We start from the raw sequence: 72,089 nt of genomic DNA, 5'->3' as shown, positions 1-72,089 counted from the left end.
GTTCGCTCACCTGCGAGGGGCAGCTAGCACGTTAACAGCTCCATCATCAAAAGCCTCAACAGAGCTGGTCTTTACTCCCAGCAGTGTGCCCCGACGCTGTCTCATAGTTCAGGTTAGGTTTGTGGTGGTTGGATCCCCGAAAATAGACAAAGCTGGTTATCCATGTGCACAGATGAGCCTCTTTACGTAGATTAGGGAGTTTCAGAAGACGTTTGAGAGACCTCAGGACATCACATTGATGATCAATACAGCTTAACCACCCAATCCTTTTACAATGAAAACCAGTTGAAAGTGTTGAGGAAAGCCCCCATCACTCCTAACAATACCACAGAAATATATCTGCAAAAAGTTTATAGTCAATCAATCAGTCAATTAATCTTGAGTTGTGTAGCGCCAGTTCACAACAAAAGTTATCTCATGACACTTTCCAGGTCAGGTCTAGATCACACTCTTTATGTAATTTATTGACAGAGACACAACATTCCCCCCATGAGCAAGCACTTGGCGACAGTGTCGAGAAAAAATTGCCTTGATTTGACTGTGATGAATGGACGTCTGTTCCTAACCTAACCCCAGTCTCTGGTGTTGAAGTCTTGTGGTTTGTGCTCCTAACCAGATATATACAGTATATAACCTTTATTTAACTAGGAAGTCCCATTAAAATCTCTTTTACATGTCAGACCTATTCAAGACAGGGCAAAAGTAGCATTATTAACAATATGATGAGACAAAAACAGCATCAAATCAAATCACAACAGCAGTGGTAAGTACCTCATCCCTGCGACTTCTCTGCAGTAGAAGAACATCACAATTTCTGGACCGGAAAACTGTTGTTAGTGAATTTAATCCAAGCAATAATTACATGACCTTCATATGTGTTAGGCACAGCAAATTGGTGAATAAAATGTGTAGGTTGCACCGCAGCCACTCAGCTTTAATGATAAACTGACTCTTTGAAAGACTTATTTATTAGTGTATGTTTTTCCAATTGTGCTGCACATGTTGTTAGATAAATGATTGTGTTATTAGGGATTTTGTTTTGCGTCTTGTGACCTGAAACTGTTTGTTGAGAGGCTGTTTTTGTAACTCTGAATGCACACTATTGTTTACTGTAATAAATTTAGAGTAAATTCCACTTTATATAATGAAACTTATGGATTTCATTGAAATCTGTAATTATATGCAGCAACACATTCTCAAGAAGTCACAGGAGAGACTGCTTCCTCGCTCAACTGACTATAGGTGAAACAAATAAACAGTAAACTCTATTCCCACTTGCAATTGTCTGTGCACTCACCAAAAAATGCGGCCTCATTTATACTTTAAATTAGCTTGCATAAATAGGCTGAAGTGTGCCCGGAAAACACAAACACAAGACTCCCCGCTGGAAAGGCACAAAGGAGCAGCACAGAACAAAATCTTTTGAAGGGACTCTAAAAGGGAATTAAGCAGGCCTGTCAAAAAATTAAACTGGCTCCGGTTTGAAAAGGGATTCTTTTAGCTCCTCTCTTCTGCCTCCCCGTTCCTTCTCCCAGAATACATGGGGCCCTGCCAAGACACTGCAGTCCACACTGCAGATCTTTCTCCTATGGAGGAAAACCTCACACAGTCTGCTAATGCTGCTTATTGTCTTGTAAAGAAAACACTTGAGCATCGATTTTGTTTTGTTTTTAATCCAGAATTTTAATATTTAGGCTTGAGGTAAATCATTTCATATCTTGTTCGTGTGAATCTTTTTTTTGTATGAATGCAAAGCTTATATTCGGTCACGTGTCCATGATGTTTTTGTAGAAAATGTCATTCTACGTCTAACCACATCCTCTATGCCTCTCTGTTGCTGTCACAAGACAAAATCATTTTGGTGATTAAGAGTAGAGCAGTTACAAGAACACATAATACTGCACGTACAGTGAAGAAGATGGCTGTTAATGCCGGCTGTCTCAGAACATTATGTTCGGTTTAGTAGTCTACTAAAACCATCATGAGACCTTTGTGATGGAACAACACACCCTCATACCGAATCCAATGAATAGGTTGATGTCGATGGCTCCCTAAACGACAGGCAGACAATCATCATCACTTTATTAACACCGTTGAAACATTTGCAAATTAGTTAGGTTTAGCCATCAGATCTACTTGTTTAAAGCTATAGTTGGTAATGTTGGAGAGCTAGCAAGATTTGAAAGTGGCACCTCCTCTAAGCTCCACCTCCTCCTCCCCCTCCTGTCAGTGCTCCGTCCAAAGCCACGCCCCCACAAACTTGAACGCGCATCTGACAGTAGGAGTCAGCAGGGCAGAGGAGAGCCGAGTATTTCAGCACATTTTGGACATCAACCAAACTACCTCGTGTACCACCAGATGCGTCGAGTACAAACGCTCAATGCTCCTTGCAGGAAGCACAGATCCTATAAGTTAGATAAGCAGTATGTACCGACGACCTGTAGCATTACCGGCTTACACCGACAGAGAAGCTAATGTTAGCATTGGGCTAATACGAGCTACAAAAGTAGCTAAGTTGGCTAACGTTGCATATTTTATACTTCTTTATACTTCGTCACCTGACTTCCGCCTTCCTATCACAATTACTATGGTCAGTAGAGGTTGTGGTATAAAAGCTGCTTACACAGAAGATAGGCCCCCGCTTACATGACAACAGTTTTGTTAAAAACATTATTTCTAAACTTTGTCATTAAATGCCGCAGATAAACACCACAAGCCTGCACACGAAAGCTTTCTTCTACAGAGCGGTGATGATCACATCACATCACAGTAATAGTGCAGCAAATCTACACTTTGCTGGAGGAGCGTTAATACACTGAGTCAGCAGAACAAACAAAGCTTGATAGTCCGCCATCCTTCTTGTTCTCCTCCTGTGGCTGAAAACTTAATACATATGCACAAAACGGGACTGGAATAGCATATTAGCAGTTTACACAAGAATGGTGTCATTTACATTTGGGAAAGTTTACATTGTGAAACCCAGTTTCAAAAGTTTTTGTTTTCAGGCACCCAAAATGGCGTTGCCTTGTGAACAAATGGCCAAAATGCAACACAAGTTTTCCGTTTTATGCAAAAACCTGTGCAAACAGCCCCCTATATGGAAGTTGTTCTTGTGAGAACCAAATGGGAAGACAGAAGGGTTACAGAAGCTTCCCTGAGTTTAGGTTTAGAAAGGACAATTTTTTAATATTTACGACACTTGCTAAGGATCTGCGCATCTAACTGCAGTAAAAATTTGTAATTTAACAGCTGCCCACTTCATGCATATTGTATATGAAGAATTATCTCGATGACACAATGACATGTCAGCAACATATAAAATAAAATTAGCTAATAGAAACTGATGACTTGAGGTTAACTTAGCTGCTGCATGCTGGCAAAAAATTGCTTTACTCCCAACTGGTGGACCGCGGGTTCAGCTACATATTTTAATATTCCACAAAGCAATAAGAAATTTGGAAAAATGCACTCACATATACTAGAAGAGGATTATATATCAAAATGTATCATATATTTGTCTCTTCATTTTATTTTGTTCCATGAGTCATTGCTATTCGTCTGTGCCTTCTGTACAGTACATCTGCACAATTAATGTTTCCAAAATATAAAAAATGGCAACCCAAAAAGCATAAATGTGCAAACCAGCTCATAAGTAATGTTTGTGTATGAATGTGTCAGGAGAGCACTGCGTTGCAGCTTTGTATGGAGTAAAACTAAAGTTCTAAATTGCTCTGAGAATTAGCTTGTCCAAACATGTCAGAGGACTCAGTTAGACATCCAATTACAGCCGCTGCTCTCCCAGGGCTATCGGCTGTAACAACTTTTTATTAACTACTCTCTTATGAAAAATGAATCCAAACATTCTGTAAATCCCCAGTAGATTGGCGAGGGGTCGGGGGTTGACGTCTAATCCCATTCGAAAAGGTTTGTTCATTTTTGTGGCACCAGTCACGACAGTGTGTGTGGAGCTCTCACCAGCAGCTTAGAAGAAGAATTAGATAAGTGGCAGTTGCATGGAAACATGCAACAGACCATGTCTCAGTGTATTTCAGCTTAGTTGTCATAAGCGTCAGTGAAAGCCTCTCATTGTACGTTATGGTACATGAAATATCCATCTCAGCCGGAGCCGCCCCTTCTCTGCTTTCTCTCTGCTTTCTTCTCCCTGCCAGGCGGTGATTAGATCAGTTTAGTGCCGTGGCGAGGTGCCCAAATGCCGCCAGAGATGCAAATTTTGTTTTTCTTTAGTGGCCTGCCCGCCCCTTGTTGTTTTTTCTGTCTGCGCTTTGTCGTCTAGCGTTTAGTTCTTCATGGGTGACTCACTTGCACGGACAGTGTTTTACCATGCCCAGATTAAGCAGCCTTGTTCTCCTTCATGCTGTGTGACTGGGCTCCTCTTTATGCTTGCTCTTCCCCGTTCCCACGCGTTGTGCTGCACATTTATTATTTATGAGTGCATGCAAAGCCACTTCTGCTGAAGCAAATGGAACGGGAACCCTGCCTTGCTCCAGTGTAAATAATGCATTTGGCACGAACTTACAGTCTTTCAAAGGTATTGGTGGACTTTTAGACGGTGGAGCACAAAGTTGTGAATACTGGCCCATGTCCCAAAGTCTTGCCCTTTAGAGGCTCTGGCACACTCTCTGCTATCCTAAAGGGGGGCTAATGAGGTGCAGTACACTAGTTCTTAGTTATTGTTTTGACCCTACACTTATTATGATGCAGAGCAGTGAGTCCAGCAGCAGCAGCAGCAGCAGCACGGGGACTCATTATTTAAGTGGTACTATGACTGGTACGGGTGGCTTGTTTTCCTAGAAAGCTCTCCTGTGCCACAGTCTGACCGTGAACACAGCAATACAAGCGAATCTCCCCTCTGAGAACAACAAAACAAACTTTCTGCTCCCAACAGAGAACAATCAGCACTCTTATCGATGACCCAAAACTGATTGAATTGCAACGGATGCAGCAACCGTCGCCCCCGGTCTGCATTAATGCAGAGGACCACCCTGCTCCCATTCACTCTGCCAGGCTCTCACTTTATACAAGTCTTATTTCATTTTACAGCTCATCTCTAGAGCTGAAATTGACCTATTTCAGACTCAGTACAGTAAGTGCTGAAGTGCAGTGTGCTGCTCACTGAATAAAGGGGTGACATCATGAAGCTGTCACTCTTGTGAGAGACACTCACCAGTCTCTCTAATGTCGAGGCAGAATATAAGACAGGAAAAGTTTGGCTCCTTCTTGACAGAGGTTTGGTTTCAGTGATGGTAGGGATGCAAGGGGTAGGTTGGAATATGCCAAGAAGCTGGTTGAAATAGAGATTTTGGTGTGTTTTAATTTGGTGAACATCTCCTCGCTGTACGCTTCCATCAAGGAGAAGAGGCAGGGTTTATTGAACAACAGATGTACAAAAACATACTCCATATATCAACTATATTAAAAAAAATGGTACTTCTTATAATGAGTTACATTCTCTCTCAGTTAGATTGTAACCTCTGTAATCCAAGGATCAGCCTACAAAAGGTTTCTGTCTTTTGAGATGGTCACTGTATCAGAGCGGGCGATCATAAATTGTTGATGGAGACATGGCGGACTACATGTCGGACCCCGCTTGTTGTCTTCGGCCAAATATGTGATCGTTAAGGTGCATCAACAACAAATGTTAATGTTTTAGTCACGGTTTTGTGAATGTAAGTGAACGTTATTGTGCACGGACGTTTACATAGCGCCCGCAGATGCGTTTGATGGCTGATTGAGTCAATTTATTGCAGGTTCACTCAAACAGAATAAAACCTCATTCCTCTCTCACTTCACATGTTTTCAGTTATGCTTAGATGAGCACTCTGTGTGCCGACGTCACTGACGCTGATGATGTTGTCAGACTAGGCAAGATGTGCAAGGGTGTTTGTCCATACATTGTGTGTTTTTTGTTCCAGTAGTGTGATAGCTGCTATTACTGTTATTATTAGTCATATTTCTATTAGGATAACTTGTGTTGTTATTGTCGTCACTGTGAATTTCATCATATTGTTTGCGCAAAACCGGAAAACACCCATTTGATTTGTAAAACTATGAAATTAATCAGGAGTGTGAGGTATGTCTCCCCCTCTCTCTCTGTCTCGCTGTCTCTGTCTCTCTCTCAACGCAGGCACTTAAGGCAGATGGCCCCCCCATCTAGAGTCCGGGTCTGCTCCGAGGTTTCTGCGGCTCTATAATTAAAATTGACTTGCCCTTCACGATAACATATTACATGGGATAAAGTGAGATATTATCACATCCAATACTTATTTTCATTCCCATCTCCCCGTGTCAGTCTGGTCAAGACATCGTTGGGCTGATCGATATTTTGTAGCTTGCATTCAGCTAAATTTAACAATAACCGAGTAAGCTACTCTCAATCCAGCATTTTTCTGTGTGATGAAGGGTAAGATAAGTAAAATCTGCGTAGAATGGAAAATGATGTTAGAAGAGGGGGTGCTGATACTCAACTGGTTGGGAACGTACAGTCCACTCTTCAATTCTAGCTGCAGGCCTTCTTTGCCGGTCATGCTACTCTCTCTCAACCCCCCATTTCCTGTGTCCCTCTGGCTGTCCAATGAATGTGAAATACATGTCAAAAGGAGAATGAGTTTACAACACAGTGTTAGTCTATAGCACACAACAGTATCAGTTTCAGTCATGTAATTGTGAGCCAAGATGTTGATGAGGAGATTTTAGCTTTCCTGAAATTTGGAAAAGGATTATCTCCTATAGTACATGGAGCTGTTTCCCCAGTGATTCTTACCAGTAAGCCAATTTTGAATGAAACTGCCTCCATCTCGCAGTTGCCAGCAATTACTGAAATTGCGCACTAACTATAAAATACAAAATAAATGCTTTTTCAAACACAATACTCAAGGTACTCACGTGCATTCTGGGTGATATGGGAAGAGCAATCACGACAGAGAGGTTAAAGATGCCTGCAGGGTGCAATCAGGACCGCATTGTGATGCTTGTGTACAATTCATTTTAAGGCGGCAAATGATTGGAAGTGTTAGAACTTCATGTGCTCTGGAAAATCATTGAGGAGCGACGTTAACTCCACATGCAGAGATTGTCTGAGTGCTGGTTTAGTGCCGTCGTTAGTCTTTTTATTCTGGCTTCTCTTCTTGATAGTTCTTATCTGTTCAGTCAGTCGTCGGAGCTTAATTGTATGAGTATGAGGACCCGAGCAGTGTTTATTCTAGAGTGACTTATATTGCTTTAAAGCAGAGGAATAATTTTCTGCTTCAGCAGACACATTGTTGGATGAAATGTGGAAATAAAGCTTGAAGATCCACTTAGCATTACTTTGATCTTATTACAGCTTATGCCTGGCTCACGCATTCAGTTTATGTCAAAATACTTTTCACGCTTTTGAATATTCATTTAAGTCGGTAGTACACGCAGCACACACAGTCCAGAGCAGCATTTGGTGACTGAAATCAATATCAGACATGACAACAGTACCGCTGAGGGGAAAACACTTTAGAAAAATAACCCAGAAAATTCAGCAAACCTGTCTCAGTGTTTAAAATGCAAATCACTCAAAAGTGTCCACAAGATCGTGATTCTGTGTGAGTGAAATGTTAATGCAACCAAGACAGCTTTTACCATCATAATTTGGTTTCTGAATTCTGACTGGGTTTTAGGTTTTGCATGCTATTATTCTTTGGCAGCTCAGCCAGAATTTGTGAGCACTCATGCAAAGCTTCAAATGAGAGACTCCAATCTCCAGAAATCAAAAACAGTAACCTCATGTACCTCATGTACGTACCAGGTTACGTACCGAAACTTCGACCTTAATAAATCCATCAATGCAGAGGTGAAAAGTGTGTGGGGGAATTCAATCTTTTTCACTGGGATTAGATATTGGGGGAGATTTCATCACATACACACGTGTATTGAGTTTCACTTAAGACCAGAGTGATGCTGTGTGAGACTCGTGAAGTGTTGTCATGTTTGCACATGTTCATGGTTACGGACTAGTTATTATTCTTTTTTTTAAAAATTGCAATCTTGTTAGTAATTTTCTTATTTACTGAATAGTAATTTTTTTTAATCTAACTTTACCTTTTTTGTGTATCCAAATGACGTAATCCCATTACATGTTTTATGTTACTCCCTAATCCTGGATATCATATACACATCGGTGTCTCATGAAATAGAGCCCGACTGATATTTCATATTGGCTTAAATGTTGTTGGATATGAAAACTTGTGGTTTATTGTTATACTGTTTATTATCCTGCCACAGTCAAAAGTGTTTGGTAACCACATTTTAGGGTTTGCCGCAAAAAACTAATTGTTTTTTGGCCGACATAACGTCATTGTAATTTTTTATTTTATATTATGAAACTTTTATTAACTCTTCATACTTCAGGTGGGTTCATACTGTTTGTAAATGTAGAAATGTAGAACTTCAAGATTATTCATTCATCTTTTATTCAAGGTCTGCTCACTAGGTCCTTCCAGGAGCTTCCAGTTGTATCTCATGACCTTCGTCATCGAGTTTGCTCGCTTGTCATGGAAAGTGAAGAAAATATATTTCATATGCACAAAATGATAAGGAATATTTTATATGATAACAACTCTTTTATCTATATAATCATTCATTATCAGTTACAGATTCAGTTATTTGCAAATACATTTACAGTTAAAAATGTCCTAATATGCCCGAAATAGCCTCATATCTACATTACAATGTTGTAAATCATTAAATAATTGTTTTCAAGGTGTTCCTAAATGCTAAATGGTCATGCTAAAATACCAATTTATGAGCATCAATGAGTTTAAAGACGACACATTCATTTATCAGGATGGAGACGTACAGTGTGCTGAATGCAGTTTATCGTTTTATTTGCGTAAAATGTGACTGAATGGAAAAAACAATGTGTGCTCTAATGCCAGCAGCGCTCTGTGAAACCTACAGTGGCCGACTCTGCCTCTGTCCCCCCGTGCCTGCAGTGTGATGATGCAGTAGGACAGCTATCTGATCCCTGCTGCGTTGTACCGTGTGTCCGGTGGCACAGAACATGCTGTGAGGACACAGGATGAGTCAGAAGCAAGTGGACCTCGGTGAACCACAATAGCGCGGGAGATAGAGAGATAGAGTGGAACGGAACGAGATGGAGGGACTAGCCAAGTGTGGCAGAGGACTCCAGCTACACTGAGATGACCTCTGCTTCTGCACCCGAGGGGATGTTTTCCAACAGGTCTGAGCCTAATGTTGGCTTCTGGAACTAAGTACTCGGCCTCCTCTGGTCTGCCGCTTCCAAAATAACACCACACCAAGCCCGACGGGGAGTAAACGCTGGAACACAGCCGCAGTCGTCCACCCCTGCCCAGTAAATTTACTGCTGTTTTTCATAACTCCAATTTTCTCTGTCAGTATTAGACACGGTGGGAGTCTGCGAGTCATATAGGGTTTGATTGTGGCGAGTTACTGGACCAGAAATAACTTTGAAACTCAAGTTTTTTTTACACAGCAGAATGGGAAAATACTCTCTGTCTGTTTTACTATCTTTATAACACACATTCACAAATTCCCGGTCAGAAAGATTTGTCTGAATGAAAGGTACTTTGTTCACCAGATGTCTGTGAGCTGTTGTTAAATAGTGCAGACTAATAGGTCCTCCAACACTGTTGCTGCTGTCCCTGGTAGCGCAGTGGGGCGAACTTTAATTGATTGGTTGAAAAAACACACTCTTTTTGCTGCATAATATTGACTGAATGGATGTGTTTTACACTCACGTCCTTCAGAAATGCTCCAGCATCTTCTTCTTCCTATGTGCTGTCAAGGGCACAGTAAAGTTTAGATTTTCAACAACAAAAAAGGAAAAGAACGCCATTTCCTCCGTTTATTTACAGTACTTTCATATCAACAACAATTTTATGGTAAGTATAAAACAATAATCTAAATGTTAAATTGCTGCCTTAGTAATTCACATATAACCCATAAAATCACACATTGTTTCCGCAGTAAAGACTTGATACTTTATGATAAATGATGACATATTTCCATCTACTACTACAAAAAACACCTAAATACAGATTCCTTGATTGATGTTCAATTCTAGCAAATATTAAGACAATAGTTACTCTGTATAACTACAGTAAAAACAGAATAAAATTGCAGTAGTTAATATTTTACTCAAGAATTTGTCCTCCATGCTTTTTATCCCAGGCTGCAACATTAAAAAGGACCAAGAAGTGAAGTGAATATCACCAATTATCTTGTTGCAATACAGTGCTCTGCTGAGAAACCTTGGGTCCACCCTGAAGCCCATCACTCACCCAACCATTGTGAGCAGACCAAGTACACCGCCTCATGGCAACAGCGTTCCCCAGTGGCAGTGTCCTCTTCTAGCAGGTTAATGTTCCAAACTGCTCAGGGATGGCTCCAGGAACGAGAGTTCAGGGTGCTGACCTGGCCGCCAAAGTCCCCAGATCTCCATCCAGTCAAGCATCCGTGGGACTTGCTAATCCGTGGAGGCCCCACCTCATCTGCCAACGTCCAGACACCACAGAACACCCCCAGAGTTTCTGTGTTTGTCTCTGTGTATTAGGGGAGAGACCCCAGATACACAACAATATCGGATGGAGGAAATTTTGGTGATCATGGTGGGCATCACATTGGCTGCTAGGACATTACTCAGACACTGGAAAACACCCAAGTCTCCTGAATTTAAAAAGAATGGGCAGACATGATGATGAGAACAGCTTCTTATGAGCACAGTGCTCAACAGGATGAGTGACGTGACCAACAGAAGAGCACCAATGTGGGATCTTTTTTTCAGACTCATATCACACTGACGGATGAATCTGTAGTGTGATGTTGCCTCTTGATAGTAATTAAAATTACAATCTGTTGCGTGGATGTTCTTTCTAGTTATGGTTGTATTAACACGTCCTTTGCACTGCTGGTTTGTTTTTATTTGTTTGGCCATTTCTATCATTTTATTATACCACTGATGCTACGTAGAGTATAGTGTAAGTAACAAGGTTCTTCTCACTAAGTGGTATGTTGTACTGTCATGCACCAAGACTGGCAAAAAACTAAACAAAAACATGAATTACACAAAAAATACTGCAGCTGATTGATGTATGTTACCTGAGAGGCAAAATCCAGGGCACCATGCCCTTTGTAAAGCTTGCTCTGACCACTCTCTCACAATTTAAGGCAACTCTTACATCAACATTTCAATCAACTCAGAAGCTCTCTGTTGCAGTGGGACAATGGATGGAAGTCATTCAGGGTTTTTAGTCAGCAAATCAATCTGAAATGAGAAATCTGACAAAAAGATAGGATCTATACTTCAATCCTTTGCATGTCTGGAGTTGATATTTTCGAGTCTGTATTCCCGACTTCCAATCTGAGGTCTCACGTGTAAAAAGAGACAGGAGGAGTCGGCTCGTACTGCAAACACTTCACTTCAATCATGCGTAAATAAACCGAATGCAAGAGAAATGGCAACTACAGAGTTTCCGACTTGGTATTCCGTTCCGTTGCACTTTTCCAAGTACAATGTACAGCATAAGGTGTCTTTTAAAAACATATGATATGATTTGTGAAACATTTGGCAGTAATGTGAAGTATATTTTACCCGTGGTTAATGGGTTAAAGCGTGACAAACTGCCTGTGTGGTCCTTCAAGACTTTACATAATGAGGTGCAGTGATTAATCAGATCGACAGGGGAGAATGAATATGTATCCTTTCCTCACCTTCCTGTATGTAATAAGCCTGAACCTGCCAGTCGAACACATTTTTAATTACAGGCGTTGGAGCAAAGAAAGGCATCACTAAGCCTGAGTGTTTCCTTGGTTTCCAATTTGTGAATAGTGTTTTTGGCTTCCTTGTATGACGCTGTTGTATTTACATACTTACAACATCTTGTACTTGCCTGCCAACTGAGCCATATGCTGCTGTGGTAATTGCGCATTTGATTACATGCCATGCACTATTCCCTAAGAAGTTATAATTTTGTCAGGTAATCAGTCCTGCTGAGTTAAAGCTGTCGCTGACAGGCTGTCTGAGGCTCATCTGTCACTTGTTGTGCGACTTTTTCCACGGCAGTCAGTTGTGTAATGTGCAAATCTTTTTCCCTCTTTCAAGTTATCTGTAGGATTGGGAGGGATTTGTGGGCACAAAAACACGCTTGGGGCAAATTCTATCACTTTATGGAAATGGCCATTCCCTCAATCCATTCATCTGGGGATTTAAGTAGCACGCTTTCCCGCTCATCCTGTCATTACAATCCTTTTGTAAAACAGTCGATCCAACAGCATTTTGGATTGGCATCGCCTCAGCTTCCAACACGTGTGCGTTTCACCTTATCACCATTATTATCAGGAAAAAATGCTTTAAAACAAGAAATAGCAAAAACATATCAGACATCTTTCAACATGTAGGCGAGGGTGACAGAGGACATTATCATCACAAAAACTGCTGTTAGCAACTATTTTAAATGAATTATCTCAGGTGCAGTAGCCAGAGGACAGCAGTTCATCACCGACTCTGATCTATGTAATATTGGGTTGTCTATTTAATTTAATCACCATTTAATTCAGACAGTAAGAGCACAGTATTTTCACTAAATTGTCCTAACTTGTCCTTAACTTGTACACTGAAATGTAGAGCGCACAGTACGTTTTGATGTATTGGCGCACTGAATCACTCAATATAAAATGACCTGGAACATATTCTCTAACTTTAGTGTACATTACGCTGTAGTGCAGCCCTCAGGCTTGGCCCTAACGTTAACACATCTCCTGATGTTAAGTGCTTTTCTTTGATTCCGACATAGAATTGATTTTTACAAATGTGCACGAGTTAACCACAAGATCAATGAATACTTGATCTTTTGTAGTAATTGCTTCGGGTGTGGGAGCACAGATTTTCCTGCAAAAACAATATTTTTTTTCCAATATAGCGTAGTTATATAGCTTTAGTGTTTGGTTTGATTTAATCAGTGAGTGGAAAAGTCTGCAATCACCGTCTGTCACCAAAATAGAATTTCACAGATTTTACTGTTTGGGCTTTAAAGGAAACCGCAATGTTCATTTATTCATTCAGATACAATTCATTCTTGACTGAAATTTATATTCAACAGTACCTATTACTATTGATTAGTCAAAATAATCTGTAGTGATTCTGATAATGGTTTAAGGCCCTTAAATCTTCTCAACTGTAGAGATTTGCTGCTTTTTTCGATTTATAATCATTGGTTTTAAGACAAAACAAGACATTTTAAGATGTCACTTTGGACTCTTTTCACTATTAGACCAAACTAGAATGGCACTCAGTGCACTCAGAGTGCATTCCTGCCAAGGCCCAACAGTCCACTTTAATTCAATCAAGTCTAACCCAGTACCAAATTAAATATATTTAAAACTACTAGATCCAGATTTTTGTTGAGGATCCTTATCAAATTGTAACCACTCATAGATACCAGCCACCTAAATAAAACCTGCAGCCTCTCATTTGTAGATATTTGTTGCTTTGAGACATCACTTTAGATTTGTTTTCAGTATTAGACTAAACCATTAATCAGATAAACGAGGCAATAATGGGCCGATAAATGAAAACAGTACAACCTGTATATTCTGTGAACTAGTTTTGCTGTGTATCATCTTCTCAGTTATAGTCTAACAAGGAGTGGCGTTGCCTGTGGGTCAATCATTGCAAACCAACGCTGTGCAGCCAAACGTTATTCAAACCCTCGGAACTTTATTTTAAATTCAAGTGGACATCCCAAATTTTCTGAAGATACCAAATATATCAGGCTGAATTTTGGACAACTTAAATGATGCACATTTCCATTTGATAGAATGGTACAAGCATCAAAACATGTGTGAATATTTAACTCAAAATACAAAAAGAAGAGAGCTGGAACATGCAGATACAGAATATACACAAAATGAGACAGTCAGGCAATGTGAAGTGAGATGATTTTAACAGCTTTAAAGCTGCAAGGATATATTTGATTGTATATGTCAAAAATATGAGTGTAACAGCAGGATTTCACTCAGCTGTACTGATGCGTTACGTTCCAGCAGACTCCATGTTTTCTCTGTCACAGTTATAGCTTTTTATGTAACTGAGGGAAGGCTTGGCCCGGGGCATGACTGCTGGTACACAACCAACCGTGTGTCATATTTAGAGAAGAGGTAAACAAAAGCGCCTAGCATAAGCAGCAGCGCCGGTTTTCTTTTGCCCTCCAACAGCGGCAGCCACCTCGAGCTCGTCCATTCTGTGTCATGTATCAGCTGTAAACACACTCGTCCGTCTTCTTACTCTCATTTACTCACTGCTGCTACGAGGCAATGGGTGCTCTGGGGGAAGTTTGTTGTGTGAGAGATTGTGCGCACATTTACGTGTCGACCATGTCTATCCGTTAGGCCGTAATCAGAGCGTCACAACGAGAAGCGAATAAACAACAGAAAGACATCAGAGGGTGTAAAGTTTGTGATGGTCCTGTGGTTACTATGCAACACAAAATTTGCCAATAGCATGAAAGATACAGTATCTAACAACGTGGATAAAGTTAAACAAGACAAAGAGAATACAGCCGTGCTCCAGGCTCTGTCACAGCGGTCCTTTGAGCTCAGGGCGGAGCGACATGGGCCAAAATTCTTGTCTCGATATTTTCAGGCTGAAAGGCGATACGCATACATACAGGCCCGTACCTACCATTGAGGACATCGAGCTCATGTCCTTTGTATTTTTTCTGGGTCTTTAATAATTTGATATATATATTTGGTAAAATTTCATCAAGTATTTGTTGAGCAGTTGTTTACTGGAAATGTGCAACTGATGTTAATAATACTTTGTAAATGCTAAATAGATACTGTGTAGTTCATCTGAAAACATTATTTGGATGGCCATTATCAAAGTTGCAACTGGTGTTTATAAACCTTAACGACTGCTTAATAAATAGTTAGCATTTCATTGTTGTGAACTAACTATTGACTAAAGTTTAATCTTTCAATTTACTCTGGTTATTTTATTTTTTCTATTAAATTATCTGGAATAACTTCAAAATATTAAGGGGTTTTATGTTACTGAATGTAATTTTCTTGCTTCTTTTACTGGCCTGTTTTGGGACTGGTTTCACTTTGTCAGTAATTCTTCTCATTGTTCTTGTTTTGTTTGACTCTTTGTCTGTTAACCTTCCTTTTCGCGGGAGGTTTAGTCCCTGATGGCAGATCAAATTGTATAGTCAAAGTGAGGTTTATAAGGAACCCATCTCAACGCCCATTGTTGCATTATTCTATATTCATTACATTGTGCAATCAACATTTACTTTGTGATGATAAATAAAAGCAGAAAACTTTCTTACATCCAGTTTAAAGGTCACCAAAACTATTCACATTTCATCCTGAGGGGGACATAAATATGTTAAGCTAATATTGTTACAACTCATCCAATAGTTGTTCAGACATTTCACAAAGAAACACAAATGGCAACCTCATAGTGGAGCTAGATAAAAGTCGGGGTATCACCAAAGTCAATAGGATGTATCCTCTGGGTACCATGACTGTCTCATTTCTCATTTCATTCTGGACCAAAGTGGTGGACATACAGACATTGCCATGATGTTAGCATGACTAAGAAGGAGCATAAGAAAGTCAGTGGTTCCTTGCTCTTCCTTCCTATTTCAGAAGATGAGTCACTAATTCTGTGTGGTTGGATGTCTGCTTGTGTAAAAGGCATCGAACTCAGACCTGCACAGTTGGACAGAGTATAACTGTGTCATAAAATAACGACCAAGTTTATTTATGAGTGAATACAGAAGGCGCACAGGTTGGATAAGATATGTGGAAAAACCAATGAAACTAACACCGTATCCAAACTGCATCAGAACTGATCATGGCACTAAATGTGTATGTGTGCCTCCAGCATGTAGAAATCCGCTTTAACCTATCACGAAATAGGTTTACCCAGATCAGGCCATTTTATGATGAGCCACCTGGTCTCACTGCCACATCCATCAGGTGGAGTAATTTTCCTGTTAACCAACTCCAACTGGCCACCTGAACACTACCAGACACGAGGTGGAAATTGTAATATTAGATGCTGGAGTAGATTTAAATCTTGTTTGGAATAAAACCTGCTGCCCGGCCCAAAAAACGTTAAACAGTGACAGACTAACTGCTAGACATTTCATTTTTAACAAGCATGACAGCACGTGTTCAAATTCCAATTATTTCTGGAGTTCAGCTGTCGGAGCAGATTTATTAGTTTTCTCCCTTTCTTGTTATCAATAACTGTAAATAAGTAAAAATAAGATTGTGAGCAGAAGATGAAATGTGGGCGATTGAATGTGGGCCCAATATTCATTTAGTTTTTTTTAGAAATTCAAGTTAATGAAATGAAAGTGAGGGGGAACAGCTGAGCTCATTACAAGCACCCTATGTGTGTGTTTGAAACATCCGGTCATCATGTGGTTTTTGGTGTTGGAGGCAGCGTGCGTTGGTGTTGAACAAAACTACTGGGAGCACAGGTGAAAATTAGTTTTCTAACTCTGTGGGAGTTAATAGAACTGGTTAGTCCCCAGTGAAGAGAAAAAAAGATCAAGTGGACCACTTCAGTTACCCTGGATGCTGCAGTGTGCATCTGTAATGTTCTGCCGAAGTCAGACATATTCAGAGCCCGCAGGCACAAGTGAACAACATAGTGTCGAAGCCAAAGTGAAGCTGTTTAAGATGGAGTTCGGTTAGAGTTAAAGTTAAAGTTACATTGTGGTGTTTTTTTACCAAAATGCATCCTTGGATTTGAGGCCTAATACATCCTTGTCTGTTGTTCATCCTTGTTTTTGTTTGCACATAGCTACATTACATAGAAAGTTATCATCTCCTTTATATCACTTCAACCACTTGCATCGACGGTCTTGTGTGTGTGCACTAAAAGGGTACATTTAACATCAGAAAACTCTATTTTTTGTATTGACCTCAATGGGAAAAAAAGTATTATGTTTGCATATGTGTCTCTTAATTTCAAAAGACTCCTTTTGTCTTGAAACTTAAAGGATATCAAGGCTTTTACCACTTGTATACCAAAAGTAATGTGTAAATGGTGTGTAAATGTGTTTTTTTTTAAACGTACTTAAAGGAATAGTTCACTCTGGAACCAAATTCAGTCATTATCGACTCACTCTCATGCTGATGAGAAGTCCGGTGTAGTTTCTTATTCCTCAAAGTGCAGCTGGAGACCCGCGGGGGTACCCTCCTGCAGCAAAAATCCATATAACAGGCGTCAATGGTGTCCGAGACGAAAAGGTCCATAAAACTACACAAAAACTTTGTAATATTCCTCCATACTGCTCGTCCGCTGCAATCCAAGTGTCCTGAAGTGGCGACATCCAGAGTTTACTCGAAACGACGTCATTTAGTAGTTTCAAAGTTTCAAATCACTAGTGCAGGCAGATCCCTCTTGTGTTTGTGTGTCGCTCGGTCGCTCACAGCTGGATGTAAATACCGGTGTGTATCTATCGCGAGTTCTCGTTGATCTTGTCTGGCACGGCTTCTGTAGTGCAAGCAGCTGTGAGGGAGACTCGCGTGCACGCGGGAGCGTGCCTCCAGGCAGATATAGCATAGTGACTGTTTAGGCTAGAAAAATGTGCTAAATGACGGCGTTTCGAGTAAACTCTGGATGTCGCCACTTCAGGACACTTGGATTGCAGCGGACGAGCAGTATGGAGGAATATTACAAAGTTTTTGTGTAGTTTTATGGACCTTTTCGTCTTGGACACCATTGACACCCGTTATATGGATTTTTGCTGCCGGAGGGTACCCCTGTGGGTCTCCAGCTGCACTTTGAGGAATAAGAAACTACACTGGACTTCTCATTAGCATGAGGGTGAGTTGATAATGACTGGACTCGTTCTAGAGTGAACTATTCTTTTAAACTCACTTAAAATAGTTACTGACTTGACTCCTTTCACATTGCCAGGAGACTAGTTTGCCATCACGTTCGTAATCACAAACGCATTGGTATTTGAAGACCTGAGAATGGGACTCAAAAATCAAGGATCTTTTCCAGAATTGCTTTAAAGGTGTGCCTACTTATTCTTGTTTTGATTGACTACCTAAATGCACACACCGTGGCTTGCCTCACCTTTCTGTTTATCACTGTCTGACAACAGCATAAGAAGGCCTACATTAAATAGGAGAGGTCACATCACAATCAGTGTGTTTACAGGAGGGATGTAACACCAGAGAGCATCTCTCTCTCTCTCTTGGATCCTGGATGGCATCGCTCACTCAGATGGATAAAAAAATGCTAAAATGTCCTTTTTTTCAAATACACTTGGGCGGCGGTATCTGGGTGGCCCACCCAAGTCAAGTTTCTCTTGATTGCCAGGCGTCTCAGCCTATCACTGTCAGCTCTCTGGGTTGCCCCTTGTTTGCCTCACATCAGGTCCACCCCGGCTCCAAAGCTGGATCATTTGGCTTCAACACCTGACCAGATGGGAACAAGTGTAACTGGCTTCAAACAGTCCCTTTAGAGATCTATTGAAGATGCTTCAGACACTGTGTCTATGTTTGTCTACAGTCTGTGTGCGTAACATCCCGATTGCATCAGCTGTCTGATACTGTACAGAATTAGAGCCTCCCCGTGAAGATCTCACCCAGCTCTGGCTGCCAGTACAAAGGCAGTCGCGGCGAAAAACATCCCCCTCATATGCGAGCCTCTGCCAGATAAGCAAGAGTTGATCTCTTTGCATGAAACCAAGCATTTTACTAATTTGAGTGGCTGCACTGGAACAGAGTTCAAAGCGAAGCTGTGATTTGCGGCTGTTTTCTCACGAGAGACGGGGCCAGTGCTGTTGGCAGTAAGACGAGCTGCTGATTGCATTGCTTGTTCCGCCATACACAGGCCTCTCAGATGGAGATGGAGAGTATTACTGGACAACAGCCCTCTGAAAGTACATAAAGATTACTGAGCTGAGCACATTAACACAGACGACACAAACAGCATTACTCACCTCCCAGGTAGCAGGATGACAGCGAGCAGGAGAGAAGGAGACAGAGAGCGTAAACAGACTGCATTTGTTCTAGCTGTCTCCACATCTAAATTGGTATTATAAATTGCTGTGTGTTTATACAGAGTTGCCAACTCTCACACTTTTGGCGCAAGACGCCAGCTTTCAGGCTCTGTCTCACGCTGCTCAAACAAATCACACACGAGGATGCCACAGAGCCACTCCTTTGTGAAAAATATAGTTATATACGCCAGATTAGATAGGCTTTCCCTGCTCAGAGGAAAGAGTCTGAACATTAGGCTTTTATCCACACAGCCATGGTACAGTACTTGGTATTATTATGGAACTGCAACATCATTACCATGATACTGAGCTGATGTTTTGTTTGTTGTAGGCGTCTTTATTCTGAGTTTATCAAACACCTTTAGCCATCACACAGCAGCAGGGACGATATGTGCATCTTCAGAGTGAGAGAGTCACTGTGCACAAAGCATAGATACTTCATTAATTATTCATAACTATTAATTATCCCTGACACAGCGACAGGATCGGTCAAGTTCTAACGGATCTAATTGACCTCGTGTACTTTTCACACTACAGACTGGTGAGCTGCACACACTGATTTACATGTTTTGGCTACAGTCAAATCGTTTGTAACATACAGCGGTTGTCCTCCAACTGAAGCCTGAGCTCCATCAGAGCTGTGGGGACATTTATTTCTACTTTTGTAAATTAAGTCAACATTTTTCTGTCCTGTGAAGTTTGTAGTGAAGGCTTTTTTGGTTTTGATGCTTGAATGTCTCACAGCACTGGTTTAGTGACATTATTGTGCACCTTATCACGTTCCCATATACTGTACAGGACGCAACATAAACAAACACAGTAAAGACATTTCTGAGTTAAAATGTCTAAAAACACCAAGACTCTTCCCAAGAATATTTTTCTAATTTCTAGTCAAATATTTCAGTTTACTTAATATAAGACACAATCACCTAGAAAGTAGCCTTTCAGTGAGGGGACTTGTTTTTAGACAGTTTTCACATTTTCAGACCTATTTAACTTTTTAAAAGCAGGACACACCTTCATTATTTTATTTACGTATTTTTTAAGTGTCATTTTTTCCACAATACTACATTATTACTACATTATCTAATCTGTGAACATTTCTGCCAGAGTCACTTATAGGTTTTCATCAACTATGATGTTTGTTTACTGCAACAATGAAGACAACAACTCCCATGATCCCACACAACCTGACTACTCTACTTCTACTTCTTCAGTTTTGTTTTAATTGAGAGACTCCTTATGGCCGAAATAACACACTGTGTGTTTAAATAAAGTATTTACAATGTAAAATGTCTTTCAAAGAGTCAGTGCCCACTACATTTGAGGTGGATAGATAATCCATTGAATGATAGCCTTTAATTCTTATGGTAAAATCTTCTACTGAACAAGGAGTCTTTGGGAAAACTGTCCATAATGATGTGTTGAGAAATTTTCAGCTCCATTGCACTGGGATGGAGGAAGCTAATTTAAGATAGCTTCCTTCATTGTAGACTCTGATCTCTGTTCCCGAAGGTCAGCGCTTGCTATTCTACAAAGAGGGGAATTTTTACTTAATACAAAACAACTACTGCAGATTTACTTCACCACTGCAAGTGAATCCAGCAATTTGTTTGAATTGCATGTAATCAGACCTTAATAGAAGGCTGTCGCTGATATGTGCCGTACTTGTTTTAAAGCAACATTATGTAGAAATTGGCATTTTGTGTGATTTGGCGCCTCCCCCCCCCCCCACAGTTTTTGAGTGCATCGCTACAAATCCCAGGTAACATAGATCAGAAACAAGTGATAGGGAGCGGAGTGGCTGTGACAGAGACACCCCTCACCCTATTACAAGACACCGAACCATCAAAATGATTTGTAAAGATGTTACATAATGTTGCTTTCAATTTCCTGGCAGTATGTAGCCACATTTGGGAACCCTGTTGTGGCCCTCAGAAGGCTTATCCTCAACACAGCAGAGGCATCCAGGTAAAGCTCTGTAGATTCAAGCTTTGTGAATTCAGGAGTTACTCTAATTGACCACCTCTGACTGCCAAGCCAAAGCTTTGGGAGCTTGTTGGCACGAGCCTAAGTGAGGCAGCTTGCACATCTGAGTGTTCCTGTGATGTAAATATGGCTGACCACTGATGTTTCATCTTCTGTTTTTTTCCAGAATGCGTGAGAGGGACCTACAGAGCATGTGCAGAAGGGCGCTGCTGCTGACCGTCTGTATGGTGTCTCTCTGGGGACAACTGACCAGCGCATCGTCACACAGAAGCCACATAGGTATAACGCTGCATGTGTTCCTCATTGTTGTTTTTCCAGGGCATCTTGCCCAGGACAAGCAAAGTCTGCTGCTGCTGGCTGATCAGCAGCTCTACTGAAGAAGCTAAGGATTAAAGAAAAGTACTGGTCTTTGCCCAGGAAAAGTCTGCCTACAGAAAACTTCTTTAATCTTCGTCTTTAATGTGTTTTTGTTGAAAATAATGGGTGACTTTTGACTTCCAGGAGGAAAGACAAAAGTCACCCATTATTTTCAACAAAAACAGGAATGTTTATGTTTATGGTGACCAAAACAGGTATTTTAAGCCAAAACTTGATCTTTTCCTGTCCCTAACCAAGTGGGTTTTGTGCCCTTAACCTAACAAGATCATAAGCACAGCTTTGTCACAACATAAATTAAGAAAACTGAACCTAAAGAAACATAAAGTTGCAACATAAAGAAATATCCGTGGTTTATAGAAACCTACATTGCCAACAGTTATTCTGGTGACTGGGTTATAATACAAGAAAGCCTCATTAAATGATTAAAAACAAGCTGGGGAAGATGAAAGCAATTTAATCTCCTAAAACAACTTATTATATGTTTTTACAGCCATTTATTAGACCATGAGCAACAAAACCCATCACAATAAAATATAACAGGATGAAGTTATACTGCATCAGTAAATTCTCACACATCGCGCGTAGGTTGATTCAGGTGAATTACAGTTGAGTTCTCTCACGGATTGCATTCTGGATAAATTGGTACAGCAGTCACAGTGTGTCATGACCAGTTCTTTACAGCCCGGGTCAGCTGCATGCGCTGGCCACAGTTCACCTCACTGACTTTTTAAAAAGAAACCGATATAATTAGATGAGCTCTCTTTGTTTCTCTGCTCGCCAGCAAGGCAAAGATGTACTGTAAGGTTTTGTGCACATGGGAATTCAGCAGTTTAGCCATGCAAGTGAAGCATGAGATGGAAAAAGTAATACCAGTACAGTTAGTGTGTGTGTGTGTGTGTGTGTGTGTGTGTGTGTGTGTGTGTGTGTGTGTGTGTGTGTGTGTGTGTGTGGCAAGGGACAAGACCTTTCAAAGAGATTTCCGTTTCTGAAGAGATAGCCTGATCCCTGGGCGTATCGGTAGAAACTGTGACTACACATTGATATAATGAGCCGTATTCCACTGGAGGACAAACAGCACACAATGGCTGGAGGGAAACGGCTCCACGTTGGCTGAAAACAATAAGAATGACCAGCACAAGACTTTGATAGGGCATCAAAATCCAGGGCCATGACAGGATAGACTGCACGGGGAGAGGATGCTCGTTATATGAAACAAGCATGTGCCTTTGTCGAACGTGTTTCAAACCAAGTTAGAGGCAGTAGAGGAAAATGATGTGACTTCGCAAGCTGCTGAATAATTTGACCATTTAATAGCTTATCTCAGAATCACCTGTGGAGAGACTGCAATACATTGAAGGCAGTTGAATGTTTAAGAGTTAGGTTATACGTGTTATGTGTGTTAGTAATGTGTTTTTTAAATTGATTGGCCAGAGGGGGGCAGCACTGAATTTAAAAGTCAGATATTTGGCTAATTTTCATTTCATTTCATTCTTTAATGTTTAAAAAAACATGTACCGTCCATTGCTGCAGCACCCTCTGTTTGAATGCTCTGTTTTAGTGCCTGTCTCTTTAAGACCCCTTCCTGAAATGCCTAGTTTGCTCTGATTGGTCAGCTCTCACATGCTTGAGCAGGCACTGCTCACTGTGCATGTGTATACCAATTTACAGTATGTAATTCGTCCGTTTTCCAATGTGAACACACAGTCACAGTCAGACCCCTGTTACAGTGCACAACTGTACAATATACAGTAGCTTTGGGATGCAGTGTGTTTATTATGCACAGTTTATTTAATGTAAAAGCATTTAACAGCAACAGTCACCCTATTCCTCATGAATACAAGCAAGAAACATGAAGTAAAACATATTATAAAGTAAGTGGACATCCGTGTTCACTTTGGGAAATGCTCTTTCCTGCTTCAACATGACAGTTTCCCCCTGCAGACAGTGAGGTCTGTAAAGAAATGGTTTTCCGAGTTTAGCGTGGAAGAATTTGGTCAGCTCAGAGCCCCGACCTCAACCACTCTCAACACCTTTGAGATGAACTCGAGTGCTGACTGTGAGCCGAGCCTTATCGCCCAACATCAGTGACCAGCCACACTAATGCTGTCGTTGCTGAATGGGAGAAAATCCCTGCAGCCGGGCTCCAAATCCTTCTCAAGAGGAGTGGAGGCTTTTAACGCAGCATATGAATGGTTTGAGCTTCAGGTGTTCAACTGTCACATCTAATGTGTAATGATCAGGTGTCCACATAGTTTTGGCCACTGTAGTCCCAAAAAGATGTTGTGGTGAAATATTTTTTCGATTTTACGGCCTGGCCATTTATCATATCCAATATTCAGCTTTTTTTCTGATTATTTTTAGAATCAGTTTTTTTGTGTGTGTGTTTTTTGCATCCAATTGTTCTGTTGTCATTCACACTGCGGAAGCTGGGGACATGTCCCCACCACTTTCTGAAATGACTTTTTAAAAGCATGATGAGTTTAAAAAAATTCTGCAATTTTTTTTGCCTACAATCACATATTTTGAAAATCGCTGCGAGATGATTTTTTTTCATGTGAGCCCTTATGTCCCCTCCACTTTTCAACACAAAGTGGCAGTTGTTGATAAATAAATAAATTTAAAAAGTAAACTTTGGCTCTGATACAGCATGCCATCTGCAAAGCAACTAGTAGCTAAAGTTTTTACTATAAATGTAGTGGACTAAAAAGTACAATATTTATAAAGGTTGAATACGTAGGATTGCCCAAGCTGTTTGTAAATGCACCAGAAAGATACAACGTCAAATCCAGAGCACAGCAACAAACTGAGAAAATAAGAAAATCCAGGCAGAGGGATGCAGGGTCTCTGCAGATATGAGACACTAACACGCCTTTGCTCCCATTCGAGTCTTCCACTCTGTCTGTTTCCGTCTTGTCGCGTCTTTCATGTCATTTTGTTGCATTGATAGGCTGAAATCAGCAATGACACGAAACAGAAATAATCAATAATTCCCCTCAAATGCATTAAAACAAAAGTAACGAGCTTGTTTTGAAAATGTAAGGAGCAGAAAGCACAGATATTTGTGTTCAAATGTAGCAAGTAAAAATAAAAAGATGTCAGAAAAATAAATACTCAAGTACAAATACCTCAAAATTGTGCTTAAGTACGTGAGTAAATCTACTTAGTTACATTCCATCACTGCTTTTGGCTATAGTATTTTTTTTTTCTCACTCCACATCATTGATGAGAAACCACATGTCACCTTCGTGTGTGATAGTCAAATCAATACATTCAGTATTTTCTGAATTTATTTGATGATTGAAGACTGACAGTGGAGTCGTAAATCCCCCTGCTTTGACTGCAAACATGTTGGATAAACCACTTAATCTTGGGGCTTACATCTCTGTCTCTTTGGTTTTGCATTTGTCCCCGCTCTTGTGGTTTGTGCACTTATTCCTGTGATTTATTAGGAGAGAGAGAGAGAGACAGAGAAGGGGCCAGCGCAAGTAGCCCGGCCCCGTTCTCCCCGGGCTGCGCTGACACTTTGGTAATCATGCAGCCTGTCCCTGAGCTACGGAGGTCAAGTCAAGGTAGGCCCAATAAACAAACCTCCTTAGCCCCTCTGTTTATTGAGGTGGGGGCTTCGCCAAAGCAATTGAACCTTTCACCACAGCCTGACTGGAGCACGCTGAGCTCACAGCGCGCACGCATAACCCCTGTAATAAGACCACTGCATCCCCCAGAGCACCATCTGCATTCATTAGCTAGTCATGAAAGAGTGGAAGAGGAAGAGGAAGGGCGAGAGAGCAGAGTGGTCTGGAGAGAGAGCGAGTGTGATAACAAGTACCTCACGGCTGTACAATTTGTTTTGGTCCTGTCGATAGTATTTAGACTGATGATGCGACCGGGTCAAATAGCACCCTCATTACTCAGCTCTTTAGATACTTGGATACTTTTTTTTTTTTTTTTAAAGCAGTAACTCACTCCGCCTCATTTAAAAAACGGTAATCTAGCTCTCTGTGGTTTGTTGGTCAGTGTCCGCAAGGGGCAAACGCTGGGATGTGGCAGAGAGGAAAGCAGGCGTGAAAAACACATTTCCCACCGAGGCTGCGTGACGCAACGTGGCAGCAGCTCCTTCTTCTTGAAATTTAAAAAAAAAAAAAAAAAAAGGCTCTAAGCAGCGCCGTTTACAGGTCGTATACTCTGTTACATTTTTAAATACAAGGCATTAAGCCACATGGCTCGTGGATAGCTCCACAAATTGGAATGAGAATGACTTTGGAGCTCAGGTTTACGCTGGGTTTAAATCAAGGTCCCGTTCTATATTCACACACACACAAGGGGCCGAGCTGCCTTATTAATAAGATGAAACTGTGCACTCTCATTTGAATTCAGTGGAATATTTCCATATTTGCTTATGGTGGAGACTTTCTAAAAACTGTGACGCACTCTAATGGCTCATTCTCAGGCTGATTTTAATGCTTCAGGGGATATTTTTTTGGTATTCTATGCAAATTGGCTTCTACTTTTTCCCCCCTCTTCATTTTCAGTGTTTCACATTAGGAACAAACTGATTATCCCGAGCCCCAAATTAATGACAGAATCCAACATAGACTTTTATAATTTTTTTGCCTGATGTCAACTGTTTTTTTCTCCCCCCACTGTCCCAGTCAGCTTATTATTTATTTATTTGGAAAAGATACATATAGTTGTGTCACGTTAATAAAATTTGTAACTCAAAATATGCTTACGAGATGAATTAGGATTGTTTCTCTGTGACCGCCTGGAGGGGAAAAGGCTGCGCAGAGAGCTCTTCATGCTTGATGTGTTTTGATGAGAACCAGGCAGCAGCAGAGTCCTTTTTTTGTGTCTAAAGGCTTAGATTATTTTAGAAATTCAAAATAATATAATTTGTGACAGCCCAACTTTGAAAAGCTCTGGGGTTGATTTGGTTATTGTGCTTTGAACAATGATTTTTTTTGTGTGTTCAGAATGTCCCAGTAAATAAATATTAATCAGAAAATTACTAGATAATTGAAAAAGAAAATTATTATTTTATACTGCACGGAAGTCTCCTCATTTCTTTTCTCTTTGTTCACTGTCTGTGTAGCCTGAAAACAGACCTGACAAAATGTTGTAAAAGTTAACCAGATAAGTCAAAAATAAAATAAAAGCAGATACATTACATTTATCTAAACTGAAAGCTGCTGGTTACACATCTAGTTAAGTCAGTTCACTGTCCACACAGCAATGGGTCATGTTACTGTTATCATAGTTGTCTGATTGTGGGCTTTCATAACTTGCGTTAACACCATATTTATTCTTCCAAAACATGAAGTGATAGCGATGAATCATTTGGTTTGTTACACTGTTTCACACAGTCCAGGTTTTCCTGACATGGACTTATTTTTATTGTAACAAGCTGGTTATTACAAACTGTATTATCAATAGAATATTTTTTATATTAATATTTTTATATTCAAAGTTTTAATTAAAAAAGTGATTTCAATAAAGTCGGGACACTTTGGTTCTTCTCACTTTACGAGTTGCAGACATCACATTCATAATAAGTCTGCTATATTTAGAAAAAACAATAAAGTTTAGCAGTTTGAACATCAGATATCTTGTCTTCGTCCTGTATTCATTTGAGTATAGGTCAAAATAGATTTACAATTCATTGCATTATATTTTTATTCATGTTTTACACACCAACTTTTTTGGACTTGGGGTTGTATTATTTTAGGCTGTATATGCCTTGGACACACCTTATTGCCCTGGAGGAAATATAATCACTACCAGAGGAAGAGAAGCATCAGATAAATTGTGCCTCATTGCAAACTAGCCACTGCTTTTAGTCGACGTTCCTTACGTCAGTTAGTGTCTCAAGTGACAAGTGGACCCTGCATTTTCTCCATCATTTCTCATCAGAAGCTTCAGTACATGGGTTCCTCTAGTTTACTGGCCTGTAAGGACTCCTGTAATGCAGTATATGTACTGTATCTCAATTTCTGTTGTTGTGTGGTAGCATACATCCGCCTGCTGCACACTCTACACAGCAGGTCAGCGTGGAACCCTTGCCCAGGGGTAGCATGACATTATATCAAGCGGCGGCGAGCAGGTCACCCCCACCCTGGGGATGTGCAAGGATGCGGCTGCGCAGCATTCATCCTGACATTTGGAGAGCAGGTGGACGACACAATGGTGGACGGAGATAGCGAGTAGAGGGAGATTGAGATGGAGATGTGGGGCTGTTTGAGATGCACTGTGGGGATGACAGGGGTCAGCTCGCCCCATCTCCCGGTGGCAGCTACCGAGATTAGAAAACCATCAAACGTCCTCTGCTATACGCATCTGAATGGCAGCTGTATAGATGAGCCATGAGTGGCTGCGTGTGGCCTTGGTTGTATCCTCTGTGTGTGTGGTTGTGTAGCCAGCGGAGGGGAGCAGGGGTATAGTGTATGTGCTGAGAGAATGTCAATAGTTTTATTCTCATGCTGAGTGGAAATCAGAGTTCACTGCAGCGCTTGTCCTTTTTTTTATGAGTGTAATATTGTGGTGATAAAAATTAGGAAAGTGTTTTTATATCTTTATATATCTCCACTGCGAGTTTTAAAGGAAATTTTGGTTTCATGAAACTAGAGCCCTTTTTTTTATTCTTTGATCATCATTGTTATTGATGTACTGTATATCGAGCAGATGCATTATCAGCTGTAAGGAAATTATAATAAATAGAGCCGATAATACAAAGCCAATTCGGTCTATCAGCATAACAAAGGCAGCATCTACATACTGCGACACAGTTGGTGGCGGTATGTACCATTAAAGTTGTTTTTGTGATCTGCTAGTAAACAAAGAGAAGGAGAAGAAATCGCAGCACCCTGTTGTTGGGCTCATGACATAAAACGAAGTGTGGACTACAGAGCCAAACATGTCGTCATTGGTGTGGAGGCAACATGATTGCAATTTAAAATACATGTTCGAAAAGAGTTCAGACAGGAGGGAAAAACATCTTTGAGTGCTAACAAATCTTATCAGAGCTTTGAAATATTAAATCATCCATCTTTGCTCACTACATCAGGTATCTTAATCGTTAATAATGTTAGGGCCACCACAAAACAAACAGTTGGCTCTGACTAGCAACATATAAAGAGGATGCCGTACCCAAGAACAAGTTTGCAAAAATAAATTATATTTATTTACAAATGGTACCAGAATAAACTAAAACTATGCGCCTGGAGGCCCAGCCAAAATGAACAAAAGGATGGGGGAAGACTGGGCCAGCCACAGCGCTGTAGGCTTTAAGACCCAAACCTTACCTCCATAAATTAAACTAACAAACAAAGCCATGAAAACAGTACTCCCAGACCCCCATCCTCAAAAGAAAACAAAACACTGAGGAAGAAGACAGAAACAGCCTAAAACAGTCAGGATTGTAGAAGAATGAGCTCCTTCTCCTCCAACCTGCCTTAGATATGGTGCAGGGTCTAATCACCTGATCAGAAGCACCTGAGAGGGAAGAGTGTGGAGAGGAGGAAGAGAGAAAACACAGAAGGGGGGAGTGTGTAACAATGATAACACTACAATCACCAAGTGGCTTGGCAAGATTTGGGAACACAGAAACACAAGCAGTGAGAGGATAAGAGGGGTTTGAGACAAACCCTGAGGATTGCTGAAGTTATGAAAAACAGAAAACAAAGGTAATTGGTACAATTATTTCCAAACTTTGTGTTGTAAACATCACAGCTTACAGGCCGACTTCATCATCCTACTTTTTCCTCATGTACATAAGCTCAAATTATACTCTTCTATTCTACATATTGTGCACATACAGTAGCTGCAAGAGTCAGTGTAATGTAATTTTATCTAACTGGCCATGTCCGCTCAGATGGAGCTCACATTGACTGTATGTGGACTGTAAAGTTTAACTGTAAATATGTATAGCAAAGTCTTTACAGTAAGTGTGTTTGAACAGCTTTCTTCTGCAATGAGGGAATATTACCAATGTTCTCTTTAATTTTGTCTTTATGGGCCTTTTTCCACCAAAATAGCTCTGGCTCTTGAACCATTTCCTTCTAGATCATTTCAACCACAGTGCGGTCGAGTGAACCAGCCAATGTTTCCACCAGGAAGCGTTGTCAACGAAGGGCATTGCACGGTGTAAGCTATTACAACCTGTCGAATGTGACGCGCACACTTCAGTTTGCACTTGTACTGCGAACCAACTTTTCAGGTTCTGAACCAACTTTTATTTTTTTGGTCGAAAAGCTCTAATAGGTTCAAAATTAGGTGCACAAACTGGATCAGAACCAGTTCCAGTTAGTGGAAAAGGGATATAAATCAAGTCCACAGCCTTATCAGTCCCTACACTGTAAATTTAAAAGTTGACTTTACTTAAAACATTTTCACGAACCTGATTACCTCAGATTACCCCGTTGTACAAGTTAAAAAGCTTTAACGTCTTAAAATGATCAGTCTACTTTACTTGGTAATTTTGAGGGAATCAGTTTCTCAGCACAGAGACCACCATGTTTGCCATTTATCCATTATTTTAAGTTATGTATTTTGACTTCTCTGTCAAGGTGTTACAAACATTTTAAGTATGCGTTTATTTTCCTCCGAAAGAAAAATAGGCTTATATGTAATCTTTTGTTTGATACTGTCTGTGAATACAATGTTATAGAAATGATTGCCAAAATGCAACTCGTAGCCCAAATCTTGCTCGATCTCTGTATCTGCACTCTGCCTGTGGTAAGGTCAGGTCACATCTGATCTGTGTTTTCAAGCAAAAGCTGACCTGGACAATAGCTCAGAGCACAGTCTGTCTCTGTGTCTCATTGTGGCTGATAGGAGCCATACTGTGTCAGAATCAGATCCGCCGACAGTCTTCTATCTCCATTCCCTCTCTAATTACAGCTCAAATGTAAACCCATTATCCCTCGCCACATTATGAGTTACCTCTAGCTATTCTGAAACTCACAGAAATTTGGATTTTTGGATTTTGATAGGAATCGAAGGGAAAGCCTGGTGATAACGATTTAAGCTGATGAATGCAATTAGTGGAGAAGTGCTAACAGCATGGCTGTAATTGGGTCTTACAAACTAAAAGCCTGCCCTTACCCAGCAATTAGAGCAACCTCGTTTAAAGTTAGTCAATTGTACTGCTGTTAATGGTCCATGCTTGGTTAAAGCTTAACACAGGGAGGTACAGTCCCCTTTCAAATTGGCCACGGATGCATGCCTCGTCAGTCTTTCTGTGCTCTGTGTTGAAATTTTAATGTGTGGAAGAATGTTTTGAGGTGGTGGATTTGTTAGTGATGGTGATTCACTGGTTTACAGACTGTGTTATACGAGAGGCTGTTTGATGCATGTCGCTAATTAACATTAACTTTGGAATTAGCGGCTTGTTACAATTTATGTGTCATAAAGAGGAATAGTGCCATCGTTCAGCTTCCAAACATATTGTTCCAAACACATCCCGCTGTTATTAAAGGAAGGAGGGGAAGCTGTAAACAAATAACTCAGATGAGTTTTTATTTTCAAAGGTATGAATAATCAGCTCATGTTGCTGTCAGTAGGATTAAGATCGCTAATCATTTGACTGACTTAAATGGTGTATAGACAGATTATTTAAATCAGCGAGCTCACAGTGAAATCGACATAAATATAGAAATCAATAGAGACCAGAGGAAGGTCATCCGCCGACATTTTTCCAATTCGTATGCGCACAAAGTGTTCTCATTTTCATGAATGTTTAGCTTTGCACTTTCTTTACTCGACCTGTTGTATGTGTAACACAAAAATGTAAATTATTTGTTGACCTAACGCTTAATTTGAATGCAATTTGATTTTTTCAAATTGATTGATCAAAAGATTGATTTTGTTTAGTTTTGTTGTTTTTTCCTTGACGTGGACATACTGATGTTCACAATGTATGACCTCTTAGAAGACTTGGAAGACTATTTCTGTGTTCTTGTTGGCTCCTGTCAGAGTTCATCAATATCAATCACATGTCAAATGCACTATACATCTCACTGAGATGAATTTGATGTGTAACAGTCCAGTTGTCAGGATAAAATAATGGCAGCCAAGTACTATATTGGCATTTCTACAAAACGTGTCATATCACATTCATACACTTATGACCTGACTTTCACACCAGGAAACCACTGGACGTTTTTGCATTTCGACATGTGTAAGAATGACACCTTTGGATATTTTTAATGACCTCAGAACAGTTTCCAGCCGTGTTTCTGGCAACAAAAACGAACATTTTTGATGGTAGGTTGGGACATCTCCACCCGTGTTTCTGGCAACAAAACAGGGTGTTTTTAATGAGACCTCATCTCCAGTCGCGTATGTATTTTAAGCAAAAACATGATGTTTTCCTAACACTTACCATGCCTAAATCAGCACATAAGCACAATGTTGTCACAACATTAAAATAGAAAATTGAACCGAAGGAAACATAAAGTTACAAGAGGAAGAAATGCAAAGTTTGAACATATCTGTGGTTTGCAGAAACACACATTACCAACAATCAGCTTGTTATTTGGGTTGGTTCAAAATGGTGAAAAGAAATGGGTGATTAAAGAATTAAAAGTTAAATGATTGTATCAGATCAATAGCTGTGCACTCTTCCCTTACTGTCCCCCTGCAAGATAGTATCTCACTATGATACAGTAGGTGCATTTTCTATCAGAGGTTGTCTAGTACTTAGCAAGAAAGGTTAAGTTCTCCATTCTGCCGTTTTCATATGCAACATGTAAGAGTTCTATATTACTGTATTACTGTACAGAGGTCACATTTTCTGTTTGAGCAAATATAACCCTCTTAAAGTGCTATAATATAATGTGTTGAGATACTTTTTATTTTGTTGCTTAACTATGGAGGATATTTCTGTTGCTGTTTGTGAACACGCCATTCAAAGTTGGCCCCTCCTCCATGGCTCTCTGAGACAGAGACAGAGAGAGAGCAGCAGTGGTCGTGCGAGCAAGAGAGTGAATGAAGAGAGGGAGTGATATAAGCAAGAACAAAGTAGTGAATCAGAGAAATAAAGCACAAAATACACACACCACCTCCACACAACCCTCCAACCTGTCAGTTATTTGCCTTTTTGCCCTGCTTGTACTGAATGTGTGTAGCTCAGCCTCACCCTCAGTCAAACAGACACACATGCCTGCAGCTCTTGATACATCTATATCGGACTGAGAGCTGAGGAAAGACACGGTCGCAGAAATGTAACCTGGTTGCTACGTTCTCTAGTCCCGTCTGCACAAACTGCCACTGTTATTGGCTGGTTGACTGTGTCCAAACAGAGAAAAATACAAAGAAAACTAAAGGATTTATAGGAGGACAGAGTCTTTGCAGATACAGACACTGCTGCACATTTCTAATAGGTCATAAGTGATGATTAAGAGGGAAAATCCTGCAAAGTTCACCTTAAAGCAAGATAGAACAGAGACAAAAAAGTGTACAGGAAATAACTTACACATTGATAGACTGAAAGGTTTCTACGATAATTTGTCACTTAGGTGATTCTCTTCACCCTCCCAATTTCTTTCAATGAAGTAGTAGCACCATGTGTACCAGCATGGAGTCGCAGATTACACTTCTCTGATGTCTGCATTCAGAGAGTATATTGAGCTCACACATATTGGATGATCCTGTAAGTAGGCTGTAAGAATTGTACATGTCAAGGCTTAAGTTGAGTTCTGTTACGCTAAGTGCTCCACAAATGGTGTTTTCTGGAGCGCACAGTGTACGTCTATAGAGTGTATCACAGCAGTTTTTAATAGTGTCAGAGAAGCAGGCAGGGATGTCTGAGACATGATGGAAACAGAGGCAGACAGGTGCAGCCATACTTAGAGAAGTATGAGATGTGTTAGTGCAGAACCCTTCAGAATGAGGACAGAAACAAAGACAGGCAAAGATCAAACACGGGGCACACTTACATCCAGCAGTGCAACCTGAACACATATTTTTAATATGCACCATCAAGTTCACTACAATACGGCGTCCTAAACTAGTGCACCAAAGTCCAACATATGCCCTTTTCATATAAAGCAGGTGACACAGAGGTAATGGGTCTTTACTGATGGTCGGTCCAGATTGTCTGGAAGTTTGAGTTGTGTACAAATTCCGTCTAAACCACCGTTATTGACTCACAGACCTGATCTGAGCTGCCCCTATCTTATCAAACATTTTTGATATTTACAACCTGATGTCTCGACGGTTCCTGTGGTGCGCGGGGATTACAGACTTCAAAGAGCAACGGCTACCTGCTGAGTTTATAGTGAGTTCAGGCCAAAGAATCATAAATGAAAGGCAGAAAGGCGCAAGAAACGTCTTTTTGGTATGCTCCGAGTCACAAGTTACAAAAGGTGAAATGGTGGTTGATTAATTATGAATCAATCCTTTGAACATGAAAAGACTTAAGTGTGAATAGCAGTATCCAAATTAGTGTAACTCAAAGCGCTCGATTGGTAGTCATGTCAATTAATTCATAGAGCACATTTCAAACCAAAACATAATGACACATGCTTGACAGAGAAGTTGGGAAAGAGACACAATAGTAGTTATATTAAGATATATTCAGTGTGACTTACACTCTCCGAGGAAGTCATTATCGCTGAGGTCCATCGTGATTGAACGTCCCCTTAGAATTCATACGAAAAAAACCCTCCTTCTAAATCCAGAACTTGCCAAAGATTCATCACATTTTTAAGTTGTATTGAGTATCAAAGGAATCCAGTGAAAGCTGTCTGTACATTCATTGATACATTGCAAACAGGACCTGCTAATAGCCAATTCGGCACACTTTTATTCATGACAAAATGCCATACTCACTGAATTCATGGCAACATTACGTTTCCTGTTTGCATCCCCCAACGCGTTACCAGAACTGTTGGGAAAAACAGCCGTCTGACGGGGGCAGATCTAAAAACAATTCTGGGCAAGAGAACAATATAACAGCTTGCTTGCAGACATGTAACGTGTTCATCATGATCAATTGAAATTCATCCTGTGGCTTTTCTTTTTCCCTCCGAGGGCTGCTTGTTGTAGCTCTGTTGTCATTAAGACCATTGAAGGCTTTCCAACAGCCCGTCTTCTGTCTCTAAATTGGCACATAGTATTAGTCAAAGATGTCTGTGAACATGTCGGGAAAGTTTAATGTCCTCTCTAAACGCTAATTCTCTGTACTTACTATTACAGATTTGTAGCCCCCCAATCGTAAATATAACACATTTGCCTTAACAACTGTCCCCTGAAACCTCTTCTCCATGCCGTTTGATAATATAAATTCTAACAGACATTTATGAGCGCTCATCTGTAGTCAGGCGATGTTGAGAAGGAAGTCGTCAGCCGTTCAGCCTGGGGTAGTTTCCTTTTTTATTTTAAAGTAATGCTGCGCTATGGCCTCATAGTTATTCACTAAAGGCTGAATACTGACTGAATAAAGTGAAATATAAGCTTCTAAAATGCACTCTATCAATTGCTTCCCTCCATCTTCTGGCTGCGCTCCATGACTTTTCGCCTTCTGGCTCACATCTCCCCAGGAATGAAGTGCAGCGCCGAGTGTCCACATCGGACCATAAAAACAGCAACCGAGGCTGAGCATCAACTTTATGTGAATGGACTGGAGCATAAAATGTAATGGGTGGAACCATTGGAGTTCTCCTGAAATGGCTTTTTTTTAAAAGGTTTGTCGACATATTTTTCAGCAAGATGGTCTATTAAAAAGAGGAACATTTATATTGAGCTGTCAGGGGGTGGACAGGTCAGATGCTCCTTTAATAGTGTCCTCAGGCGGCCTGCAATTCAACAGGGGATCAGTGCCGGTGGCTGCCTCAGCACTAACAAGATAATATTGTTTTCCAGGGCGAGGTTTGATTTAGAGAAACTGGCTAAATATACCTCTCATTTAGCAACATTGTTAATGTAATTACATGACAGTCGGATTCAGAGGAGAATAATCTCTCAAGCTCAGCTTTGAGTAATTTGAAGCAAACCTTTTTCAGACTGCGCTTGTTGCTCCACTTTCAACGCTGTCCATCGTCTCCTCCGTCTAATGAAGACGGATCTGTCTGCGGCTCAGATCATTGTGGTTCTGTCATTGTTACAGAAATGTACAGTTTAACCGGGGACCCTCATCCCATTTTAGTTGAACAATGCTCCATGTTTCATGACACTGTGCCTGTCACTCCACTCTGAAAGGCATCAGTGGAATCTGCTCAAGATGAAAAACATGGGAATCCGGTTGGAGAGCAGAGATGGCAGCCGTTTAGAGAAGACATGACATCTGCTTGACAGTTAACCAGCGTGTGTGCATGTCAGATGAGAGACCAGAGACAGGAGGAGAGGATCTCCAGTTTCTCTTTTGTCTGCCTCTGTGGAGACCAAAGTAGTCATGGTGAAGCCAGACACAGAGCGCAGACACTTAAAGAAAATACACTTCCAGGCATATTTTTAATATTATGTCATCCAAGGCTGTTGTAAACAATGCATCTAAAGTATATAACAAAGCAAAGTCAATTGCGATTCACTCAAAATAAATGAAATGAAGGAACAGAGAGAATGTTAGAGATTCTCTATGTTCCCGAGGCTCCCCCACGGTTAAACAGTAAGCTGTAGCATTTACCATAGCAGCCAAATCTCTGTAAAAAGTTTAGTTCATGTACAGCTAATTTGTATTCAGATTGTTGTTTGTATTATTGACTGTGTAAAGTACTTGGTTAAGGTTAAGGAAAGATTGCGATCTTGGTTAAATATTGAAGCTTGCGTCGTGAGATGGAACCCACTGAGTTTTTAAAATATTTAAACAAAACCATGATCTTTAACTTTAAAGCTGTCTTGTGGAGTTTTACAGGTAAACACAGTTATGTTTCAGTTTTGCTCACTATGTATATCCTTCAGGCCGGCCAAGAGAAATGAAAAGGTCCAATGAATACGGCCTGTTTTATAAAGTGTTATGAGTTTTCATCAGAAAAGCAGGCATATAGGTCGACTCTGCAAGCTCTTGGCACAGGTCTGTAGAGTGTCAGTATTTGACAACCTGTGAATAAGACTCATCAATCAGCTATCTTTCTCCTGAGGGTTACATATCGTTGCTTTGAGATACAGCACGAATGGAACGTATGTACATAACTTAATATGCTGAAGTAATGCACTCATTTTAACCAAAACTATGATCTCTTCAGAGATGTCAGAGATGTTCCGGAGAATGTTTATTGATGAGGAGAGGGTTCACTTGTAGGGGAAGAACCGAACTGAACTAAACTGATAACATTGCCAAAGATCCTTGATTAATTTAGTTGAGAAGATGGTTTACTCTTGACAGGCTTGAGACCCCAGCTTTGTAACAAAGTGAATATTTATCCTTTGTTGTTTATTGTTGAAGGCTGGAATTTTTATTTTTTATATTATTTGAATTTGTTAAACCCTAACCTGCAAAGAGTCACCAAAATAAAGTCAAGCAGTTGTTTTAAAATACCCCTATCTTTTTAAAAAAAGATTTTGAAAATGTTACTGACAGTCATCAGGGCATACAAGTCTAAATCTAACAATAGCATAGCAGTCAGTGGTGAAATTTTCGTATTGTGGATTTGGAGACACCCCTGGTATTGTTTAAAAACAAAATGTTGTTATTATTGCTTATATTTCGCCTTTTCCCTCCTCTGGGGCTGCCTGGATATCCTTGAGGCACTACAAACCCTTGTGTATGTCCTTCTGCGCGCAACAAGAGACACAAATGAAATTAAAACAAAACAGGCACCCACTCATCAAAACATTGCTCCTTCACACCGCTAATGGTCAAAAACTCCACAGGCCTTTTAGCCCTTTAAGCGGATGCAAGACTCAGACTCCAGTCTCCGGTGTCTAAATCCTTTATGTGCTTTATGTGCCCAGTGTTTCAACCAGACCTCCTCCCTTTTAGCCTGGCTGACTTCCTGCATCGGAAAAGCATTTAGATATTCTCCAAAACATATTTGGCAAGGCATTTTAGTATAAACAAAATTTGTAGAGGGAAGGGTTGGCAATGAGCGCCATCGATTTCTGTCATGAATGTTTTCTCTCAGTCTTCCATGACCTTCAACCAAGTGTTTATTCTGAAAAGACAGGAAAATAGTGTGAGGTGCTATATGTGCTAATGAAACAGGCTAATGTAGGCTACTGTAGCCCCACTTGTCCTCCATGTAAGATTCATTTTATGCTTTCAAGTAGTGTTGTGAGAGGAAATAGTCTGAATGCAGATGATCACATTTGCCAAAAACTCCCTGGGACTGGTAACAAAATTTCACTTTTTACATACGCAGTCAAATTGGTAAGAATTTTAATCAATTTTGCCTCTTCTTCAGAAACTGATTGCTGAAAAAATATTCCCAGTGGCACAGAATAACTAAAAGCCCTTCTTTGCTAGGTTGCATGAGCAATGCTGATATCAGATTATTTTGAAATCATTTATTTTTTTCCTTTTCATATTCATGAATCAGAAATAAGTCAAGATAAGACAGTGTAGAGACATTTTGCAGTTTCTGCTAGTAAAACCAAACAAGAACTACAAAACAAATAAAACTTGACCAATAGTTAACATTCTCTGTACACAACACATGAGTCAAAGCAAAATACTTCCTCTGGTAGTGGATCATAAAATCAAATGGTACTAAAAGCTAGACTTTAAGTTTTATTTATCAATATTTAAAGAATATCTCCAAATCTAAATGCAAGTCACAATACATGTAGTTATATACAGTCATTGGATACATGTGCCACATTGTTTTCATGCAAGAAGATCACGAGAAACCTGTGGAAACATTCTTGCATTGCACTTTGTCTTCATGCGATGTTAAGATGAGATGATGAAAAATGCACATACGGTGTTGTCAGCTAAACGTGGCAGAAAATTATATGAGATGAAATGAGAAAAAGACTGTAATAGTTCTCTGATGGTGTGTCTGAACATCCCTTATTACATTTTCTGTGCTGTCTCGAGAATGAGTTACCGTGTCAGGACAACAGTTTCTCTGCAGAAAGGCTTCGAGCCTGTGTATAAGTCTTTTTCTGCCTCTCTGCTGCTGCCGCCGCTGTCCCTGGGTTTAATAACTTCAGTAGCCTTTCACTTATAAGGCTGTATGATTCCTTGAGGGACTCCAATTGATCAGTCAGTGGTGGGCTCTAACATCTTGGCACCCAGATGAATGGTACTGACATGGACTTCATCTAAACCACTAAAGCATACACTTGGGAAATGTGAGAGCCCACTCATCTGTTTCTATGTTCTTTCTCTCTAAAGATCACTCTGTAAGTAAAAGATTAAAAAAAATAACATAAGTCCTGCTGGCTGGAAACAGACCTAAGAGAGTAAAGACTGATGAGGAAGCAAAACTCACATTTTATGTTAGTAATGATCTCAAAAGCTTCATGTTGCTTTTGGGTTATGATTGGCTTGTGTCTTGGTTTGGGTGCTCTAACCGGAATAGTAATGTAATGTGCTGTACAACTTCTCTTACAGCTCTCCAAAAAACTTAGTATTAACTAATTATCCAGCAAGTCTTCAAAAGTACAGGATAAGAGCCATATTATGGTTTTCTGATTGGTTGGAAGGATAGTGTTTTTTGCTCCTTTTGCCATATCTCTTCAGTCTAGGAGAGTAAAATCTTATCTTGACCAGTAATCATAATGGACATTGATATGAGGAGAACACGCAGGTTGAGGCATACTGGAATTTTCCATTAAACTAAACTCTCGATGTCTCTCTCCTTATCTCTCCTTATAGCCTTATTGTCAGCTCAGCAGGTATACAGCTGGGTGGAAATGAGTCAGTCTTTTCTGAATATGGTAATCCCATTAAGCATTGGTCTTGTGAGATTTCCCTTCCTGTTTCTCACCAGGCAAGAGGAATGAATGTTTCATAAACCAATACCTCAGTGAATCTTTGGATCGCTGCCACATTAACAAACTTTAAAATGTGGCCATTTGAATCGTTTCACCTGGAACTACTTTTAATCTCCACTCACATTTCCTTTTTAATGAGTGCTTTGGCTGTGTGAAGCTGGCAGCGACTACAGGATCCTCTTTACCTGGAAAATATGCAGCAGTTTGTTGTGTTCAGCATGTGGAAGCTTTTGAGTTGAACCAAAATGGGTTATCGGTATCTGTAGCAAACAGTGTGATTTGAATCATTACTAATTCATAAGGTGTCTCCATTGTATGGCCTACAAACTCTGTTTTTATGGCTGCTGCTGTTTCTGCGGTCTGGGCCTGTGGCCAGGACGTGACTCTGTTTTCAGTGTTTTGATCTGCCTCTGCAATTGCCGACTGGAAAAGGCCGACTGGCAGCACGATGCATGAGTCCAGATTGAAACAGAAAAATACACGCTGTATGTTTTGCTCTCCTTTCTCTGCGGTGAAAGCATTTCTAAAGCCGCACTTGTTGCCTCACGCCTCAGTAGATAAAGAAGTTTGTTTCCTGTCAGGCCGATGCATCTGTTCATGTCAACGAGGCGGTCAGAAGTAGCATGTGATTTGATGTTAATTCGACTGAGCATTTTTGTGCGCTCGATTCGGCCTCCCATGATTTCTGCACTTCAGATGACTAGCTCCCTGACTGCTGTGTGTTTTATAAGTGACTCCCTGTAAATCGCTGTGTACCACGTTTAATTATTAACTAATGTTTACACTGTAATGTACTTCAGCAATTATGTTTCTTTCTTCCATGCAATCTCAGCTTGTTGAGTAGGCGTGAAGATGTGCTGGAGTGCAGCTGATAACAGTATAAATGCTGCTTGTGATTCACAGCATATGGACCTCTCTGTGTTTCATAACCCAGTCATTAAAAAAGAAATCATATTGCGCTTCCTATTTTGCCCTTATCAGTGTTTTAGTTGCTCTTGATGTCAGTAAATGAGCATCAGAGTGGTGCAGCTAACCATGAAATCACCTTTTCTGAATATTTCCCTGTCTGAGGTTAGGTTACAGGTCATTGATATTTACAACTTTGTGTCTTCTCTTATTTGTCATGCAGCAGTCCCTGAATGAATTTAAAACCTTTATGTTTACTGAGCACCTCGAGGAAAACTCGAAGATTTCACTGTACTCTGCACATTATACAAATTATAGATGACCTTTACTTTTCTGGGTGCATAATGATGCACTGAAGCTTTAAAGAAGTTGAAGGGCCGGCTGTGGCTCAGGGGTAGAGCCAGTGTCTTGTTATCGGAAGGTCACTGGTTTGATTCCCTTGGTCTGCATGTCTGCATGTCCTTGGGCAAGATACTGAACCCCAAATTGCACCTGATGTGCTGGTCGGCACCTTGCATGGCAGCAACCACCATCAGTGTATGCATGAATGAATTACTGTAAGTCCCTTTGGACAAAAGCGTCTGCTAAATGCCCTAAATGTAAGTTATGTTTAAATTCGCTGCACAACACTGATTTTTTATGTATTTGTTTTTTTTTTTTAATAGTACTGTAATTACTCATAATGATATTCAGGGGGCTGTGACGTTAATGCAATGGTAGGAGGGAGATGGAATGCCACGTTTAGTAGTTGAATGTTATCAATAACACCTTTAAATATAAAGGCAGCTAAAGACAGGAAACAGGGGCAGACAGTTAGCCTGGCTCTGTCCAAAGGTAACAAAGTTCGCATGGAGGCTCCACCTCTAAAGCTCAATGATTAACAGGTAAGCTACATCGTCTTTGTTCAATCTGTACAAAAAACTGTCTAATGCTAAAGCTTTTTGGATTGTATAATGGAAGGTATAATCACTTTCACACATTTTCATTTTTAGTTAATATTGATTATGTTTTGTCATTTCTTATCGACTAACATACATATGTATTTGTCTTTTATATGCTTTGCTAATATATGGCTCCAGCTGTGATACCATCTGTGATGTGAGAACAGCACACTTGCTGCAGCTGGGGACACGCTTCTGCTTTTGAAAAGTGTTGATTGGGTTTCTCAGGTTGTACCTGTTAAATATGAATATAGATGCTTTTTTAAGGTGGTTTATCATTTGTTCCTAGTCCAGTATGACTAGAGCCATCACACATGTTAATTAAAAACAATAAATAATTCTGTAACTATAAATACTAGTCAGTTAAACTCATTAAATTTGATTTATGTACACATTTAAAATACATATAATTTGTTCCGAAATGTCATCTTTTCTTTCTTCAACTGTTGCGTCTCAGATGTATTTATGTATTTGCTAAGCGACTGTGTTCACCCACTGACAGTGCATCAAGATTTTGTTGTGTTGAGGATGTTTTCAATAATAGTTTTTTGTTAAAGTTTATTCAGTGAGTTGTCATCATTTTTGCAGGATGTGCAATGTTCTTAATGACCGGTGCACAGGCCACATTTCAGCAGCATTTAAAGTAAATACAACTTTGCTACCAAATAATGTGATTCATGGTTTCAAATAGCTCTCATACACAGTATTTTTTCAGAAAATGTTTAACCTTATAAATTAAATTGTGACTTTTCTTTTTCAACTTTTAGACTTGTCGACTAGTCCAAGTCTAAACTTTTATTTTAATCAGTAGTTGTCACAATTTACACAAAAGGAGGCAGGTAGGTTGAAAACAAAAGGGAAGCTTTAATGACCTGAGTCCAAAATCTAAAAGTGTGAAAAATAAATTGGCCGGCGACAAAAACTGGCAACAAAGTCAGGCAAAGGAAAATACAAAAGTAATACAAAAACTGAGGACAAACCAGAAATCCACTGGGAACACACTGGGGAAAGGGAAAGGGAACAGGAGACACAGGAGACACAGGAAAACCAACAAAGAATGAGGGAACAACACAAGCTTAAATACAAACTTAACTAACGAGGGGATGAGGTGCAGGTGGAGAGACACTGGGAACAGGGCTGATGTGAGACAGATAAGCACAGGAACACATCAGGGAAACAGAAGACTGGGAACACTGGGGAGCAAGTGACACATAAGGATATACCTACAAAATAAAATAGGAAATCAACAAACCAAAAAACCCAAACCATCCTTTCTCACTGATATATTTTTCCTTGTTTCAGAAATTATTGAGAAATTCAGAAAATTGGTGCGCAAAAAAAAAAATTACTCTCTTCTGGGAATTCATAGATACCTATAATTTCACCTCAATCACAGACTCTTTATAAGACTCAATAATAGACCTGTAATAGACGTTCGGTTGAGTTGTTTTTTTTGTACAGAGCACCTCCTCAGTGTCAAGATGACACGTGGAACATCCTGTTCATTATATCTGGCACATGAGATATTTCTGATTCTGGCTCGTCAAGTCTCCCTGTCAGCATTACGCTGAACGCTGTGCTTCTGTTTTTCATGTATCCCCTGTTGTGCTTCTATCACTGTATCTTGTGCTTGACTGGCCAGGTGAGGCTGATACAGCCGGTCGTGCTGACAGTTGGAACAGTGTGTTGATTTTGATGCCTCGCTACCTGCATGTTAGATCAATTGTTTGATTGGTGCAGAAGCTGAACGCAACCAGTGGCTTTGTTCTAACCTGTATGATTAGTTCTTTGAAAGGACAACAGGAGAGCACTTTACCCCCAGTCACTGGCAGCAAGTTTCAGTACAGAAATGAATGTGCAGCGCTGCCCCATGAGGTTCAGTCTCCAGAGGAATTTCTCAAGGGGCTCTCTGAGCTGGGACCTGATTTATTTTGAGTTATAAGAAAACTTGCATCCTACTTTTAATGTATATGTGACCTATAAAGTGATGGGGTTTTGTTTTTTTTTTGTTTTGTTTTCAAAACACTGTTCATAGAATAAGAAAATGGATTTAGTGTCAGAAGGACCTTGCCTGTATTATCAGTAGTATAATTATTTTCAAAAATCTCACTTTTTTTTTTACAAAATTCATTACGGTTCAAGGTTTTTTGCCATTCTACAGCACAGGGTTGTGCAATGAAATGCAAATGGTTGTCCACAGAAAAAGTATTTTTTATTGTGGACTGTTGAGGATGACTTCAGTCTCGCAGTCTGAGAAAAGTAGCTGCTTTGTAGTCTGGTGGTGTGGAAGCAGATACTTCTGTATCTTTTGTCAGATGGCAGCAGTGTGAACACACTGTGGCTGGGGTGGGTGTTGTCTTTAAGTATCCTTTGGGCTCTGCATGACAGATTTTCTGTGATGTTGACTCCCAGGCACCTACTGTAAGGCTATGTTCAGACTGCAGGCAAATCGGATTTGTTTCTCAAATCAAATCTGAGGCTATGTTCACACTACTAGCCTAAATCCAGATTGTATCCAGATTCATTTTAGGCAGTCTGGACAGCAGAATATCACATTAAATGTTCCAAAACACATCCGGAGGTAGTTTGAAATGTGATTCTGGAGCCTGGACTCTGCTCAGCCGCTCTAATTAACTTCCGTCTCTGTGGATTTGACGTTGTTGTTCTTTGTCTTGCTGTGAGTGACACAAGAGATGCTTTGTAATCAGATATGAGCAGACAGAGCTTCCAGACTGAGATGCAGCTGTAGAAATCCGATTTGAATATAATTTAAAACCTCCTCCAAATGTGGTTTGGATCGCAAAAATCACATTTCATGTGTTTTTTTGCCGTCCAGACTTCCTAAAATCAATCTGGATACAATCTGGATACGCCAAAAAACGGATTTGAGCTGGTGGTCTGAACATTTTGTTGACACTGGGCCATAGATTGTTGTTTGTATAATCAGCGCTATAAATGTGATCCACTCAAATCACTGTATTTTTATTTTATTGTGGGTGAATGACTGGCAACTGTTGAATTAAACATATTCTGTCCCACATTTCTTTATGTAACAGTCTTGGAACATAAAAGCATGATTTTGAAAACAAAAGGCCGACCAAATTTAAGAATACAAATTTACCCATGAACATATAATAAATAAAGTCAAGGGAAATGATTCTCTTTCTTCTGCCTACCTCTTGTTATCGCGTTCGCTAACTGCCACATAGTAACCATGTTATAAAGTCAAAGAGAGTGCAGCAGCCAGTGTGACAGGTAAAGTAAGCAAACTGGAAGGAGAGTGCATCTGTCAGCTCCGTCTTTTTGTGTGTCAGGGGATTCACACATTGCAAAGCCTTATTGATAAATGCCCTGTACCCTCATTAAAGAAATCAATGTCTATATTTCACCATGAACTAATTGACAGTGCTGTCTGTGGTTCACAGTGTTTGACACACAGCGGGGTTATAAATGTGATAACTGATTGCTTGTCAGAAGCAGAAACAGACATATTTTTCAACCAGTTGTTTGGAGCCACCAGTGAGAGTTTGTGTAGATGATTTGGTTTTAATGCAGCTGTTAAACTTCAAGAAACAAACAAGAAGTCTCATTCCTCTTTATTTAGAAGACTAGTTTTATTATAAGTGATTTGACCCCTTAGTATTGGGTTTTAACCGGCTTGTAATTTACACTGAACAACAACTTTGAAATTTGGAAATTAGCCTTTTGAATCTTATTTTATGACAAGTGAAAATCACTTACAGCGCTGGCAGCCACATTTGCTTATTTCAAGCAAAACCAATTATTATATTTAAAATGACATTAAAAGTGAAATCACTTAAATTTGATTGGGTGTAACTGCAGTAATTAAAGATCATTTTGATGTGCCTCTCTTCCTTTGAAACATTATTTTGATTGTGAATTAACAATTTTAAACATTTTGTCGGGTCCAAAATGATTGTTTTGTGTAAGAATTTTGACAGTTGGTTTGTCAGCCAGTCATATTACACTGTTGGTATCACGTGTTATCTGTGTTTCATCAGTGGCAGGTGTCTTTGAATATGGTTGAGTTCTACAGTACGTGACCAGCATACTAATGTTAGCTAGATAGCATTATTTAATATTTATTTTTTCCATAACTGAATAAACAAGCTGTCCTCAGAGGACAATAAGGTCCCCAGAACACTGTTTGAAGATAGAAAAGTGGCAGGGTCTGCCACATATAAACAAAGTAAAACAGTATGAAGTTGTGTTGTCCTTTAAGATCAGTTTGTTTATTCAGTCATGAAAACAAAGAGTTTGTTTATTTAGTTTGTTTAGGCATAAGAAATCAGTAGTAATCATCAGAGTAAAATTTCTTCCACAAAACTACATAGTGCACCTTTAATGCGAGGACACAACCTGACCATCTCTAAAACAAATTCTTAACATTTGCTGTACTAATGAATTGAAGCTGATCTATGTATCTCTGTATCTGATGCCTGGCTGTACAGCAGACATTTTAGGAGAAGGGTAGAACAAGGTGAGTTTCCCTCTTTCTTGCCCTCCAGCTCTGTGCAGGTTCTGGCTGCTTATTGGCATTTATCAATCAGGGATTGATGAATACGATTGTAGAGCAGAGTGCTTTGCCTCAGAGTGGTATTGATTGGCTGAAGGGTTGGGCCTTCTGCCACTTCTCATTAGTGGTCTCTGTCCTGTCACCTTTCTTTGTGTCTCGTCTCTCCCCCTTGCCGACATGGGGGCCTGGTGATTCTAACTGATGACAGTCCTAAGTGCTTTAATAGAAATGTATTGATCACAGGTGTTGTGACCCATTTACATGGCTGCCTCACTACACACACCCACAGACAGAGAGAAAGAGAGCACATGGAGAAAACAGGCAGCCTCTCTCCTGCAGTACATGTATGATGTCAGTTGCTCCTGTTCATGTCATATAAAGAGCAGGTTTGTCCTGTGAACAGGGTGACAGGGTGACCCTGGTGGTTAGACAGACCACTTTACAAGCAGAGAATCGCAGCTCCCAAATGTGTGCATTTATGTATGTTTTACTGAAAAGTCCTGAGAAATATACCAAACCAATGGTTGTGTGAAATATGGCTAAAGGGTTCCCGGTAATAATAAAACATTTTGGTATGATTTATAAAAATTATTCTTGACAATTTTTTACATATTTTTTTCCAAACAAAGGACCACCCAGAATCCTTTTAGTAGCCATCCAATATCATATATCATAATGATATCATAATTTTCAAAACAACATGACTGTCGCAGTGTACTGGATCAACTTCATAGTGCGGTCGCTGTTTGGTTAGGTTTAGGAAAACATCATGTTTGGGCTAAAATCACTATGTTACTAATGTAATTTAAGTTACGAATATACCTACATTACATACAGTACATAACATGCACTTACGATATGTATGTGACGTTACTGCACTACGTCAGAAAGTAAAGTGGCTCTGAGGAACTTCTGTGTTGTGCTTCATTTCTAAACTAACATGAGCCACTGTTGCTCTCTGTTAGCGGAACGGAGAGAGGCACTGAGACGAGGCACTCGTGAATAAGAGAAACTAGGAAACAAAGTTTCATTTTACATTAGCCTTTTTTCAAATATATCTGCAAGGAAAATGTGTGACATTTTCTCCCAGCGCATCTACAGCTCACAAATTAACACATTTTACCTCCTTAATTAAATTAGGTGAACGTGTAAATAAATGCGGTGTTACACTGAGTAATGCCAAGTGAATTTAATTGTCTCCTGTAACTGAAGCTCTCAATCTTCTCAATCTAACTCTGGGCTGTGTATTACCAAAAATGTCCAATTATTCCTGTAATGTTTAAGTTACATTTTTAGCTGTTCTACCCAATTAATTCAAGGTTGTGGTCTTTGTTTACTTTTTGTGCCTCCGTGCTGTGAAGTAAAGTCATATTTCTTATCTTTCTCTGCTCCATTGCCTCACAGACCAAACACTCTGTGTATAGTTACAACAGTAGTCAGACAGTTCATGGTTGTTTCTTCTCGTACGGATTGTTACCAGCTTGGTCTGACCACCGCGCCCTGCTCTTTGACCTCTCTTCCTGTCCACGCTGCATGGTGGTTTCGGGTCCAGCCTCAGAGTCAGCGACCTTTGCCAGCAGCTGCAGTTTTAATCAGCAGTTCTCTCCACATGGGCAGCCCCAACCAGCCACTTTCTGCACCTTAATGAGTCGAGAGTCCCAGGCCAGAACTAGCCGTAGCTCGCACCGTAGCTTTTTTCTTTCCTCCTGTTCACAGCACACTACAGCAGAGTGGGCGTACATAGAGCAAAACTACTTCCGAAGAAGCACAGCTTTGTGCAAGAGACTAGCAGATGAGGTAGAGAACATTTTAAAGGCTGTTAGTGTCACATCTGTCCCTTCACAGCTAATTTAATTACATTGCACGAATAACATTATGTTTTTATGCTGCTGCCTTTGTGATATGTAACGCTCGCAAGTTAAAATAAGTGAGCAATTACTTCAACCTGATAGCAGACACATGTTATTTGTTTTCCATTATAATCAGGTGATTTACAATGATTGTCTTTGCACGTCGCACCTCTTGTGATTGCCTATTGTCCACGCCAACTATCTCTTAAACAAAGTTTGAATATTCTATCTAAGCTGTTCCAACTTTTGAAATTAACTTTGACCGGTGGGGGCGTGCTTGTGGCTTAAAGATAATCACATCAAGGGCATGGAGCCTGACCTGTTTTTGCATCAGTAAGTTTCTGCTCGGTAGAAAAGCACTCAATCGGCAATTGTTGTCTTGCCTTTTGTGGGAATGTGAATAGCACCTTATTGATTGGAAGCAAAATGTTTTTAATGTTGTAGATGAGATTTTTGGATTGCCGGCTAATGGGAAGATGGAGGCTCGCTGCAATCTATTTTCAAGTCAAGTTCCAAATTGAAAATCTTTACAGGCGTAATTAAGGCTTATCTGAAAGGAATGTCAAAACTTTTCAAATGCTTTTTTTATTTTTTTCCCCCTCATCCATCCAATCCCGATTGTTACATGTAAATACACAAACACGGTCAGAATGGCGATGAGTCTATGCAGAAAAGTAATGAATATAAAATAGAGAGCAGTATTGATGTTTGATCCAGCTTAATGGCAGTGAAAACAGTGTCCGTGTAATTGATATTGTAATGTTCTCTCACGTAAATAAGCAGTTAAGATGTTAATCAAGTCATTTTTGAGAAGTATGTGTGTTTTTGATGCCGTGTAACTACATTAATAGATCCCGATGGAGACATTCTCTTTCCGTCCTCTGGTAGGGTCACTGGATTAAGTACGTTGCTCAAGGATACATGGACAGGTGGGGCTGCACTGGGGTTCAAAGCCGGGCCCCTCCGCCTGGGAGATGACCTGGATTTCAAGTAGCTGTTGTGTTTGAATGTTTGAAACAAGACTGAGCCGAGAAATTACTCAAATGTCTTCAGACAGACATGCTGTTTCCCCCTGTGTCCAGTCTTCGGGCCAAGCTCCAGGCATCTGGCTGTAGATTCACAGTCCAAAGAGTAATATTCTTGTCTAACTACCTGCCAGAAAACGAATAATTAGCATAATATCCTGTTCTTTTGAGGTCGTGATTTCATCCAAAATACTTGCTCAAGACTTTATATCAAGTACTGCAGTGGAATGAAAAGAAAACTCTAAAAAGGCCAAAATTATTCATGAACTGATCCCCCTAAGTGTTGTTTGTGTATCCAACGCATCATATGTCTTTTTTATTTACAGTTTGGATAGAAACGGATAAAAAGACAAAATAAAAACAAAACAAATCCACAGCACTAGGACGACACCCCAGAGGTTACAGGCAAAAAAAAGATAAAGATATAATTTCTAAGGAGATCATTGCATCACCGATCCTTCTTGACTAGACTTCTGCACCTTCAAGGTTCAGGTTTCTATTCATTGTAAAAGCTTTATATCTAGAGCATTGGAGACACTTCTTAAACTACATGTCTGCTCTTCTTTTGTGAGTATCTGTGGCCCTTGTGGACTATTATCTCTTTAAAGCCCCTGCGAGGCTGAGGTTGCATCTTCCATCATTATATATACGAGGACCTTTATTCAGTGATTCAAACAAAAAACAATTTGATTTCCTTACTTGCCAATTCACAAGAATGGTCTATTTCATAGAGAGGAATTGCTAATGTTATCAAGCGTGCAGATTTCACTCAGTCGACTTGAACTCCTTATGCTTCATGGTATAGTGATACATCCACATTTAATGTTAAACATAACATATTTTGAACTCCTTCCCAAGATTGTCTTACTTCTGGGCAGTGCCATAACGTGTGTATTAAAGATCATCTCTCTTCACAGCCGCCGTATTTTTTTCCCAACAATTAGGGCTGTACGATATTGGAAAAAACTCAATGTTATATTTTTTTCCTGTAAAAGTATATTTTGCAAAAAAGTTGTAGCAGCACGTGATAAGTTCATTTGCCTTACTTGAAATTGCAAATCCTGCGATGTGACACATGGCCATGCCTATGCTGAAACAATATATTGTGCAAGCCGAACAACAATCCAAAGGGGTGATTTTCAACCTTCCTGCTGGTGCCTCCCCTGCCCTGCATGTTTTAGATGTTCGCTCGATCATGAGCTGATCATTTCAATCAAGTGTGTTAGGGCAGAGGAATTACATGCAGGGAAGGGTCCTCAGGACCAGGATTGAAAGGCACTGCCATATACATATTGCTGGTCATGTTAATATCCAATAATGTGTATTAATCAGCACTTTTTACTCCTGTTTGAAAGATGTTTGCTAAAAGCTACAGTGCTGTTTAAAAAAATTACTTATATGTTTGTGACTCTTTTTTTAAAAGATGTATGTCTTCAGTAGAAACAACTGGGCTTGCAGCTGATTGAGTCAAAAAGAGAACTGGCCGATGCATTTTGATTTTTGTCACTCAATGGGAATTTTATGCAGAAGGAAAAACAAAGAATAACACAAGCTTTATCAAAGAAAAAAAAGTGTACATAAACGAAGAAATATACACAATGTTTACTAGCATATACTTCTAAAGATCTGTTATTTATTGCTATAGTGCTTTGGTGAGAAACATTAGAAAAAGTGGAGTTACTGTTGCAGAGAGATCATCAGATGCATCCCAACCACTGTCTTTGTTTGTGCTTTCAGTTCATGTGAAAGCGGGAACCTGTGAGGTAATTGCTGCGCACCGATGCTGCAACAAGAACAAGATCGAAGAGAGATCCCAGACTGTCAAATGCTCCTGCTTCCCTGGACAGGTGGCGGGAACAACAAGAGCGGCTCCATCTTGTGTAGACGGTATGCCAGGCTTCTCATTATAGTTTTCGGTAATGATTTGAGACTGACTTATGATTGGGGAAGAAATGGCGGTGTGGTGCAAAACTGTCACACCTGTCACTGTGCCTCTGGTGCTTATTCCACCGATTATTTGGGCTTGAGAGGTTTATTGTATGAAAGAAAGGGGAAAACACTGAGATTTTCATGATCCTGCTGTTGTGTCCCGAGGGCTTTAGAATCTTCAAAATCGAATCGCCCACCAGTTCAACTATCACCTATCTGTCTCTTATATCAGACCTCATGGTGAGCGACTAGACAGTGGGATAGGTCATTTAATATCATGTCAAAAGTGGCCTCAGTTACAGGTGAATCGATCCCCATTTCCTCTTTTCAATGTAATGGCTCTGACAGGAGCTTCCTGAATTTTGACAGTTCTCTTTTCACTTTGGAAATGTCAGAGGAAGCTGTTTCTCCCCTGTAGGCCCCCCTCAGAGCAGCTTAAGACCTTGACGTGCCAACCCCTGCTGCACGCTTTATTACCCCTCCTACATACAAACATCCACCCTCGTCACACTGCACGCACCTGCTCTCAACGCTCACCGGCTTGACATTGACCCACGCCCTGTAATTCAGACGTGAAAACACACCGGGGCAGAACACCTCTGTCAGCCAGATCAAAAGACACTCTCTTCAATCACCGAGATGAATATAGAAACCAAAGGCACTTGTTGTTGCTCCGGCCAGGGTAGAACCATGCTACACCTTCAAACAGCATGTTGTTAAATGCCTCCAGTCAGGGGTGAAGGTTTCATTTCAACATTGGGGGGAGAACATATACAGTGCGGGATGTGGGGGTTCTCCCCTAGGAAATTTTGAGTGTCAAACACTCCATTTCCTGCATTCTATTTCATTTCTATACACCAATGTGTGCCTTTACTGCATGAATTAATGGTTACTTTACTTAACAGTTTATGTTCTTTTTCAAACAAACAGCAGGGATGTGGTTAATAGTCAGATTTTGATGAAGGTTCTCAGTCATCCAGGTAATTCTAAGTGCTATATCGTAGGCCTGTTGCCTATGATATAGCAGGGATATGAGTAGCATGGATGTTAGCAGGAATAGCAATAGCATGGATTTAAGCAGGGATAACGATAGCATAGATTTAGGCAGGGATAGCAATAGCATGGATATTAGCAAGTTTAGCAATAGCATGGATTTAAGCTGGGATAGCAATAGCATCAAAATTTGCAGGGATATCAATAGTATAGCTATAAGTAGGGATAGCAATGGCATCGATTTAAGCAGGGATATAAATAGCATCAAAATTAGCAGGGATAGCAATAGCATAGATATAAGCAGGGATAGCAAAAGCATGGATTTTGGCAGGGATAGCAATAGCATGGACATTAGCATGGACAGCAATAGCAGGGATATTAGTTGGGACAGCAATTTCGGCCACCCATTATAAGTTCTTCTTGAGTATACGCTAAACCCAATTTCTTAAGGAACCAGGTAACTCTTTTAACATTGTGCACTTCAGCCTTTAGCTCGCATTTTGGGCTATACTGTGAGAACTTATTCTTCACCTGCACATAGTCATATGTCATTGTTCCATTTTAGCAGCAGCTTACATTTTTTAAGTTTGAGCACTGACATTAAGACATTTTCAATTGTCAAGAAAAATATGAAATAACATAAAATGCCAAAATACACTGGAGTGGGGCTTTATATTAAGGGCATGTGCCCCCTGTGTTCTCCCAAAATCTATGCATATGCCTCCTGTACAACCCCCTTTTTTTGTTTACGGTTTTCTTTCTTTTTCCTCCCAGCATCCATAGTTGCACAGAAGTGGTGGTGCCAGATGCATCCCTGCATGGATGGGGAAGAGTGTAAAGTGCTGCCAGATCTCAAAGGATGGAGCTGCAGTACAGGAAATAAAGTTAAGACAACCAAGGTGAGTTTAATTCACATAAATATTTGTGGGCAGATAAAAGACACACGTCCTTACATTAATAGTCACAGCTTAGAGCCAACAAAAACAACTATAAAATTCACGCCCTCTGGACAATAGTTGTGACAAAATGCGAGCCTGGAATAATTGAGGAGGGCTGGGTAAGTGTTTGAAAAAAGAAAGAAACAAGAGCTGAAAAGAGCACTGGAGAGGATTTCTTTTATCAACTTCAGATGTGAGCATAGCAGAGTAGGAGGCAGCAGGAGTGGAAGATGTGACTCATAGGGGAGAGTCACTGAAGTGTTTCTTGAATCGGCTTACAACAGTAGAAAGAGGTGAGTTAAGGTGAGCTTCATCCATTTAGCTACATCTCACGTTGTGTTGTGGGAGTCCAACTACAGTCAGTTTATCGCATTTTTACTTAAGTTGCTAATTTGGTAGAGCCAAGAAGATCAGATAGTCAATCCAGGAGCCATCAGCTAATTGGGCACAGTTGTGGAGAGAAAGGGCAACACTGTGGGAGAAAGCAGGGTGCCAGTGTGTGAAGTATCAGTATTTTTTTTTTATTTTGTATTTTTTGGTTTGATTTGGTTTCAACAGTTACTGGTGCGTTTGCACATTTGGTTCAGTACATTTAGTGTGGTGTGAAAATTGTTGACTCAACTCTGGTGCAGACTAAACAACCAGACTGAGGCTGCTTGAAAAAGAAGGGTCTTTGCCACAGAAAATGCACATTTTCAAGTGTGGTTTACATACATCTATATGTGACTGGCTTTTTTTTTTACATTTGGATTAGAATTTGTACTTTTTGAAAAAAACATGGCACATGAAATCACAAGAAATTTGCCTCTTCGCGAATTCCCCATTTCCACACGCAATTGGCTATTTTCACATATGAACTAAGGTTTAAAATAAAACGTCACATGTGAACTGGCCTTCTGCACATTTCAGTCACAGACAACTCATGCTTGAAATGTTGATCACAGCAACAAAATAGTTTTTTTTATCATAGTTTTTTTAAATTTACATAGAGATATAAGGGAGGGATGAGCAAAGCATCTCCAACCCCCAAGTCAGAGCCTACAGGTGGATGATGGGGTGGTGGTGGAGCTGAGAGAATATGCAGCAATACTGATGCATGGCAGCATTGGCATTGACAGGCAGAGGTAGATTTTTGCAGTTTAAATAGACTGCCAAATTGAGAGGCCGCGTTTGGTAGATGATTGTGGAGAGTGGGGCGCGCCACATGTGAATCGCAGTGCAGCTCGAGTTGTCTGCCTGAACTAGCTCGCAGGCGTCTCTCCATTTTCACAAATAAATGGAAATTTCCTCATAAGAAATTTACATTTTCACTTCTGAACTACGTACTTGATTGGCTTTTTACACATGCGGATTAGAGTTTCCACCTCCAGGCAGCTGGGCGGTGGTGTAAACTTACAGCCCAGTTACGAGAGAGTGGTGTGACAGAAGATCAGCTGATCGTGTGCTGTTGAAAAATCAATCCTTGTAAGTGCACTGCTACCTCAGATGTGTTGAGTTTTCACCTATTTTGGCAGTTCCTCGGATAAACTGAGTGAAATGATTTAAATGTAGCAACAACCCAGCAGCTATTCCTGTAATATTATAGAAAAAAATACCTCTTTCATCTCAATCTGCCTGTTCGTCACTATTTCTGATGATGCAGAGTGACAGTCGGAAAACTGTCCACTAAGTCCACTAACCTGCTGTCAGTTACAGCTCTTGGTTCATTTGCAAGTGGCCAGTGTTAACATGAAACAGAACAGAACTAAAAGCAAAATAAGCATTTTTCTTTGGTCCAGTCCTCTTGAGCTGAATTACAAGCGTAAAAGATTTGATTGCTAAATATAAAGCTTAGTGCTTTCCTAGAGGTTAAATGCGGACTTCAGTCAATAGAGATTAGATATTACTCTCCCAATCACCATCAGTGTTCAGTGTGGATTCACTTGGCTTTTATTAACAGTGTTAACAATTAAAAAGTCACATTTCTTGTCAATATTGTCCTTTATGGCATTTATGAGGATTGCTTGTGACTTCAGACTGACAAACAAGACAATTAAATCGTAATTTCCCATATTTGATCAAAAAAGCAATTAACATTTATGAATATCCTGTAGTTTGATGCCAGCTCTATGACGACAGTGCCCGCTCATTAATAATAATTAAAGATTTCCAGGGTTTTCATCACAAGCTGAGATCTGAGCTTCTTTTAAGACATAGCGTGATGTGTCACGTGAACATATATAACGAGATAAGTGTATAATCAAAATCTGAACTACAGGGTTGAAAGAACAGGTGTCAGATTGATTTACTTGATTTATAATAATGATATATTATTATGTAAGATCAGAAATCAGTTGAGAACAGAAAAAAACATGTTTATAAATAGATCAGATAGTTATAGAAACAGTGTTATCGTGAGTCCTACAAGTCTCAGTTGGTGGTTTAGGTGAGAAATGGGATCCGGATGCTTGCAGCAGAAGACAACTTTGCAACTGGAGAATAGATTTTCACTTTTATAATAAACAGTGTGATTTTACGCCAGGGGTACGAATCAGAAATCACAGCCTCTGAGGGGTGCTGAAATCCAGCTCACGGGCGCCATCTCATCCTCGCGGTTTGGGCATTCAGGGTAAATGAGAGCCTGGTTGAGTCGAGTCCTGCCTTTGAAAAGTCAGAGCAGCTTGCATATGACTTCAAAAGTGCCAGCGAGAAGCAAAACAAAGGCAAGCAAAGGCAGGAGAGAGACATACAACAAACAAAAATCCCTCGAGGACGCCAAATCGTGGAGTGGGATGTGCTGAGGCAGGCCAGGAGGGCTCAAGCTGCAGCACTTCCAGAGATTAATAGAGGTTATCTGGACTTGTGTTTTGGTTTTCAGGGTGTGGTAGACCTGAAGTGGATGGGTAGGTGAGGAGGGGGCAGGGGGGACGCACTGGGCCCTTAGCCATCCATCACGGTCCAGTGTTTGACTCACCAAACGCCTGTAGTTGAGCTGCCTCTTCCATTATTCATGGCTACAGGAGGCCTGGACGAAGCAGAGCTTTTTATTTTAGCCGGGTTAATAATTCATGCCCTCTCTCACAGCCACGGGAAAGCAGAAACAGAGGCACAGACAAGCAGGGGTCCAGGTGGCGAGTAGAACCCTTCAGAACCTCGACTCTTTTTTTGATTTGGGAGTCAGCGGGGGTCGCTCCATGCTCGTGGCCCTGCTGCCTCCCACAGAGTGCAAGCAAGGGACGGCCTGCGTTTGCTAGAGGGTTCTGTGCCCGAGCTTCCTGGTCAGTTAACATCATTCTGTTGAATAACTGGAGGGCTCTGCCGAGGATCGAGCTCTGCTTCACAAGTATTGTGTTGAAGGGACACTAGTTCTTTCAAAATTACATAAAAAAATCCAAACCAATGCTGCATAGTAAAATACTGGTTGACAAAAGATACGTCTCACATTCCTTTTTTAATATAATATACCAATGTCAGTCAAGACACAAGTTCAAGCAAAGCTTTTATGAGCAAATTACATATCAGTGACAGGCCTTTTAGGTCCTTAATTCTGACTAATATATGACCTGGCAGCCCAACATTTTACATAAGTGATACCTTCACTGAATTAGATTGTTCACAACTGAATCGACAGAATGCTCTGGTTGGGTTTAGGCACAAAAAAACACTCAGTTCGGGTTGGGAAAACATCATGTTTTGGCTTAAAGTAATGAGGCTGTTTTGGTCTCCACCAACACGACTGGAAATCTCGCGACATCCTTGTCAAAGATACCATTTTTTCATTGCCACAAAACTTAACCTCCTTGGCAGATGAGGATGATTTTACTTCTTTTTTATTTCAGTTGAATTGTCTTTTATTTCATTACATTTATGTTTTTAATCTCGCTTTTCTGGAATTTATGTTTTATCATAAAATCTAATGTTAGTTTTCTATCACAGTTAATATTGCTTTAAATCGATCCTCAGTCCTACTAGTCATACCAGTTGTAAAAAAGCTATTATTATTAGTTTATATTCACAGGATGGATACATTGACACAGTAATATAGGTGTGACCTACTCCTCAGTTGTAGTACATGCCTCATAAATTCATTCTTCTCTGATGTTCGGCGGTGGCATTGTTGATAAAAAATGATGGTGTCGTCTCACCTCATGACAAAGTCACATCAATAAATCAGACGTCTTGACGCCCTGCGGGCTACCTCTCGGACATCTCCAGTTGCTCCCTCTTTCTCTGCATGTCCGGGAGCAGCTAGTTTTATAGTCCTGCTGGTAATGTCAGGAATTATAACCCTGGCAGCTCCTGCTTTTCACTACCTATCAATCAGGGGACGAAAGGCAAAAGAACCACTGAGCCTCTCCACTTGACAGGTGCTATGATGGTTGTTCAGAGTGTGTTGACGGGCCGGTGATGGAGAGCTGTCAGAGGTTGATTTCTTTTCAAGTCACAATTAAAGCATACATTACACCTGCTGAACCACAACTGTGTAAAATGTATTGCGGCCATAATATGCTGCATAATGACTTGCAGCTTGAAGTGAATTGCACAATTGTGTGACTTTGCTTCTACCTTTTGGGACAATTTCCCTTATCTTGGGTCCTTTTCTGGGCCACAGTGTGCATGTATGTAACTCCTGATTTACTTTAGAAAGAAGTAGCTCATTACACAGTCTGTTCCTGGCTTGAGACTGATCTCAATGACTCACTCTGTAAGCGTAGGCCTGATTAATCGCTGGGATTTTTATGAGATCACTAACTTCAGAGGATTATTAACAACCTAGTGATCTTTAATCCCTGTTTTGTATGATCGCAGTTATGAGTTATTACTCAGAAAATTTAAGTACAACACTCTGAAGGACAATGTATTTTATTAAGGCAATAAGAAACAAACAAACTTTGAGAAATTAAAAAGAGATGTACACTACTCATTTCAACCACTGGTGAAGGGGGGTTTGGAAATCGTGATGATGTAGCTGATGTTTTACCTGAATACTGAGGTAAATATGTTAAAAATCATAGAACAGTGCAGCCTCCATTAATTTTGCAATACAATGACAGTCAGACAGTTCAAATTCAAGTATGAATGTGCATGAGCAGTCACAACTCCTCGCTTCCTTGTTTGGTACATAATAATCCCATTCTAAGCCTTACTATGAGGCAGTAACACACATCGAAGGTCTATAAAACCAATAGGAGTCGCAAGCGCAGTGACAATGACAGAATCCCTGACTGGCTTCCTGACCATTTACTGCTCGTTGCTACACGCAGCCAAGCTGTTGACATGAATTGTGGGCAAGTGTTTAACCCCTTGGCTGCAAGAGCCTAAGGGCCGTGTGCACATAGGGTTTTTTGGGGGCAGAAAAGCACTGGCGATGCTTGAGAGAAAAAAAACACTGCACGTGAATCTTGTCTCTTTGACAACAATGTCTTGACTGTGTTCAGTCCCAGTTTGGTGTCTAGCCGTTTTCACTCTCAGAGTTGCCAAATCCAGTTGAGCTGGGTCCCGCTGACCGTGGTGAATTCCCCTGTGATCTGAGGTTCTGGTTCCAGACAAACTCTTGGGCCACTGGCTCCAAAGCTAACTGAACCATGAGCTAATTTGCCAATGGTAGCTAGGAAGCCAGGAATAGCTGGCAAAGAGCAGCAGTTGTCGGTTACTCTGATGATATGCTGGCCCCTTTATTTGTGGAGCCTCCTGTGAATTAAATGCCGCACTTTCTTGTGCAGTTAGAAATAAGTTAGAAAAATTCACATCTATAAGAGGGTTTATTTGCAGATCTTTTAGTTGCTCTACTACCTTTTCATTCTTGAGTAAACAGATTTTTGGAGTTTAAAGGCTAAAAGACGGCATGAGATGTTCGCCTTAGAAAGAGGAGTTAAATCATTCTATTGATCATTTGTTTTTATAGTCCATTAAGACATTGCTGGAGGCTAACGCTGACTGTGTGATGTGCAAAATTAGAGCGGCATTGAATCCTTTTTGTAGACTTGTATTGAAGATTATAATTTTAGTTTTCAGAGATGCTTACTTTTTTATTCCTTTTTCTAGATAATAATAAGCATGGAACACACACATCTGCACACACGTGCGCCAGTAGCTCTTCCTCAAAGGTGGGGTTTTAGTTTGTTTGTCGATGGGTGTTTGAACCTACAGCTGACCAGTCAAGTGTGGTCTTTCATCCTGAGGCAGCTTAAGCATCAAACCCTGAGGAGCTGCCTTCTGTTCTCCTGATTCCCCTTTGTGTGTTTCCACACTGATAACCCCACAGTGACACCCACAACACCACAGTGTGTTAATTGCTTTGATAAGGTTTCGCTTTGCTTCACATTTTTGTTTCTGCTGCCATATATGTTTTTCAGTTTTGTTTTGTTTTACTCTGTTAATTTTGTGTGTCTAAACCCTTTTATCCCTTCTGCTCAGGAGGTGAAATTCTGTTTTAAAGCTGCAATTAAGAAGTTGTTCCTATTTGTTCTTATATAGTGAGAAGGAAAAATTTGATTTTTTCAGCCAATACTGATAATAATTACCTGCCTCTCATGGCCGATAGCGATAAGATAACCGTTAATTTCTCATTTTGTGTTTTAAAAAGAGGTTCGTATTCTGTACTTTGTGCACACCTGAGGGTAAGAAAGACTAATAAGACTTGTTGGTTAAAGGATACTGTTGAAGGAGCTCAGTCCATTACTAAGCTACTGAGGCATTTATCGCGGAGTAACTTGGTTGACGCGCCACTCGCTATTGTTCGTTTGTTGTGTTGAATCAGAGTCCAGATGAGAGTCCCTTGATTGAATAATTGTGAATGGTTTTATTCCAATTCCAAAGTATATAACAAATTCTCCTTAGCGCCATAGCGGTCAAAAACCATATGCCCTTCCGGGTCAAAACACCTGCCAACAATAGTGACGTTGCTTCCTATATACACCTGTGCCCCTAAGTGACAGCACAGCGACACCACACCCACACAGTGTGAACTACAAAGACACCCATACAACATATTTGGCTCCTATACACCGGCCCCTAATTGTTAATGGCAAATAGACATAACAATTCAAATATAACAAAAAACAAAACAAAAAACAAAACAGAAAATGAGCCAAATGTTATGACAATCCAATTTACAATTCAGCATAGACACATTTATATTTCATGTACCAAACAGAGTTTTGTCACAGGCCTTTCAATAATGTTGGTCTTTGTCTGCAACCTCACAGAACGCACAAGTCCTTGTTTGTCTGGAAAAACCTCCAGAACCTTGCCAAGTGGCCAGGAACCACGTGGAGCTGAAGAATCCATTATAACCACAATATCTCCAGCTGTCAAACTTCTTTTCTTCTTGTTCCACTTTTGCCTCTCTTGGAGCAAGGGCAGGTACTCCTGTATCCATCTCTTCCAGAAAAGATCTGAGAGGTACTGTACTTGTCTCCAGCGCCTTTTCACATACAGGTCATGAGGTTCGAACACTCCAGGTGGCAATGCTGGTTTACCCTTTAAGAGAAGTATGTGGTTCGGCGTGAGAGGTTCCAGGTCGTTGACATCGTCTGAAAGCTTGGTGATTGGACGATCATTCAAAATGGCCTCCACTTCACAGAACACTGTATGAAGTCCATCATCATCCAGCTTCTGCTGATGTAGAACAGAACTGAGAACTCTTCTTACCAGGCGGATCATCCTTTCCCATACACCACCATGGTGTGAGCCTGCTGGTGGATTGAAACTCCAATGGATTCCAACCTGTGAGAGAACTCCTCGAATCCTGTCCTGATTCAAAGCAGTTAGAGCCTGCTTCAGTTCTCTGTCTGCCCCAACGAAGTTAGTGCCATTGTCTGACGTGAGGTGTGCCACCTGTCCTCTTCTGCTGATAAAACGCCGCAGAGCATTGATACATGCATCTGTGTCCAGTGAATTAGCCACTTCAAGGTGTACGGCCCTGCTTGCCATGCAAGTGAATATCACTCCGTACCGCTTGCAGGTTGACCTTCCTCTCCTAACTTCAACTGGTCCAAAGTAATCTACTCCTGTGTTGGTAAAAGGTGGTAGATCAGGAAGGATTCTCATCTTCGGCAGATCCGCCATTTTTTGTTCCACGGCTCTTCCATTGTAACGTCTACAAAAGATGCATTCCCCAATGATCTTCCTGACAGCTGAGTTGGCCTTTGTGATCCAAAACTTCTTCCTAACCTTTGACAATGTGTGAGTCCGTCCACTATGGCCCAGACTCTGATGTACATGCCTAAGAATGAGCATAGAGACGTGTTGATCTTTGGAGAGAATGAGTGGATGCTTAGCTTCCTCCGGCATGGCTCCTCTACTCAATCTTCCTCCGACTCTCAAGTGTCCATTCTCCAAAACTGGATCCAGTCTGTATATGGGACTCCTTCGGCTCACTGCCCTTCTCCCAGATGATAAAGCAGAAATCTCCTCACCAAATCTCTTCTGCTGACAGTAACGAATTATGGCCATTTCTGCTGTCAATAATTCATCCAGCATCAGAGTGCCACTTCTGGATTTCGTTGTGACCCGCTGTCCTTTAGCCCGCCTTGAACTGTTCTGACTGCTTTGCTCCTGACAATTAACCACAGAAGCCTCCAACTGCTTCTTCGAGCGACTCTGCGCCAACAACATGGCCTTCACTCTGAGGACCCAGGCAACTGCTCTCTTGAGCCTCCTCCAATCAGAAAAGTACGTAATGAGCTGGTCAGTAGGACTAGAGATGTCACCCACACTGATGGTATTCACTGCTACCTCTTTCCTGACCTCTTGGTCATCAGAGTCCATTGAGACGTCCATCACAGTTTTAGGCCAGTCTTCCTCCTGCTTCCAAAGAAATGCAGGACTTTTGAGCCACCTGCTGTTGTTCAGAAAGTCAGTGACCTTCATTCCCCTCGATGCATCATCCGCTGGATTGTCCTTGGAACTGACATGCCTCCATTGTGAGGGTTCAGATGTTTCCCTGATGGTCGAGATTCTGTTGGCCACGAACGTATGAAAGCGTCTGTCCTCGTTGTTAAGATATTTCAACACTGAAGTACTGTCTGTCCAAAAGACTGAATCTTCCACCTGGATGTCCAACTCTGCCTTCAGCAACGAGTCCACTCTGGCAGCAAGAACAGCTGCTGTCAACTCCAGTCGAGGAATAGTTACAGCCTTCAGTGGTGTTACTCTGGCTTTCCCAAGCATAAAAGCCACATGGATGTAATTTTCATGGTTTAACATCCGGATGTATGAGACAGTTCCATACCCACTTTCACTGGCATCTGCAAAATGATGTAGTTGGGCACATTTGATCTCTCCGAACTCCACTGGCTTTACGCACCTTTCCACATTGAATGCAGCCAACTGATCCAAGTCTTCCAACCACCTTTTCCATTGGGGTACGATATCCCTCGGTAGCTCATCATCCCATCCACAGCCTCTTCTACAGAGTTCTTGCTGCATAATCTTGGCTGACAAGGTGACTGGTCCCAGAAAACCCAACGGGTCATACACTGAGCTGACAACGGACAGCATGCCACGTCTGGTTAGAGCCTGTTGTTTCACCTCCATCTTGAACCTGAAAGAGTCGGTCTCAACACACCATTGTAAACCCAGAGCTCTTTCCACTGGAAGCTTATCCCGGTCCAGATCCAACTCTGTTAGGTCCTTGGCTCTTTGATCCTCTTTGATGGCTTGTAATACCACGCGACTATTGCTGATCCATTTTTCCAAAATGAAACCACCCCTTTTACATAGAGCACAAAGATCTTTTATCATTTGAATGGCCTCTTTTTCAGTGGCTGAACTCTTCAAACAGTCATCCACATAAAAATTCTGCTTGACAGACTGAATCACCTCATTCAAAAACTCAGACTGGTTGTCATCAGCAGTTTTCCTCAGTGCATAGCTTGCGCAACTAGGAGACGATACAGCGCCAAACAGGTGTACTGTCATCCGATGTTCCATGAGGTCCTGAGTGATGTCCCCATTTGGCCACCAAAGAAAGCGAAGGAAATCTCTGTCTTCCTCAGCGACTTTGACTTGATGAAACATAGCCTGAATATCGCCCATAAATGACACTGGTTCCCTCCTGAAACGAAGAAGAACTCCCAGCAAAGAGCTGGTAAGGTTAGGACCCTGCAGCAGTTCGCTATTCAAGGATGCACCTTGAAATGTGACTCCACAGTCAAACACCACACGGAGGGATCCTTTCCGTGGATGGTGGACACCATGGTGAGGGATGTACCACACCTTCCCCTTTTCACGATGCAGCTGTTGCTGAGGCACTTGCTCTGCATAGTTCTTACTAATGAGTGTGTTCATGTACCCAGCATACTCCTGGTGAAAGTGTAAATTCTTCAGGAATCTTTTCTTCAAACCCTGGATCCTTTGCTTAGCCACTGCAAAATTATTAGGCAAACAGATCTCCTTGTTCTTATACGGCAATCTCAAACAATATCTTCCCTCCTGAAGTACTGCTGAGTGCTCCATAATTTCCAGGAACTTGAGGTCTTCTCTGGACATTTCTTTCTCCTTTGCAGTCTTCTCATTAAACTCGTGGTTGTACTGCTTAATCAGCATTTCTTCGAGTTTACCAATAGAGATCCTGTTCACCACAGCCAAGGGCAGATCCGCTTCTGAAGCACCACTGTTTCCACTCAGTGGACCATTAACAACCCATCCCAGTACCGTCTTGACAGCATACGGGCCACTCCCGCAACTGTTAATGACCTCCCACGGTTCTAATATTTTAGGAGCGTTGGTTCCTATCAACATGTCAACATTTGCGTTTATGTTCGGGATGTTCACCTTTGACAAATATGGCCAGTTTGCCAGTTCTTCAGGTGTCACCATATCATCAACAGTGACCGGCATTTTCATCTGGGTGAGAACTTCAGGAAGAACATGAAAGTTATTGCTGTCCAGATCAGATACCTCCAAACCAGTGAGAGAGTAAGCTGGAACAACTCTTTTTTGCCCCATTGTGCCCAACACAAAGTTGATTTTTTTTCCTGTGACATTCAACTTCTGCATTAGGTGCTCTGAACAGAATGTGGCTGAACTTCCTGGGTCCAAAAACGCATAAGTTTGAATGATGTGATTTCCTTTTGCGCTTTTAACCTTTACAGGAAGGATGGATAGCACACAGCGGTCCTTACCGGCCCCTGTATGTCCACATGTTTTGAGTGAAGTTGACTGTTTAGATGTTTCCAATGGTTCCAGGGCTGGTTGCCTTTTGATATGAAGCACAGTGGGATGAGTTTGACCACAAACCTTGCATGTCAGGCGCCTCTCACACTCACGGCTCATGTGTCCCACACATAAACATGCAAAACAAATCCCCTTTCCTCTCAGAAACTGAAGTTTTTCCTTATGCTTCTTTTCCATGAACTGCTTGCACTCCTCTAACGAGTGGCTACGAGCACAGCAAAGGCATCCAGCCTTTTCAGCCTTCCTTGGATCTGACATTGACTCTTTGCATTCCTCGGGCACTTCCATAGATGTTACTGTGGTGGCCATGACATTTCCTTTTATGTTATTTTTGGGTTGTGGCTTAAACCCAGCACCAGTCCTTATCCCAGCAACACCAAATGGCTCCTGTATTTCACCAAACAGAGGATCAGACAGAATACTGACACGACGCTCAATAAACACGACCAGATCAACAAAGCGAGCTGGTTGACTAGTTGTCTCCATTTTATCATGAGCTATTGTTCTCCATTGCTCCCTCATTTTGAATGGCAACCTGGATAAAATGGCTCTCATGTTTACGGCCATGTCCAGTTCCTGCATATACTGGAACTCCTCCATTACGTTGCAGCATCCCCTCAGAAACAAGGCATAGGATTGGAGTGCTTTCACGTCCTCAGATTTTATTGTCTGCCAGGCCAGAGCTTTTCCCATATAAGCCCTTGCAATTGTGTACTGATTTCCAAAATGTTTCTGGAGAAGATTCTTTGCCACTGCATAGCCCCGCTCAGGAGCCATATGCTGGCAGCTACGCACCAGTTCACGGGGCTGTCCTCTAGTAAATTGTTCCAAATAGTACAAACAATCTGCCATTCCTGCCTTTTCCTCCACTCCTTGCTCAAATGCTCTGATGAATGTCCTGTATTGTAGAGGGTCCCCTTCAAATGTGGGAATATCTCGTGGTGGAAGTGTCATCAGATGTTGTTGCTGCACCAGAGATGCTGTGATTTCATTTTGCCTGTGCATGATGGTAAGTACTTGTTGATGGTTTGCAGGTTGAGCAGTTGTTGAGTGATGTTGAACATGTTGTGTCAAATCATTTTGCTGTGTTGGTTTCCACACTTCAGGCTGGTACTCCTTTGCTCTAGGATTTAACACACTGACAGACTCCTTTTTCCTTTTTTCCTTTTCCAAATAGGAATTCATGCCGTTATTGGTTCCTTGAGATGAACTTTTCCCATCCGACGCCTGTAATACTGCCAGCCTAGCAGTAGATGCGGCTATTTCGGTTTCCAAGTCAAGCTGCTCTTTTTTCCTCCTCAGCTGCTGTTCCTGTTCCTCCAAAGCATGTCTTTCCTTTAAAGCTGCAGCACGAGCAACAAGTGCAGCCTTTTCTGCCTCTGCCTTTATGGCTGCAGAAGATGTGGTACTTGACCTGCAACTGTTATGGCTCTTGTGACTTGAGCGTTTGCTTACATTGGACACACTGTCATTAGGATTAATATCATCCATAACATTACCTTTTTCATTTGCATTATTTTCATCACATGAAATCCACTTTTTTGTATCAGCAATACAATCATTGATGGACAACATTTTTGCCTTGAACCATATATCATGCTTTTCTTTTTCATCACATGGCAATAAACCCAACAGACAGGTATGCATGTATTTTATCTCATCACAAACTTCAAACAATTCCCCAAGAGCTTTAATTACCTGTGGTTTATCATGCTGCCACATTAAACCTTGTAGTGATTTTCTTATACTGGCTGCTTTGTTAAACTTGGCTTTTCTGCCAGCTTGCAACCTGTCCAGCTCATTCGCAAGCGCCTTTGCAGTGAGCTTAACCACGCGTCTTGGAGTTTGCGCCTCATCACCGCCAGATGCACCGCTGAGCTTTTTAACAGTTTGCTCATTAGTTCCGGTCAAATTAATGTCAGACACCGCGTCATGAGTCTCCATTGTAATAGTCACTTAAGTCACTTAATCCACAGATCGGGCAGAAAACGAACCGACGAAACGCCTATTGCTCCCACCCTTCGGCAACCAATGCATTGGATTTATGTGTGCACACAATTTAAATGGCCATATAGTGTAGCGCTACACATACCTCCGTGCCTTGGGTGCTTTGCAGAGATCTGGCGGTCCGATGATCAGCTGATCCCACAACCCGGCGGTCCTATGGCCCGATGCTCCACAGCCAGCACATTAGCACCGCAGCTCCTGCGTCCTCCTCCAGATGCAGACGTTTTCCTCACCGTGTCACCGCTACTGTCCTCTCCAATCACTCCGATCCAAACCAAAACGTGCCGAAGTGTCCAAAAACAAAGCTCCAACTGATGCGGGAACCCGGCGGTCCTATGGCCCGATGCTCCACAGCCAGCACATTAGCACATTAGCACCGCAGCTCCTGCGTCCTCCTCCAGATGCAGACGCTTTCCTCACCGTGTCACCGCTACTGTCCTCTCCAATCACTCCGATCCGAACCAAAACGTGCCGAAGTGTCCAAAAAACAAAGCTCCAACTGATGCAAGGTTTTTGACTAATGTTGAAGGAGCTCAGTCCATTACTAAGCTACTGAGGCATTTATCGCGGAGTAACTTGGTTGACGCGCCACTCGCTATTGTTCGTTTGTTGTGTTGAATCAGAGTCCAGATGAGAGTCCCTTGATTGAATAATTGTGAATGGTTTTATTCCAATTCCAAAGTATATAACAAATTCTCCTTAGCGCCATAGCGGTCAAAAACCATATGCCCTTCCGGGTCAAAACACCTGCCAACAATAGTGACGTTGCTTCCTATATACACCTGTGCCCCTAAGTGACAGCACAGCGACACCACACCCACACAGTGTGAACTACAAAGACACCCATACAACATATTTGGCTCCTATAGATACATATTATGCTCATTTTCAGGTTCATAATGTTGTTTTGGGTTACTTCTAGAATAAGTTTACATGCTTTAATGCTCAAAACACACATCAGTTTTCTCATATTGTCCAGTACTACAGCACTGTATTCTCCCTCTGTCTGAAACGCTCTGTTTTAGCTCCTGTCTCTTTAAGGGACCCCACTCCTGAATACCCAGTCTGCTCTGATTAGTCAGTTCATACATGCCTGAGCCAGCACTGCTAACAACAACAGAACAGTTGTGCTGAATCAATTCTTACATGCCAAACTAGCCGCGAGACATAAATTATGTGATGTCATGAAGTCCCGGATTTAAAGGTCGGACTACTAATGAGGCATTCAGGATCAGTGTTTTCTGTTCGAGAAAGAAGCGTCTGTAGGTGCGCACTTTGGTCTTTTTACCTTCTTTTTACATGCACAAGAACCTAAATAAAACACTGAAGCAAAGGAAAAAACGTTCCTTTATAACTTGTACACTTTTTCCCTCCTCTCTGAGCCCTTGAACACTTTTTACAAATCGCAATCGTGTTGTCTTCCTCTGAAACTGTACAAAACGCAGCATGTCCCCACAGCCGCAGACGTCACCAGTTCAATCCCTGCAGGTGACCTTTGTTGCATGTCATGCTACTCTCTCTCCCCTGTTTCCTGTCTGTCGCTCACTATCTCTATCCAAATAAAAAGCCTAAAAAAGAAAAACGCTGGAGGCCATCGCCAAAAATATTTGCCTCCACTGAGTGACTGAATGTATGTCTAACAGGCACAGTCGACAAATAATTTCCATATGCTCTGTCACACCCATGATTCCTGAGAATTGTCACACGGAGGTGAAAATTAAATTGTGGCTCCCCACACAGCAAGCACTGTGTCTTCAGCTGCAGCTCTGAGCTGCATAAAAAATCATACTTTCACAAAATATTAGAATTGTATTGCTTGGAAGTCTGATTGTGTCAGTAAACCCCTTGTTGGTTAAACTGGCGAGACCCTGCCAACTGCTAATTGAATGACAGTAATGTGCAAATATTCAAACAGGACCAGCTGTGTTTATTTCTCTGTGCGTATGTGTGTGTGTGTGTGTGTGTGTGTGTTATACAGTGCCTCCGACATCAGAGCACAAGTCAAAAAGTTACTTGTGTTCTACTTTTAAAGGGCAAACCAACAAGGAGCAACACTCACCTCCCAGAGTATTTTTAGAGTTCTGCTTAAAGTGAGAGTAGTACAAACTGCTTCTTTCAATCGTTTAGATTAATATTCATGAAAATGTCTGAGAATACTTATGCCAGCAGTATGCCATCATGAATAATAATATTCCCCTGTTTGCACGGAAATCATTGAGCATGATGTACATTGCATTACATCTGACTCACCGTCTTCCCACTTTTCTGCAAAGAGCACCACAGCTGTTTGAATTATAAACATGCCAGCTGGGAATATGCACACCTCGCACCTGTCATACTGTTGACAGATAGACTACTGCTTTTGCTTATTGCTTTAATTAGTTGGACACAATTAGAAGTAGAGCTGAAATGACTAGTCTATCAATCAATTCGTCAATAGACCAAAGCATAAATGAGTCTATAGGAGCAGGGGATATTTGGAGTAAACGCTAACGTCAGCAACACCCCAACATTTTATAATTAGAGCTGAACACAAAGTTCAGCTGAAGCTGATGGTTCTGTAAAAGTTGGTTTCGAACTATGTAACTAACTATATGTTTTTAACAACATACACTCATCTACAGCAAGCAAAGTGAGAAGAACCACATTGTATGTTTAGTCATGAACCAGAGTGTTGGATACATTGAAGTGTTGACCAGATAGTGGTGCACGATAAAAATCATCGTCAAATCAAAACCACACATGTCAAATAATGTCAACGAAAGGAAATTCAGGGCATCACCAAAGTCTTCTGTCAAGTAATCTGTCCTGTTGTTATCTAAATATTTAAGGCTGGACGAGAGTGGTTGATTGAAAGGGCAGCCTGGCTACTGTCCAAAGCAGAAAACAACCATAAGGGCCCAAATTTGACCTAGAAATCCTGATCTCAGTGTTATATATAAGGCAGAGTAACACATCCCAGTTAGATTATTAAGTAGGCAGGTTTTGTTACTTACCGATAAACGAGAGAAAATGCCAGTTTTCAAGCATCTCAAGTCCTGGTGGTAGGGGGGAAGCACAAATCAACGGGAGAACAGACTTTGACACAAGCCCGGCGCTCTCTCCACAGATTGAATACCTGTCAGGTCACTCTTGTTCACCCTCTTCATCTTCAGGGCCGAGCACACAGAGACTCATCAGGTTCAGGTGCGGCCGCTTTAAAAACGCCTTGGCTGTGTGCGCACCCAGACACCATATGTAATTACGACTCCCACACCTCGCGCCGTAAAGTTGAACATACGTCGACTTCTGAAAACCGCTGGAAAAACTTGATGCGCAGCGCAGGAGAGGAGCGCGTTCCTTACATTAAGAAAACAATGGTTTTGCCGGCAATGCTTTTCTTAGCGATGCGTCTCTGTGTGATTGGCTCCTCCATCAGCATGTTTCTTCTTTTGCAGTAGAGTTTCCACAGTTATTCCAGTTGTTCCACCATTGCCTGGGGGACCAGGGAAAACAATGCCTCTTCCTGTTTTGGGAGTGCAATGGCAGACATGCATCCTTTGAGCCGTAGTTCAACCTTCATTTTTCTGTGCCTTTGTACATGCTGGCAAAACTATAATACTGTACTCGTAGGCTGAATTTTCTGATCTCATTTTTCTCTTTTTTAACTGGATTTTTTGTGTGTCTATTCTTAAGATAGCTCAATTGTAGTAAAAACAGTAGGCTTACATATTCCACTCCTCTCGCAGTAGTTTCTGTCATATTGCATGTCAGACTGACTGACAGCACCGTCTTGAGAGTGCTACTACTACTATTTGTCATCGTTAATGACTCAAATCCCTTTTTATACCCAGCATCCACTCACGTCACTGTCACAATTTTCTTCTGATTCCTGACTCTGTGTTTCTTTTCTTTCCTTGTCTTTCTAGGTCACACGATAGTCGTCTGTTTCCAGGATAACCTCGTTTGGAACCAGACGTTGTTTCTTCAACAAACACCATAGGACATTTGGATATCATGTGTTATGAGGATTGGTGGAAAACAGGGACCAACAAGGACAATAATCACGGACATTCCACTGAACGAATGGAAGAAAAGGACCAGGAAGCATCATATAAGACTGCATATTGAAAAAAAAAAATCCTGACCTTAGATGCAGCATCAACAGTAGCTGTCTCTGAACTCTACTGCCCACCAAATCTCTCTTTGTATTATAGTTTTATTCCTATGGACAAGAAGACTCAACCATGAAGATATTTATTGACTAAAAGACTGTGGATTACACCAGATTAAAAAAAAAACACCCCTAAAACAAAATCATGTGATGTGAAACTTTTGTGTTATTTTCTTGCCACAGGACTGTTGATGCGTATCTGTGTTGAAGATCTAGTGAGATCATAAGCATTTTCATTCCTTTTAGCCTTATGCAGCAGATATCTCTTCTTTTGTTGATTTGAAAGTGTTTGGCTTTTTTTTTTTAAGTTTGTTAGGATGTCAAGTCTTCTTTTTAAAGACAAAAGACGATGCCACAACAATAAAACCCTGAAGATATGTAATGATGTTGGACTACAGGTCACCGAGCGTCGACACAGCTGAGTTCTGCCAAAATGTTTTAATGGTATCTGTTGTTTTCAAAGCCTGGTGACTACTATTGATTACAAATGTCGATATTATCTCAATAAATCTAACTCAATGGATATCACTGTTCAGGAAAATCTGGGTTTTTACCTTGTAAATGGTTTGACTATACCAACAGGTTTCAAATTATGGGGCGGATTGCGGCATCTGACTGACCTCAGACTAGACTTGGACCCCCAAAAGAGGTAAAAATAACAGGTCGGGGGGGTTAAAACATTCATATATCCTTCTTAACTGGAATCTTAAATACTAAAATCTATATTTCCCATAGTCAATACTTCATAGAATAATCTTGTAATACAATTACAGACACCCCTCAACTGGACCATACCATTTCTTAACCTTGATGTTAGTTGAACATCTCATCTGCCTGTCTCACATCACTCCCACCAATAGTTTGCAATACGTCTTCATGTCTACACCTGCATGCGTTCTGCAAGAGGACATTGATGATACAAGGTGTGCTGTATGGACGGAGGTGTTTCTTAAACAGTGCTAAAACAGATTTTTTCTGTTCTTTTCAGAACTGTTTCCAAAAATACCTGTGTAGTCCTACGTGTGAAGTAGGCCTTAGTAGCTCTATAGTTAGCTCGATATATGCTTGATACATACATAGCTTGATGAGACTTTCTTCCCTTCAGAATTCTGAATTAGATTGAGTCAAGTGTCTACGGATGAATGAACAAACATTGCTAACGTTTGCCTTAACGTTTGCCAGGCTAGCAATGCCCTTTCATTTACAATGTTTGCTAAATAGCTAGCTAGATGTGCCTATGACTTGGCATTTCAATACCAGTATAAAATGTGTGGGTCTGTGTTTGAGCAGAAATGATGGTCTGCTGTTGTTGTGTGGGTGGCTCTGTATGTGACCTCTGACTACAGAAGTTGTTGTGTGGTGCATGCCCCATGATCTGGTGTAATGGATTTGATTCATCATCATTTACAGACTGCAGACGTTAAAGCAACAATATGTAGAAATTGTCATTTTGTGCAGTTTGGCACCCCCCACAGTTTCTGAGTGCAACACCACTGTCTTAAATACAAATCCCAGGTCTGTAATAGTTGTCAGACGTAATGTAGGTGCTAACTACAAACAAACCTCATTACATCATAATAATGTTATGTGTTGAAAACTTGTATATTGAAGTAAACATGCATGTAACTCTGTGATCCCACCCTCTCACTGAAGTTACACAGTGCAGAAACAAGTGATGGGGGGGCAGAGTGGCTGAGACAGACAGACCATTCACCCTAATACAAGACACTGAACCATCAAAATGATTCTGAAGCTGTTATTTAAAGATAAAAAAGCTACATACTGGGTTCTTTTTAAGCCCTGATGAAAAATTTGACTCCCCTGATTGCTGTTGCATACTTCGCACTCTGTATACCCGGCAACGATACTAGTATAACAAAAGAAGGAGAAGGTAGGGAGCACACAGCTAATCAATGTTGTGTTCGTGATGGAGCTAAAATTTTAAAATTCAGCAAATGCAAAAGTAGGCCAAAAAATACAAAGGAAAAATCTCACCGCACTGTTTCTTAAAATGAACAGACTTCACAAAAAGCCATCTGAAATCTGGTCCATGGAGAGACTGATAATTAGCTCTCGCCCTAACACAGGCCTAATCCTGTTTGATTCATTTCCAAAACTAGATGTTGTCATCATCCAAGCCTGCCTGTTTGTTGTGCGGAGTTAATGCTACCCATTGGTCCGAATGATTTCCAGGAAGGCGTCGCCTGTTCCAAATCCCAAAAGGATTGTTAGTGCATGTCATTAGAAGGTTACAGAAAATAAACCTTCAGGGGGATTCAGGCTGGAGCAGGTGGGCGGTAAACAATGAACAAAGACAGAAACCAAAGCACAAGAGAGAAGGATTATTT

The 72,089-nt window shown here is 40.9% G+C and overlaps 1 protein-coding gene across 1 annotated transcript; it reads left to right on the top strand.

Annotated features, from left to right (window-relative positions):
• The first annotated feature begins 21,220 nt into the window (after positions 1 to 21,220).
• tafa3a (TAFA chemokine like family member 3a) lies at positions 21,221 to 69,585 on the top strand. The gene is made up of 4 exons (XM_073469029.1): positions 21,221 to 21,332; positions 50,299 to 50,448; positions 52,258 to 52,382; positions 69,497 to 69,585. Exons 1-4 carry the CDS (start codon positions 21,221 to 21,223, stop codon positions 69,506 to 69,508), a joined length of 399 nt encoding a protein of 132 aa, XP_073325130.1. The 3' UTR covers positions 69,509 to 69,585.
• Positions 69,586 to 72,089: the final 2,504 nt, after the last annotated feature.

This window comes from Pagrus major, chromosome 6, assembly GCF_040436345.1.
Source record: "Pagrus major chromosome 6, Pma_NU_1.0".
In the NCBI taxonomy this organism is placed as follows: domain Eukaryota; kingdom Metazoa; phylum Chordata; class Actinopteri; order Spariformes; family Sparidae; genus Pagrus; species Pagrus major.
The sequence above is the reverse complement of the archived record's forward strand: the minus strand, read 5'-3'. Positions and strand labels throughout refer to the sequence as shown.

Excerpts from the sequence above, each read along its gene's own strand:
- tafa3a (XM_073469029.1), top strand. The coding sequence starts at position 21,221 with ATGCGTGAGAGGGACCTACAGAGCATGTGCAGAAGGGCGCTGCTGCTG. Across the intron at positions 21,333-50,298 it reads GTCACACAGAAGCCACATAG|TTCATGTGAAAGCGGGAACC; the intron begins GTATAACGCTGC and ends TTGTGCTTTCAG. Across the intron at positions 50,449-52,257 it reads GGCTCCATCTTGTGTAGACG|CATCCATAGTTGCACAGAAG; the intron begins GTATGCCAGGCT and ends TTTTCCTCCCAG.